Source organism: Bos javanicus, chromosome 3 (genome assembly GCF_032452875.1).
Source record: "Bos javanicus breed banteng chromosome 3, ARS-OSU_banteng_1.0, whole genome shotgun sequence".
In the NCBI taxonomy this organism is placed as follows: Eukaryota; Metazoa; Chordata; class Mammalia; order Artiodactyla; family Bovidae; genus Bos; species Bos javanicus.
In genome coordinates, this window is record NC_083870.1 from 32,338,684 (window position 1) to 32,399,631 (window position 60,948).

At 40.6% G+C, this 60,948-nt stretch overlaps 1 protein-coding gene and 1 pseudogene across 3 annotated transcripts; one reads left to right on the plus strand and one right to left on the minus strand.

Moving 5' to 3' along the window:
* The first annotated feature begins 31,919 nt into the window (after window positions 1-31,919).
* Window positions 31,920-44,470, plus strand: LOC133244117 (acidic mammalian chitinase-like; annotated as a pseudogene).
* Window positions 44,471-45,443: 973 nt separating this feature from the next.
* Window positions 45,444-60,076, minus strand: CIMAP3 (ciliary microtubule associated protein 3). 3 transcript variants are annotated; one of them, XM_061410830.1, is made up of 6 exons: window positions 59,851-60,076; window positions 52,758-52,900; window positions 52,044-52,139; window positions 51,161-51,291; window positions 49,583-49,700; window positions 45,444-48,172 (listed from the first exon to the last, which is right to left on the minus strand). In XM_061410830.1, the coding sequence occupies exons 1-6, from the start codon at window positions 60,023-60,025 to the stop codon at window positions 48,104-48,106; spliced, it is 732 nt and encodes a 243-aa protein (XP_061266814.1). In that variant the 5' UTR covers window positions 60,026-60,076; the 3' UTR covers window positions 45,444-48,103. The 3 variants fall into 3 exon arrangements, with proteins under 3 accessions (XP_061266814.1, XP_061266812.1, XP_061266815.1); XM_061410828.1 differs by having other exon boundaries at window positions 52,044-52,142; XM_061410831.1 differs by lacking the exon at window positions 59,851-60,076 and adding an exon at window positions 53,157-53,234 and having other exon boundaries at window positions 52,044-52,142.
* Between the last annotated feature and the right edge of the window lie 872 nt (window positions 60,077-60,948).

The following is a 60,948-nucleotide window of genomic DNA, read 5'->3' on the forward strand; positions in this document are numbered from 1 at the left end:
CTTGCCTCCAACATCCACAGCTATCACAGCTAGTGCGTTTTCTTTTGTGGGAGCTCTCAATGTCCTTTTATATATTCCGTAGACACAGAGTCTGCCTAGTTGATCATATGTGTTCAATCTGCAGCTTGTATAGCTAGTCGGAAGGTTTGGGATCTTATTCCTTAGCCACACTGCCCCTGGGTTTCAATTGTGGTTTTATTTCCACCTCTGCATGTGGGTCATCCACTGGGGTTTAGCTCCTGAGGCTGTCCTGAAGGGCTTGGGTTTGCCCCTGTGAGGGCCCCTGTGGAGATTGTGCAGCTGCTTGGGTTCAGGGGTTCTGGCAGCAACAGTTAGTCAGGGGGCTTGGCGGCTAGGGTAGTAGGAAATATAGTGCTCTAGAAGGGTATGTCAACCCATATTGGCTGACATGCTCCAGTATTCTTGCCTGGAGAACCCCCTCTCTGACAGAGAAGCCTGGCAGGCAATAGTCTACAGGGTTGCAAAGAGTGGGACACTACTGAAGAGACGCTGTGCACATAAACACAAGATTTTTTTTTTTTTTTTGCCTGTGGCAGCTTTGCCCCAGTGAGAGTTGAGCATGAAGGTGGTGCAACTGCTTGGCTTAAGGGGACCCTGGTGGCGCCAAGTGTGCAAGGACACAGACTGCCTCCGCAGCAGGAGTTATGGCCCAATCAGAGTCTCTTTTTGAGCATCTTATAGCTGGCGATCAGAAGGCCTCTTTGGCCAGTCTTTCTCTGTAGCTCTGCCCATTCAGGCACAGATGGATCCCTTGCCTGGGGTCCTTCTCTGTTGTTCCATGCATCAGACACATAGAGAGGGGCCCCCCTGACTTGGGTTCTACTCTGTAGATTGGCGGATCAGGCTCTTAAAGGGGCATCCTGGGTGGGGTCCTACTCTGTAGTTCAATGCATCAGGCATTTGATGGGCCAGCCTCTCTATTGTTCAGCTGTCAATGCTGGCGAGTGGAGAGAGAGAGGCTATGGTGATGGCTCCATCCCCTACATGTGACTAAGCAGTATCGCCTTGCTTCTCTATAGGCATTTCCCATCATGATCTCCTCCCTCACATCCCCTCTATCCATCTCTCTGCAGTCAACAGCAGCCCTCACCCTGGGATTGCTCCATAATCCCTAAACTCAAGCTCCCAGCTGCTGCCCCTTCCAGGAGACCCGTGTTCCTGCCAGGCATATGTATGGCTGTGGCAAGGACTGTCTGATTCTCATTCCATTTGGGCTGCCACAGATCAGCTGTTTCACTCTTAGCCTTAAATATTTCTCCTCTGGCTCAGATCCCCTGTTGTGGGGATCAGACTCTTGCTTCAGTTCCCCCAAGCCTCTGAAGGCAGGTCCAGTCCTACTAACACTCTTGTTTTTTCCCCTAGTTCCTTTGTCCCACCGAGTTTTGCATGGTTCTGTATACTCTTTTCCACTGGTCAAGTACTCCTGTCTGCTCTCAGTTGGTGTTCTGCATGCACTTCTGTGTCTGAAGGTGTATTCCTGATGTATCTGTGGGGAGAGATGTATTTCACGTCTACCTACTTCTTCGCCATCTTGTTCTCCCAAGTGGTATTTCTGAGCTAGATGGTGGAAGGAAGTCTCAGTCATGACACCTGGTAGGTGAAGCACCAAGTTCAGGGTTAATTTTTTCTGGATGTTATAGTCTGAGTGAGTATAGCCACCCTCCAACTGTTTGCCCATGAAAGTCAGAAGCTACTGGCTTTGTGGCTCTCAGTCTTGAATTTTGCCTTTGACATTCCCTTGACGCCTTTGACAGGGTTGCTGGGTTCAACTTCAAGAGCAAAGACCCCATCAGGGGCTCACAAAGATCTGCATCTCTACATCTTCTGATTGGCTGCCTCGTTGAAGAGAAAGAGCTAAACCTACAATCTTTGTGACCCACATGCTTTATAAAGATTTCTTTCTCCATTGAGAAGAAAAATAACTGTGGGGGAAAAAACAGAAGCAAGGAAGGAAAATCTTCAGATTGTAAGCTTAGTTTTCAGGCAGGTATTCTAGCAGAGAGTACAAAGGAAATTTGAGAATCTGGGCATTTATTTGATTCAAACGGGTTGTTAGATATTCTAACATCAGGAGTGAAGTCACAGGGGAGAGACAGAGTGAGCATGTTAATCTGCTTCTGGAAGGGACAATTGAAATCATGTGCTGCAAACACATGAGCTAGGAATCCAGAGGAATTAAGCAACTTTCCCAGCCCCCTCAGTGTGTTAGTGGTAGAGCTCACACTAGATTTCTCCTGACTGCCAGGCCCAGGATGTATTCTCATCCATTATACCCTGGGCTTGGGTTAAGGGTTGTATTTGCCTTTTGCCCTCTTCCCTCACTCTACTCCCATCTCCACTGTAGTCTTACTCCTTAAAGTCCTTTGAGGGATAGAGGAAGCATACCCCTGCTCTAGAATCATAGTCTGGTGTCTGCCCTTGCTGTTGAAAAAAGGCCAGAATGAAAGAATATTAATAACCCTGTAGGGCCTTCTAGGAATCCACAGTAGGGTTGGAAGACTTTCAAAGAAACCAGCTGAACTAGCACAAAGATCCATGAACTTTCTTGAACTCCCCTGAGAGCCTTATGATCCAAGAGTAAGAAGTCAGGACCTCAGTGCTATTCTACAGGTTGGGAACCCAAAACAAACCACAGATGAGTCTGTGTCCAGATCCACGGGCACCAGCAAAGCACTTCATATGCTACACTGCTAGAACTCACTAGCTCACCTGTTTTAAGAGAGAGAGAGATGCTTTGAGCATTCTGAAACATAGCTTGGGAGACACAGGAGAAACTAATGATTGTCCGAGAGGGCTGGGCTACAAGATGAGAGAAACCATACATCCTCTCATGGTGTGCACATGCCTCAGTGTTCATTCATACAGCTACAAGTTTCACAGCAATCCCCTCAGGCTGCAATAAGACTAAACTGAATCCACCCTGCAATTCCTAGTGCTTGTGTGTCTGGACAGCCTTCTACAAGACGTGACTTGAAGGAGATCAGAACATCCCTACCCAAAAGTGTATCTTCGTGCCAGCCAGTTCTTGTATACAGAATACTCATGATAGTTAGTCTTCATAAAATTCACTCATTTGGTATTCAGTGAATGTTTAGCCATGGGGCCTATTTTGCATAAGAAGTAGATTTTTAGGTGTGATATCAAGTTGACATAGGTTTGCCTGATGTTCTTAAGGAGCATTAAGTCAAGCAGGGGAGATAAGGCAGATGTGCAGTATTCTATAATGACAATTATAATTTGTGGGGTGTTTATTGCGCACTTGATTTTTTACATATATTTTGTTTAATGTTAAGAGCTGCCTTGAAAAGTAAGCATTTATAACCCACTTTTACAAATTAGGAAACTGAGATTAAGGAATCTTCCCATTTCCCCCTATCTAGAAAGTGGTATTATAGAAAGGATTTGAACCTCAGTCTGTGTGGCCCTTCTGCTAGTTCCACACTTCTTCCCAAATGGTCCATAAGAATAAGCAATGAGTTCTCTGAATGGTACAAAGAAACTGCCAGGGAGCAGAGATGAAAAAGGTTCTCACTTCCAGCTGGGACGTTTGGGGACGGTATCATGGCAAAATGCGTTTGAGCTTTAATGATGGCAAATTTAACAGAAGGAATAGACTCTATATCTAGACAGTGGGAATGGCTTCAGAAATATCATGATGAGGCTGGTTTGGATCATGGATAATAGTATACTATGCAAGGTGTATACTAAGGGGCTCACAGGAGGCAAGGCTGGAAAGGTGAGTTGAGGCCAGATTGTGGAGTCTTGCTGACAGGTGAAGAAGCAAAGTCTCTCTTTATGAGGCAATGGGAGCCTCTGAAGCCCTCCTCTCAGGTCCATTTAAAAGGAAAATGAGGCTACAGTACAGTCATGCCTCATTTTATTGCACTTTGCTTTATTTCACTTTGCAGGTATTGCATTTTTTACAAATTGAAGGGTTGTAGCAACCCTGTGTTGAGCAAGTTTATTGACACCATTTTTCCAACAGCATTTTTTTTAAACTTTTTTTCTCTGTCTTACATTTTAACAATTCTCCCAGTATTTCAAAAATTTTAATTCTTATTTTATTTGTCATAGTAATCTGTGATCAGTGATCTTTGATGTCACTTCTGTAATTGTTTTAGGATGCCATGAACTGCGCCTGTTGAAGACAGAAAACTTAATAAATGTTGTGTGTATTCTGATTACTCCATTGACTGACTGTTCTCCCATCTCTCTATTTCTCTCCTCTTGCCCCCCGCCCCACCCCCCCTCCATGAGACACAACAATATTGATATTAGGCTACTTAATAACCCTGCAATGGTCTCCAAGCATTTAAGTGAAAGGAAGAGTCTCTCACTTTAAATAAAAAGCTAGAAATGATTAAGCTTAGTGAGTAAGGCATGTCAAATGCTGAGACAGGCTGAAATCTAGGCCTCTTGAACCCAACAGTCAAATTGTGAATGCAGGGAAGAGATTAAAAGTGCTATCAAGACAGTATGGTACTGGCACAAAGACAGAAATATAGATCAATGGAACAAAATAGAAAGTCCAGAGATAAACCCATGCACCTATGGACACCTTATCTTTGACAAAGGAGGCAAGAATATACAGTGGAGAAAAGACAATTTCTTTAACAAGTGGTGCTGGGAAAACTGGTCAACCACTTGTAAAAGAATGAAACTAGAATACTTTCTAACACCATACACAAAAATAAACTCAAAATGGATTAAAGATCTAAACATAAGACCAGAAACTATAAAAATCTTAGAGGAGAACATAGGCAAAACACTCTCCGACATACATCACAGAAGGATCCTCTATGACCCACCTCCCAGAATATTGGAAATAAAAGCAAAAATAAACAAATGGGATCTAATTAAAATTAAAAGCTTCTGGGCAACAATAGAAACTATAAGCAAGGTGAAAAGACAGCCTTCAGAATGGGAGAAAATAATAGCAAATGAAGCAACTGACAAACAACTAATCTCAAAAATATACAAGCAACTCCTGCAGCTCAATTCCAGAAAAATAAACGACCCAATCAAAAAATGGGCCAAAGAACTAAATAGACATTTCTCCAAAGAAGACATACAGATGGCTAACAAACACATGAAAAGATGCTCAACATCACTCATTATAAGAGAAATGCAAATCAAAACCACTATGAGGTACCATTTCACGCCAGTCAGAATGACTGCGATCCAAAAGTCTACAAGCAATAAATGCTGGAGAGGGTGTGGAGAAAAGGGAACCCGCTTACACTGTTGGTGGGAATGCAAACTAGTACAGCCACTATGGAGAACAGTGTGGAGATTCCTTAAAAAACTGGAAATAGAACTGCCTTATGATCCAGCAATCCCACTGCTGGGCATACACACTGAAGAAACCAGAATTGAAAGAGACACGTGTACCCCAATGTTCATCGCAGCACTGTTTATGATAGCCAGGACATGGAAGCAACCTAGATGTCCATCAGCAGATGAATGGATAAGAAAGCAGTGGTACATATACACAATGGAGTATTACTCAGCCATTAAAAAGAATACATTTGAATCAGTTCTAATGAGGTGGATGAAACTGGAGCCTATTATACAGAGTGAAGTAAGCCAGAGAGAAAAACACCAATACAGTATACTAACGCATATATATGGAATTTAGAAAGATGGTAACGACAACCCTGTATGCGAGACAGCAAAAGAGACACAAATGTACAGAACAGTCTTTTGGACTCTGTGGGAGAGGGAGGGGGGGATGATTTGGGAGAATGGCATTAAAACATGTATAATATCATATAAGAAATGAATTGCCAGTCCAGGTTCAATGCAGGATACAGGAAGCTTGGGGATGGTGCACTGGGATGACCCAGAAGGATGGTATGGGGAGGGAGGTGGGAGGAGGGTTCAAGATGCGGAACACGTGTACACCCGTGACGGATACATGTTGATGTATGGCAAAACCAGTACAATATTGTAAAGTAAAAATAAATAAATAAATAAAAATAAATAAAATAAAAGTGCTACTCCAGTGAAGATATGAATGATAAGAAACCAAAACAACATTCTTGCTGACAAGGAGAATGGTATAGTGGTCCAGATAAAAGATCAGATAAACCAGCCACAATCCTTTATGCCAAAGCCTAATCCACAGTAAGACCCTAACTCTTCTTAATTTTATGAAGGATGAGAGAGGTGTGAAAACTGAAGAAGTTTGAGTCTAGCAGAGGCTGGCTCATGAGGGTTAAGGAAAGAAATCATCTCCATCCCATAAAGGAGATGCAAGGAGAAGCTGCAAGTTCTAACACAGAAGCTGCAAAAAGTTATCCAAAAGATCTAGCTGAGATAATGAATGAAGATGACTATACAAAATGGTAGATTTTCAGTGCAGATAAAACAACCTTATATTGGGAAGAGATGTCATCTATGACTTATAGTTTGAGAAGAAAGTCAGTGTCTGCTCTACACCTTCAGAGGACAAGCTGACTCTCTTGTTAGGGGCTAACATTGCTGGTGACATAAAGTTAAAGCCAATGCTCAGTTAACCATTCAGAAAATCCAAAGATTCTTAAAAATCATCTAAATCTACTCTGCCTGTGCTCTATAATAAAGCCTAGGTGACAGCATGCCTGTTACAACATGATTTACTGAATTTTTTCAACATGCTGTTGAGATCCACTGTTCAGAAAGGAAGATTTCTTTCAAAATATTAATATTATTGCTCATTAACAATGCACCTCCTCACCAAGAACTCTGATGGAGACATACAATGGGATTAGCCCCATTTTCATGCCTGTTACCATATCACCTATTCTGTAGGCCATGGATCAAGGAGTAATTTCAACTTACTACTTAAGAAACACATTTTAAAGGCTCTAACTGCCATAGATAGTACTTCCTCTCATGGATCTGAGCAAAGTAAATTAAAAACCTTCTGGAAAGGATTAAATATTTAGATGCCATTAAGATCATTGAGGACGAGGTAAAAATATCAAATTAACAGGAGTTTAGAAGAAGTTGATTTCAACCCTCATGGATGACTTTGATAGGTTCAAGACTTCAGTGGAGAAAGTAAGTGCAGATGTGGGAGAAATAACAAGAGAATTGGAATTAGGATTGGAGCCTGAAGATGTGACTGAATTGCTGCAATCTCATAAAATGTGAATGGATGAGGAGTTACTTCTTATGGATAAGCAAAGAAAGTGGTTCTTGATATAGAATCTATCTCTGGTGAAGATGTTATGAAGATTGTTGAAATGACAACAAGGGATTTAGAATAGTACATAAATTTAGTTGATAAAGCAGTGGCAGGATTCAACTATATTGACTCTGTTAGGTGGTTAGAATAGGAAAAAGGATTCCATAATGGTGGTGGCCAAAAGGCAAAGAAAGGGAAAAGCCCTTGAAAATAGAACAGAGGAAGGTCCAAGGACTGGAGTGAGAACCTCAGGTGAAACAAACAGCCGTCCTGCCTAGCCCAATTTACATAGGGCAGGCTCAGGGGGAGGAGAAAGAACATATAAAAAGAGGAGCCAAAATTGAGCAGGGGGACCTCTCTTCTCTTCTTTTGGGTTGGCCTGTCCTCAGGCCTCGAGGATATATTTTCCTTTGCTTGCCAATTAAAATTGAGCTGTAACACTGGTCTGTCCATCACTTCAAATTTTTGCTGCAGTGACACAGAACTGAGGATATTACAAACCCCCCCAACAACTCCAATTTTGAAAGAAGCCCTACTTGGGTAAAATGCTACCAAATATCACCTCATGCTGCAGAGAAATCATTCATGAAAAGAAGAGTCAATCAACACAGCATATTTCATTGTTGTCTTATACTAAGAAATTGCCACAGCCACCCCAGCCTTCAGCAATCACCACCCTGAGGAATCGATAGCCATCAACATCAAGGCAAGGCCCTCCACCAGCAAAGATTAAGATTCTTTGAAAGCTCAGATGATGATTAGGGTTTTTATTTTTGCAATAAAGTATTTTTAAAAATTATTTATTTATTGGCTGTGTTGGGTCTTTGTCGCTGCGTGTAGGCTTTCTGGTTAGAAAGGGCCACTCTCTAGTTGCTGTGCATGGGCCTCTCACTTCAGCGGCTTCTCTTGTTGTGGAGTACAGTCTCTAGAGTGTGCAGGCTCAGTTTCTGTGGCCCACAGGCTTAGTTGCCTGGTGGCATGTGGTCTTCCTGGACTAGGAATCAAACAGGTGTCCCTTGCATTACAAGGCAGATTCTTAACCACTGGACCACCAGTGAAGTCCAATACAGTATTTTTAATTAGTGTGTATACATTGTTTTTTTAGACATCATGCTATTGCACACTCAATAGACTACAGTATACTGTAAACATGACTTTTATATGCACTAGTAAACCAAAAAGATTGTGTAACTTGTTATTGTAATATTTGCTTTACTACAGTGGTCTGAATATCTCTGTAAACTGTCACAGATGATAAGCTCTGAGAGCAGTAGTGGTGGTGAGTGGAATGCAGGGACCTGAGGAGAGGAATACTACTGAGCTCATAATCAGTGGGTGGTGGAAAGGAGAGATGATTCAAAAAGGATGTTTTGATAAGAGACTTGGTGACAGAAATGTTGGAAACATTCACAGAAATATGGGAAATATGAAGAGGTGCAAGCCTGAGGGAGATAACCACCTTGAAATTGTCACCCATTAGGCTCAGGGTCGGGGGGCAAGGGTTGTTATGCTGGAGGCAGCTGAGGAACATGAACCCAGGGGAGTAGCACAGGAGGAAGGAGCCTGAGCATAGTGAAAGCAAGCTAGGGCCATGTGAGGGGTAGTAGCTTGTGACAAAGTAGGAGTAATAGGAACAGGAAAAGGAATAGGACAAATAATGTAAGAATTTGAGGGCAAAAAAAAAAAAAGAGTAAGTTATCCCTCTCTGTCATTGCTTAAGGAGGGACCTTTGTTCTTACACTAAATGAATGAATGCAACCAATAAATAAATGCAAAGTTAGTTAATGCTTCTGACTGTCAAAAAGAGTATGACATAGCCAGTTAGTTGCCTCACTCTCCAAACAGAATATAGCCCACTGTACATAAACCATCCTGAATTATGTAAGCTACTCCATGATGGAGCTTATTAAAATGGTTCCTGGGCTTGAGCCCAACCTTTTCTTCCTATAAAGTGAAATAAAGATAGCTTGGCTTTGCTGTCAATAATAGGTTCTTAAGTATGCTTGAGCTTTGCTAGTACTACCAACATTAACATTTACTTTCAGGGCAATCATGGTAAAGCAGAATATGATAAGTCACCAGAGAGAAGGAAGAGGGTAAGAAAGACAGGTAAGAAAGGCAGGATGAGGGAGCCTCTACATCAAGGCAAATGACCTAGCCCACTGTTCAGGAACCACCATAACTTTGTGCCTGTGAGTCAGTCTCTCCCTCTTTATTATTATTACTATTTTTTTGCCCTTGAAATAAAATCAGATCACCTGACTTGATTGTTTTTGACTAAAGTAAACAGGGACATGTTTCCTTCCCTGCTAATCGATCTCACTACCCTACCTTCTCCCTCCCTTCATCAAGCCTACACTCGTGGCACTTCAATGGTTTTGAGAGTAGGAGCAGACGGAAGTGGGATTCCTGGAGAAAATTCTGAAGTTTTATCAGCCTCAGTAGGTTGGGATTCTACAGAGAGTATTAAAAGGACTCAAGGAAATAAAAGATAGCAAAACTTTCCTACTGCAAGCAAAGCAATAGTTTACAAAAGCCATTCTTTTCACAGATGTGTTCCTCTACTGCTCTCTGTTGCTTTAAGCTCTGCTCCTCGTGCTGATAGTTGAGATAAGTATGTATTTCTCTTGGGATGGACCACCATATGGTTTCTCTTTTGTATCCTCACAGTTTAGAAACTCAGCACAGCTCTTGTGCTTCTACTTTGAATAAAGAATATTAACTAATGTTTAATGGGAGTTTGAAATTCCCTAGCCAAGTTGCAAAATGGCAGAGTAGAAGAATGTGCATTCATCTTCTCCTGTAAGAATTCCAAAATTACAACTCGCTACTGAACAGCCATCAACAGGCGAATGTTGGATCCCATCAAAAAATATATGCCACGTCCAAGGACAAAGGAAAAGCCCCAGCCAGACGGTAGAAGGGGTGAAATCACATTTAGACTCAAACCCCATACTGGCCAGAGATGCTCAAACAAAATCTTGTGCACACCAGGAAAGCCCACAGAGACTGAGTCAGATCAGCCTTTGAGTGTTTGAGTCTCCTACGGAGGTACAGTTCAGCAGTGGCCTGGTGCAGGGCCAGGGGCTCTGGGTGCAGCAGACCTGGGTGTGGCATAAGCCCTCTTGGATGAGGTCTCCATTAACCCCACCATAGAGCTGCCTAGCAGACGACCCACAAACTGCAGAACAATTATACCAGATAAATTCTCACACTGTTAAAGTTCTAGGACCCACAACAGATTTCCCAACCTGGGGATCTGGCAAAGGGGCTGAGAACCTCCAGGAAATTTGACTTTGGAGGCCAGTGGGATTTGATTACAGAACTTACACAAGACTAGGGAAACAGATTCTTGGAGGGCACAAAAAACCCTTGTGAGCACCAGGACCCAGGAGAAAGGAGCAGTGACCCCACAAAAGACTGACCCAGACTTACCTGTGAGTGTCCAGGAGTCTCCAGTGGAGGTGTGGGTTGGCGGTGGCCTATCACAGGATTAGGGGCACTGAGTGTGGCAGTGCATGCATGCGACTTTTTGAAGGAAGTCACCATTATCTTCATTATCTCTACCGTATTTTGGTCTCAGGTCAAACAACAGGGAGGGAACACAGCCCTGCCCATCAACAGAAAATTGGATTAAAGATTTACTGAGCATGATCCCTCTCATCAGAATTAGACCCAGTTTCCCCCACAGTCTCTCCTATCAGGAAGCTTCCATAAGCCTCTTATCCTTATCCCTCAGAGGGAAGACAGAATAAAAATCACAATCACAGAAAACTGACAAAACTGATCTCATGGACCACAGCCTTGTCTAATTCAATGAAACTATGAGCCATGCCATGTAGGGCCACCAAAGACAGATTGGTTATGGTGGAGAGTTCTGACAAAAAGTGGTGGTCCATTGGAAAAGGCAATGGTAAACCACTTCAGTATTCTTGCCTTGAGAACCCTATGAACAGTATGAAAAGGCAAGAAGATAGGACATTGAAAGATGAACTCCCCAGATCAGTAGATGCCCAAGATGCTACTGGAGAACAGTAGAGAAACAACTCCAGAAAGAAAGAAGAGACAGAGCCAAAGCGAAAACAACACTCAATTTTGGATGTGACTGGTGATGGAAGGAAAGTCCGATGCTTTAAAGAACAATATTGCATAGAAACCTGGAATGTTAGGTCCAAGAATCAAGGTAAATTAGAAGTGGTCAAACAGGAGAAGGCAAGAGTGAACATCGACATTTTAGGAATCAGTGAACTAAAATGGACTGGAACAGGTGAATTTAACTCAGATGACCATTATATTGTGGGCAAGAATTCCTTAGAAGAAATAGAGTAGCCCTCATAGTCAACAGAAGAGTCTGAAATGCAGTACTTGGGTACAGTCTCAAAAATACAAAATAATCTCTGTTAGTTTCCAAGGCAAGCCATTCAATATCACAGTAATCCAAGTCTATGCCCCAACCAGTAAAGCTGAAGAAGCTGAAGTTGAAGGGTTGTATGAAGACCTACAAGACCCTCTAGAATTAACACCCCCAAAAGATGTCCTTTTCATCATAGGGGACTGGAATGCAAAAGTAGGAAGTCAAGAGATACCTGGAGTAACAGGCAAATTTGGCCTTGGAATACAAAATGAAGCAGGGCAAAGGCTAACAGAGTTTTGCCAAGAGAACACACTGGTCATAGCAAACACATGCTTCCAACAACACATGAGAAGACTCTACACATGAACATCACCAGATGGTCAATACCGAAATCAGATTGATTATATTCTTTAAAGCCAAAGATGGAGAAGCTTTATATGGTGAGCAAAAACAAGACTGGGAACTGACTGTGACTCAGATCATGAACTCCTTATTATCAAATTCAGACTTAAATTGAAGAAAGCAGGGAAAACCACTAGACCATTCAGGTATGATCTAAATCAAATTCCCTACAATTATACAGTGGAGGTGACAAACAGATTCAAGGGATTAGATCTGATAGAGTGCCTGAAGAACTATGGACAGAGGTTCATGACATTGTCCAGGAGGCAATGATTAAGACCATTCTCAAGAAAAAGAAATTAAAAAAGCAAAATGGTTGTCTGAGGAGGCCTTACAAATAACAGAGAAAAGAAGAGAAGCTAAAGGCAAGGGAGAAAAGGAAAGATAAACCGATTTGAATGCAGAGTTCCAAAGAATAGCAGGGAGAGATAAGAAAGGCTTTATAAGTGGTCAGTGCAAAGAAATAGAGGAAAACAATAGAATGGGAAAGACTAGAGATCTCTTCAAGAAAATTAGAGATACCAAGGGAACATTTCATGCAAAGATGGGCACAATAAAGGACAAAAATGGTATGGACTTAAGAAAAGCAGAAGATATTATGAAAAGGTGGCAAGAATACACAGAAGAACTATACAAAAAAAGATCTTCATGACCCAGATAACTGCAATGGTGTGATGACTCTCCTAGAGCCAGACATCCTGGAATGCAAAATCAAGTGAGCCTTGGAAGCATCACTACAAACAAAGCTAGTGGAGGTGATGGAATTCCAGCTGAGCTATCTCAAACCTTAAAAGATGATGCTGTGAAAGTGCTGCACTCAGTATGCCAACAAATTTGGAAAACTCAGCAGTGGCCACAGGACTAGAAAAGGTCAGTTTTCATTCCAATCCCAAAGAAAGGCAATGCCAAAGAATGTTCAAAGTACCACACAATTTCGTTAATCTCACACGCTAGCAAAGTAATGCTCAAAATTCTCCAAGCAAGTCTTCAACAGTATTTGAACCAAGAATGTCCAGATGTTCAAGCTGGATTTAGAAAAGGCAGAAGAACCAGATATCAAATTGCCAACATCAACTGAATCATCGAAAAAGCAAGAGAGTTCCAGAAAAACATCTACTTCTGCTTTATTGACTATGCCAAAGCTTTTGACTGTGTGGATCACAATAAACTGTGGAAAATTCTGAAAGAGATGGGAATACCAGACCACCCAAATTGCCTCCCGCGAAATCTGTATGCAAGTCAAGAAGCAACAGTAAGAGCTGGACATGGGACAACAGACTGGTTCCAAATCAGGAAATGAGTACATCAAGGCTGTATATTGTCACCCTGCTTATTTAACTTCTATGCAGAGTACATCATGTGAAATGCCAGGCTGGATGAAGTACAAGCTGGAATCAAGATTGCTGGGAGTAATATAAATAACCTCTGATATGCAAATAACACCAGCCTTATGGCAGAAAGTGAAGAAGAACTAAAGAGCTCTTAATGAAAGTGAAAAAGGAGAGTGAAAAAGCTGGCTTAAAATTCAACATTCAAAAAAATAAGATCATGGCATCCGGTTCCATTAGTTCATGGCAATAGATGGAGAAGCAATGGAAACAGAGAGACTTTATTTTGGGGGGCTCCAAAATCACTGCAGATGGTGGCTACAGCCATGAAATTAAAAAATGCTTGCTCCTCTGAAGAAAAGCTATGACCAACCTAGACAGCATATTATAAAGCAAAGACATTACTTTTCCAATAGAGGTCCATCTAGTCAAAGCTATGATTTTTCCAGTAGTCATGTATGGATGTGAGAGTTACACTGCAAAGAAAGCTGAGCACCAAAGAATTGATGCTTTTGAACTGTGATGTTGGAGAAGACTCTTGAGTGTCCCTTGGACTGCAAGGAGATCCAACCAGTCCATCCTAAAGGAAATTGGTCCTGAATATTCATTGGAAGGACTGATGTTGAAGCTGAAACTCCAATACTTTGACCACCTGATACGAAGAGCTGACTCATTGGAAAAGACCCTGATGCTGGGAAAGATTGAAGGCAGAAAAGAGAAGGGGACAACAAGAGAATGAGATGGCTGTATGGCATCACTCACTCTATGGACATGAGTTTGAGCAAGCTTCGGTAGTTGGTGATGGACAGGGAAGCCTGGCGTGCTGCCGTCAATGGGGTCGCAAAGAGTTGGATACAACTGAGTGACTGAACTGAAAGTTTAAAAATTGAGATCACTGATCCAAAACTCCTAAAGCTGAAACTGACTAGCTAGTGGTCCTAAAAATAAGTGTTAATAAGTATACATTACTGTATATAAAATAGATAAATAACAAGGATCTACTGTATAGCATAGGGAACCATTTGGAACAGACTGGTTCCAAACAGGAAAAGGAGTATGTCAAGGCTGTATATTGTCACCCTGCTTATTTAACTTACATGCAGAGTACATCATGAGAAATGCTGGGCTGGAGGAAGCACAAGCTGGAATCAGGATTGCTGGGAGAAATATCAATAACCTCAGATATGCAGATGACACCATCCTTATGGCAGAAACTGAGGAAGAACTAAAGAGCCTCTTGATGAAAGTGAAAGAGGAGAGTGAAAAAGTTGGCTTAAAGCTCAACATTCAGAAAACGAAGATCATGGCATCCAGTCCCATCACTTCATAGCAAATAGATGGGGAAACAGTGGAAACAGTGGCTGACTTTATTTTTGGGGGCTCCAAAATCACTGCAGATGATGAGTGCAGCCATGAAATTAAAAGATGCTTACTCCTTAGAAGAAAAGCTGTGACCAACCTAGATAGCATATTAAAAAGCAGAGACATTACTTTGTCAACAAAGGTCTGTCTAGTCAAGGCTATGGTTTTTCCAGTAGTCATGTATGGATGTGAGAGTTGGACTATAAAGAAAGCTGAGTGCTGAAGAACTGATGCTTTTGAACTGTGGTGTTGGAGAAGACTCTTGAGAGTCCCTTGGACTGCAAGGAGATCCAACCAGTCCATCCTAACGGAGATCAGTCCTGGGTATTCATTGGAAAGACTGATGTTGAAGCTGAAACTTCAGTACTTTGGCCACCTGATGCGAAGAGCTGACTCATTTTAAAAGACCCTGATGCTGGGAAAGATTGAGGGCAGGAAGAGAAGGGGACGACAGAGGATAAGATGGTTGGATGGCATTACCGACTCAATGGACGTGGGTTTGGGTGGACTACAGCAGTTGATGATGGACAGGGAGGCCTGGCATGCTGCAGTTCATGTGGTTACAAAGAGTCGGACACGACTGAGCTACTGAACTGAACTGAACTGATTTATAAGGTTTTTAATTATATCCTGGAAGAACAGAGGTACCTCTAAGAGATACTGTCAGCCCTGAGTTGCCTGTAAATTACAGGTTTGCTGCAATACACAAGGATCTCATTCAGATCCTCCTCTTCCCTCTTCAGATTTAAACAGAAAAGTTATTTGGAAATCTGTGGTTTCTTAAGCAATCTGCAACTCCCCAGGGAGCTTTCTCAGTGAGAGTTTTCCACTCTATTCCTCTGGGTAGTAGGTTCTGCCCACCAACTGACCTACTACTTCACCAAATAGCCCAAGTACCTGCCAGGTCTGGGGCACTTCAAGCCTGGCCCCACCTCTGCCTTCATACTCATCTGATCTATGCCTTTGCTGGAATGTGGGAAATGAGATCACACCATCAAAAGAAAGGATGAGACTCTCTACCAAGCTCTCATTGGCCTGAAAGACACGTAAATGAGGAAAGGACTGTGAATCAAAATCTTTTTACCTTCAAGAATAGGTTGAACAAAACCTTCCACAGCAGCCCCCAAGCAGAAATTCCAAACAGGCCAACAAGAAGCACACAGATTCTTAATATTTCCAGCACAGTGATGACTCTAACATAAGGGAAATTGCTGCCTCACAGGAAGAGGTTGGCAATTGAAATATAGCTCCATAGCCAAGGGAAATTCAGGAAAGTCCACGTTCCTGTGGACTAGATGGAAACAATCTTCCACTCAGAATCCATCCAAAGCTGGCATTGATGAAGCACTCAGTGTCTTTACTCAAGGACTTCACTCCAAGGGGAGTAATTAGAACAGTAGAGACATTGAAACATAGCAACTTGAGGTCACCTACTCCAACCACTCTCACAATTTAGGAAATAAGGATGAGAACAAAGAAAATCAGCATGAGAGGCTGTGTGAGACTCCTGGTTTCCCAGTCCCTTCAACAGCTGATGTTGAAATGATCAATCTTTCTTTCCATTTGTTCTGATGTAACTCTTTGCTTCTTTTCCCTCAGAAATAGACAAATGGAAACTCTCCTGGCTCTTGGCAACTGGAACTTTGGAACTGCTCCATTAATTTTTCAAGATGACTTTCTACATTGATTTTACTACAGGTATTGGGATCACTAGAGTCTTACCATGCCTTCTTTGAGTCTCTCTTAGTTTTGCTGCCATGGTTTCCACTCCTGAGAATCACCTGACTTTTCTATTGCTTTGGTCACCAGATTCCTGTGCCAGTAATGGTCTTATGGGGTGGACTTTGGAAGCACCTGGCTCTTGTGGGAGTACTCCTTAGAATAATTATCTCTTCACTAATCTGATGCAAGCGAACTATAGTCCATATTATTTTGACTGGAAAGCATACAATCAGTTACCTATGAAAGATCACTGAGACCATATAGAATCTACAATCTCAGTTGGAGATGAAGAATCTGGAGACTCCATCCTAGTGGGGAGGCTGAAGAATGAAGGATAGTAATGCAAGTCGGCTTAGAGTTGACATTTATAGAATTTCTTCTACTCATGTATAGGGAATGTGTGAAACTTTTGAACAGAAGGCCAAGCAGATCAACAAGCCCAAGGTGATGGTAGTTGCCAACATCCCCAACATCCAGTCTGGCCATGAGATTCTCTGACCTGTCCCAGTGAGTGATAACACATGCTGTAATTCTTCTGTGTGCCACTTGTATAAGAGACATTCATCCTGATACAAAGAGCTGACTCGTTGGAAAAGACCCTGATGCTGGAAATGATTGAGGGTGGGAGAAGGGGGCAACAGAGGATGAGATGGTTGGATGGCATCACCAAAGTTGATGGCCATGTGTTTAAGCAAATTTGGGGAGATAGTGAAAGACAGGGAAGCCTGGTGTGCTGCAGTGCATGGGGTTGCAAAGAGTAGGACATGACTTAATGACTGAACAACAGGAGTAGAAAATGACAATCAGAAATGTTTCAAATCCTTTACCCCTCTTCAGGTACCTTTAGGACTGTATCCATGTCATGACTTATGACCTCCAGGATCCTGGAAGGGCTACATTAGAGAGATCAGCTCTCTCTTCAAATACCAACAGCAATACCAACAGCAATGCCAACCTCAGTGGGTGAGTCCCTGCATAGACCAAACTGTAGACCAGAGATGTTGTAAATTACATGGAGATTCAGGGATAAAAGGGATCATAAATTTAATAATCTTCTTAAAGGAAAATTAAGTTGTTATAATTAGTTAACTAGTTCCTATTTACTAAAAATTCACCAACTAATTAATATTGTACTAACAATTTTATCAGCTGGGAGACAAGATTAACAACCAGTGCTTTTTTAAATAGAAGAAAATGAAGTACCATTACTCATTTAATCATAAATTATAAAATGTTCTCCCACCTTTCCCCCTTTTGTTCCCTTTCTTCATTGCCTATTTTCTACTATTCTAATTCTTATACACGTATGCCATACAGAATTTCAGCCATTCACCAGTGAATTATACAAGAAAAATCATGAAAAAAAGCCTTAGTCCTTATCTAATATATTTTTGATGGGAAGGGTATATCTAAAGCCTATATATTGGTATGTTATTAAAAGAAGCTTGTTGAGATAGAGACATACTATTTCAAATGAGGGTGTATCAGTGATGCTCTAAAATACATTGCAATTACTTTGTACCACAGAAACAACCATACAACAAAGTTTACTTAATACTTAATTACTGGGCCACCTACTGAGTGGAGCCTCTAGCTAAACTGCCTGCCTTTGTAGGATTAAGCCAAGAACTTCTAGAAGGACAATGGGGCCACAGCTAAGAAGCTCATAGCTGGATTCCCAGCCCATCATCCTGAGGAACACTTGCAATCATGAAATTCATGCTCCATCTGGCCCTGGCTCTCCTGGGACCTCCACCAGGCAGTCTGGATTCTGAGCCTACAGTGAGGTATGCTCCTGGAGACTCCAGAGAGAAGGGGTAGGTGGCTTTTCCTTAGTCCACAGATTTAACAATATAAACAATATTCAACACTTCTTGGTTCATTTAACTAGTGGTTGAAGCTACTAATGGATACTTACAGTTATTTTGAAGGGAGGCTAGATAAGCATTCATATTGGCTACTTTAGTTAGACCTCTGCTCTTTTAGGTTGGATTCCAAACACAGAGAAAGCAGGGAGGAAAAGATATCATCAGTAAGATTATATCAATTTATAGGTACTTCTAAGTGACTGCCAAGGTATTCTTTGATTTGAGAGCTTTTCCTCAAAGTGGAAAAAAAAAAAAAAGCAACCCAAATGTGAGGAAGAATCAAAATCCTGAATTAACTTTACTATTTTTTCCTATTTCTGCAAAAAGAAAAAATGCCATTGAAATTTTGATAGGAATTGCATCAAATCTATAGGTTGCTTTAGGTAGTTAGACATTTTAATACTACTAATTCTTACAGCCCATGGACACAGATGTCTGTTTGTGTCTTCTTTAATTTCTTTCAGCAATGTTTTGTAATTTTTAGTGTATGAGTCTTTAGCCTTCTTGATTATGTTTATTCCAAAAACTTTAATTCTTTTTGGTGCTGTTGTAATTGATATATGTTTCTTAATTTACTTTTCATGTTTATTGTTCATGTATAGAAATGTAACTGATTTTTTTGTATATTGATTTTATATCCTGCTACATTGCTGAACACGTTTATTAGTGCTCTGTGTGTGTGTGTGTGTGTGTGTGTGTGTGTGTAATATATTGGGTTCCCTTGTATAAAACTGTCATCTGCAAGCAAATACTTTAAATCCCTTCTTTCTAATTTGAATGCCTTTTATTCCTTTTTCTTTTTTTTTTAATTGAAACTTCATCAATGCGTAACACTGTGTAAGTTTAGGGACCAAAGAAGGAGAGACATGTGCAGTAGAGCACTAGGAGAGTCAGGTGTCTGGAAAACCAAGGAAGCAAAGGTTTCTGGAGAAGAAGGTGATTAACTGTGTTAAATACTACTGATAAGTAAGATGAAGTCCGAGAATTGACCATTAGATTTAACAACACGTAACTCATCAACAAGAGTCAGTTTATTACATGGCTTTGTGGCAAAAGCCTGACTAGGTTTAAGAGAGAATGAAAGGAAAAGATTAGAAAAAAGAAAACACAAGCCTATCTAAGTGTGCCTTAAAGAGAAGAATTTAGGAGTAAAAGATGCAAACTAGAAGCTGGACTTAGGATTTACCTCAATTTTAGACATATGAAATACAAAAACATAACATTCTTTTGATATCTCTCACCTCCTGATTTTTACGTTATTATTTTCATTCAGTCAAAACTTTTAATATTACATTTTTATAGTAGAGCTAAAGTCACATTTGAATTAATGTGATGATGCTGGGAGGGATTGGGGGCAGGAGGAGAAGGGGATGACAGAGGATGAGATGGCTGGATGGCATCACTGACTCGATGGACGTGAGTCTGGGTGAACTCCGGGAGTTGGTGATGGACAGGGAGGACTGGGGTGCTGCGATTCATGGGGTCGCAAAAAGTCGGACACGACTGAGCGACTGAACTGAACTGAACTCATCACCAGTACTTATACTACAGCTTCTCTGATACTGAATTCTTTCTTTGTTAGCCAATAAGGGCTTATGTTGTTATGGTCTTTTTCTTGCATGTATGAAAAAGCCTGACTTTTGGTCATTAGCCTGACACTTTGTCATTAGCTTGCTGAACATAAAAGTCATGGCTCACTTTTATTCCAGTTTTTTTCCCACAAATTTTGTATTTCTTCTTTTTTTTCCCCTCTGGTATTACATATTGAACAATTTCTTTGCCTATGGTTTTTTAAATTTACTTTTTGTTATTGTTGGCTGGTTTTGGGTTGAATAGTTTTTTAAAGTAGTGCTGTGGCTACTACAGTCCTTGAATTCTTTCATATTTGAGAACATCTGTTTGTTCCCTTTATATTTGATAACTTTCTGGCATCCAATAGGATAGAATAATACTTTCTTTTCCTCAGAATTATTCTCTCTGCTTTACCCTTTAACTTCAGCAACTGGGGCAACGACCAGTTCTGCATAAGCTCAGTTACCTTCATGAAGTTGTAGACCTGTGTGTAGCACTTCTTTCTTCCCACCCTGGGGCTTCTCAGATACAGACTTCTACTGAAAGATGGACAGCCTAGACTTCAGAGGAGTTAGTGTCATCCCTGGGGATCAGGGGACCATGTTGTCTCCACCTTTCTTCCCTGGATAGTCTAAAAACACATTTCACAGGACTTTTAAGAGAGTCCCAAGGGATTGAACAATCCAGCTGTCCCTATTAGTGGCCAACTTGAACATATATTTTTGTACTGACTCTCTTTCTTCCTGTAACATTCCTCCATCTTTTCCTCCTGCTCGTTAAATACTACTTCAAAATAATTTATTCTCATATGAGCTGCTTCCAGGTAAACTTAGTTTTAGATAGTATGTATTGCTCCATTGTGTTCTGGCATTGAATATAGTTGTGAGGATGTTTGAGGCCAATGGGTACTCACTATGCCTTTATTAATCCATATCTTTTAAATTTTTTAATACCCTTTTCCTTCTGGTGCCTAAGGAGTTAATTATTATTCCTTGAAGTTCTATAACTTAACTAGCATACACTCTGATTATGATGGTTGTCAGTTCCTCCTAGAAGACAGTTGAAAGGAAAGGGTTAATTTAACCAATACCCTGCAGGCTGGCTTCCTGGAAAGAAATTTGGCCTACTGCCTCTGAAAACCAGATGTAGCCTAGGGTTTGACACAATCTATCCTGGCAAAGAAGTGACATGGTAGAGCAGGAATTCAGCCAAGTTTCCACCAAGTAGTAATGCTGTAATCCTAACAGTTATATCACACCAAGGGAAGTCCAAGTATTCTCCCAATCAATCAATGCTGAGATAGTGGGAAGAGCTGAAAGCCATGGTTTTGCAACACCATTCTTCTATTAGGTCCTATACCCTAATCTCACTAGGAAGACTTTGGTTTTTAAAAACTATGAAGTTATACCTGTGATGGATTCATTTTGATATTTGGCAAAACTAATACAATTATGTAAAGTTTAAAAATAAAATTAAAAAAAAAAAAAACAAAAAACTCCAGCATCCAAGATTCAGGGTCTCCCTCTTAGACCTAGATTTGCTGTCTACTAGATTGTTTTGTGCTGCCTGAGAACAAGATGGTCACAGGAGGATCAGTCACCTGCTATTGCTTTAATCTCTGGGGTTTCTGCCAATAAAAATCAATTCTGGAAAGCCCAGCTTACATGCTGCTTGATCAATCACCTATAATTGCTTGACAGCTGGTGCAGAGATCTGGGTGCAGAGATCTGGGTTTCTGCCTCGTGGCATCCAGCATGGCCTTCTAGAAGTGAACCAAGGGACCTGGAGTGTTGTGGCCCATCACAGTCAAAGTTGTGGCAGTCATGGAGTCTAGTGTCCCAGATTCCTGAGAATCCAGAGAAATGAAGAGACTGGGTGGTTAAGATCACCCAGCCTAATATTTGATGGCTGTTATTAATGAACTTGGAGGAAGTTGCTCAAAAGAGGACTGGGGGAACCTTAAATTAGCATCTCTGATGAAATCACAACTTGAAAACTCTGATTGGTTAAATATGAAGTGATTTCTTATATGGCCATATGCCATATAAGGTAGGTGCAAACATATAGGTGACTCCTCTGACTCTTTTCCTGTGACTAGTGAGGTCAATTCAAAATGGCATGGATAATTAGCATACCAGGGTGCTACACACCCCAGTTAAGTTGGAGCAAAAGAGGGGACAGAACTGAAGTATGTGACACGTGATTAGTTTCCCACAGCAATTTAAGAAGATAATCACAAGTAGACTGACTGAAACAACAGAACTTCTGGGTAGATTCCTGTTGATGTCACATCTCAGAAGTCTATGTGACTATGGCTGTTAAATAAAGGGCTCAAACATGATGAAATTGATAATGGTACTTGTCTTTGTTTATGGGAAAAAATAGCAACATGCTGCCAAAGGGATGTGTGCAACTGGACTAATCACTTAGTGAGTAAAGTGAAAGTCACTCAGTCATGTCGAACTCTTTGCAATCCCATGGATTGTAGCTGGCAGGCTCCCCTGACTGTGGAATTCTCCAGGCAAGAATACTGGAATGGGTAGCCATTTCCTTATCCAAGGGATCTTCCCAACCCAGGGATTGAACCTGGGTCTCCTGCATTGCAGGCAGATTCTTTACCATCTAGAAAGCCCCTTAGGGAGTTAGGTGGAGAGAAAAATAAGGGACAGCAAATCCAGAATACAGTAGTCCCTGCTTGTCTGTGTTTCTCTTTCCATTTCCATGGTGGTCAAGCTTGGCCTAAAGTTATTAAGTGGGAAATTCCAGAAATAAACAATTCATAAGTTGTAAACTGTGCACCATTCCTCTTTGAGGAATGAACTCTCGTGTCATACCTCTTTGTCCTACTCAGGATCCCCAGTATCGACACTGTCTTCTGCTGACATCCAAACATGGACATTGTCACAGCTTTGGACTCAGGATCACCCCAAGTGGATGATCCTCCCTCTGATCTATCATCGGAAGGTCAAGAGTAGTCTAATGCTATTTCATTCACCACACATTAGCTCATCATGTAGGCATTTTGTCATCTCACACCATCACAAGAAGCATGAATACAATATGATGTTTTTAGAAAGAGACACTATTTGCGTAACTTTTACAGCATATTACAGCATATTGCTATAATTTTTTCTGTTTTCTTATTGTTAGTGTTGTAAATCTCTTATTGCACCTAATATAAATTAAACTTTATCACAGGTATGTAAGCATAGGAAAAAACATATTATATATAGGATTATACTCATTTCACATGCTAGCAAGGGTATGCTCAAAATCCTTCAATCTAGGCTGCAGCAGTACACAAACAGCACTTCCAGATGTACAAGTTGGGTTTTAAAGAGGCAAAGGATGATTTGGGAGAATGGCATTGAAACATGTATAATATCATATAAGAAACGAATCACCAGTCCAGATTTGATGCAGGATACAGGATGCTTGGGGCTGGTGCACTGGGATGACCCAGAGGGATGGTACAGGGAGGGAGGTGGGAGGGGGGTTCAGGATGGGGAACACATGTACACCCGTGGCGGATTCATGTTGATGTATGGCAAAACCAATACAATATTGTAAAGTAATTAGTCTCCAATTAAAATCAATTTATATCAGAAAAAAATAAATAAAGAGGCAAAGGAACCAGAGATCAAATTTTGTTTGATGTTGGAGAAAGAAAGGGGGTTCCAGAAAAACATCTATGTCTGCTTCATTGACTATGCTAAAACCTTTGACCATGTGGATCACAGCAAACTGTTGAGAATTCTTAAAGAGATAAGAGTATCAAACTACCTTACCTGTCTCCTGAGAAAACTGTATGCGGATCAAGAAGCCACAGTTAAAACCGGACATGGAACAATGGATGGATTTAAAGCTGGAAAAAGAGTACATCAATGCTATATATTGTCACCCTGTTTATTCAACTTATATGTAGAGTACATCATGTGAAATGCCAGTCTGGATGAATCGTTAAGTTGCAATCAAGATTGCCAGGAGAAATAACAAAAACCTCTGATATGCAGATGATACCACACTTGGCAAAAAGTAAAGAGAAACTAAAGAGGCGCTTGATGAGGGTGAAAGGGGAGAGTGAAAAGGCTGCCCTGAAACTCAATATTAAAAAAACTAAGACCAAGGCATCCAGTCCCATCACTTCATGGCAAATAGAGGGGAAAAAGTGGAAGCAGTGACAGATTTTACTTTCTTGGGCTTCAAAATCACTGTGGATTGTGACTGCAGCCATAGAATTAAAAGACACTCTTTGGAAGGAAAACTATGACAAACCTAGACAATGTATTACAAAGCAGAGACATCCCTTTGCTGGACCAAGGTCCGTATAGTCAAAGCCATGTTTTTTCCAGTAGTCATGTATGAACATAAGAGTTGGACCATAAAGAAGGCTGAGCACTGGAGAACTGATGCTTTCTAACTGTGGTGCTGGAGAAGACTCTTGAGAGTCCTTTGGACTGCACGGAGATCAAACCAGGCAATCCTAAAGGAAATCAACCCTGAATATTCTTTATAGGAAGGACTGTTGCTGACTCGAAACTCTAGTATTTTGGCCACCTAATGCAAAGAGCCAACTGACTGGAAAAGACCCAGATATTGAGAAAGCTTGAAGGCAAAAGCAGAAAGGGTGGGAAAGGATGACATTGTTAGAGATTATCACTGACTCAGTGGACATGACTTTGATCAAATTCTGGGAGATAGTGGAGGACAGAGGAGACTGGTGTGTTACCATGTGGTCATAAAGAGTATTCATATTCATATTCAAAATAATACCACATTTCTATAAGCTTGGCTGTAAAATATTTGATCCAATGAGATAGCATGGGAGAGCTGTCATAGTCAACAATTCCCTGGTGCCTCCTGACTTGATGAGTTAGAGGCATTTTGCTTTCTAAGCAGAATTAGTATCCAATTGTATCAGCATTAAAGGGGCAATTCTATTATTGCAATGTCTACTATAAGCACAATTGTGTCCCCCAAAGTTTGTATGTTGAAATTCTAAGCCTCATAGGATTGTATAGGAGCTAGGGCCTTTAAGAAGATAAGGTTAAATGAGATCACAAGGGTGGAACCCTAATCCAATAGAACTGGAAGAAGAAGAGACACCAGAGCTCTCATTCTCTTCAACACTGAAAGAAGCAACCAGAGGTGGCTATCTGCAAGCCAAGAAGAGACCTCTAACCAGAACCTGAGCCTTCTCAGAAACTTGAACTTTCCAGCTTCAGGAACTGTGAGAAAATAAATTTCTGCTGTTTTAAGTTCCCCAGTCTATGGTATTTTGTTATGGCAGCCCAATCAGACTAAGACAATGTCCAAACATAATCTGATGGCTATTTCATGTCTTATTACCCACAGAAGATGGGATCAGGGAATGTGGAAAAGTCAGCCTGAAAACAAACAGCTTAAGGCCACTGTTTACTTCCAAGTGGAGGGGTAACTGAATTTCTTGCCTAGTGCTATAAATGTCCTGAATAGAGCCATCCCAGAAACAGTCCATCTGTTCTCAGCCATCTCTTAGGAACCTAGGAATCTGAGAAGAGAAAGCTTTCTGGAGTTGAATAATTGAAATTTGGGGACCCAATGCAGGTCTCCCTTCCCACACATTCTCTGTTTCTTTCCCCAACACTGACTATAGGCAACTATAAAATCAAGACTGTGCTCAGTGCTAAAGGGTGGGTGGTGACTAACCTGGGTTACTGCTATCTCTACCTGGAGGTTGAGGGTCTACCCAATTGCAGCAGTGTTCATTACCTTTACCCTGCTCTGGGTCCAAAAATTCACTGTGAGGTACTGAGTAGCCATTCTTACCCGGTGCTGGCACAAATGAAATCCTTCAACTATGCCATGACCCATGGGAATGGGCAAGTGCTGATTCAGGATTCCCACCTTGGTGATAGCTCCAGTTCAGTTCAGTCGCTCAGTCGTGTCTGACTCTTTGCGACCCCATGAAACACAGCACACCAGGCCTCCCTGTCCATCACCAACTCCTGGAGTCTACCCAAACACATGTCCGTTGAGTCAGTGATGCCGTCCAACCATCTTATCCTCTGTCGTCCCCTTCTCCTCCTGCCCTCAATCTTTCCCAGCATCAGGGTCTTTTCAAATGAGTCAGCTCTTCACATCATGTGGCCAAAGTATTGGAGTTTCAGCTTCAACATCAGTCCTTCCAGTGAACACCCAGGACTGATAGGTGGACTGATGGGTGGACTTTAGGATGGACTGCTTGGATCTCCTTGCAGTCCAAGGAACTCTCAAGAGTCTTCTCCAACACCACAGTTCAAAAGCATCCATTCTTCAGTGCTCAGCTTTCTTTCTAGTTCAACTCTCATATCCGTATATGACTACTGGAAAAACCGTAGCCTTAACTAGACGGACCTTTTTTGACAAAGTAATGTCTCTGCTTTTTAATATGCTATCTAGGTTGGTCATAACTTTCCTTCCAAAGAGTAAGCGTCTTTTAATTTCATGGCTGCAATCACCATCTGCAGTGATTTTGGTGCCCCCCAAAATAAAGTCTGACACTGTTTCCACTGTTTCTCCATCTATTTGCCATGAAGTGATGGGACCGGATGTCATGATCTTAGTTTTCTGAATGGTGAGCTTTAAGCCAACTTTTTCACTCTCCTCTTTCACTTTCATCAAGAAGCTCTTTAGTTCTTCTTCACTTTCTGCCATAAAGGTGGTGTCATCTGCATATGTGAGGTTATTGATATTTCTCCCAGCAATCTTGATTTCAGCTTGTGCTTCCTCCAGCCCAACATTTTTCTTGATGTACTATGCATATAAGTTGAATAAGCAGGGTGACAATATACATCCTTGATGTCCTCCTTTTCCTATTTGGAAGCAGTCTGTTGTTCCATGTCCAGTTCTAACTGTTGCTTCCTGACCGGCCTACAGGTTTCTCAAGAGGCAGATCAGGTGGTCTGGTAGGTATGGGTAAGATGACATAAATATTTATGGAAGAAGAAAATCCCTTGCTAATTGGGAAGGAAGCATCTGAAACCAGGGCAGCTGGATGAGATGCATTTTCACTTTCATCGGATCCTCTCAGGACAATTATCACTTAGGTTGTTATAAGTTCTTTGATGCAACTCTCATAGGTTTTGGATTCCTCTGCTAATCTTTATGATACTACATGTACCATCTAGAATAAATGTAATCAGGGAGAGCCAGCGGCCATTCTAGTCTCTCCAAATGTCACTAGTCTTGTAAAATATTCTACTGAGTTACACCACCTACTACCTTACAATTTAACTGAGTGTCAGTGAAGGATCCTGGGTCCTAAGTCCTAATAGTCCATGGAGGAGAAGTGTTCTTCCTTCTGGGATAGTACTGGCTACCTGGTCATTGGAACTGACATGGGACCAATGTTTTAGTCATTAGTCAATTATTTCCTTTGTACCGCATCCCCCAATGATGGCTTTATTCAACTCCCTATAATGCTTTTATGCCATCAGTAAGGAAAATAGTTATTGATGGGTTGATTCTGGATATACATGACAATTTCTGTTCTATGTAATGTGCTCATCAGGGGTTCTTCCTTGTGAATGAACATCTTCCTCTATTGGCCTCAGGCAAATGAGACTTTCACCCTGTGGAAGATTCACCCAATCATTCTTAGCTTTCCAGGACTTTGTGGCCATTATTTCTCCTGATTCAAAGAAGTCACCTTTCTATGGAGTAGGCTTCATAATGCTCCTCAGCTTTATTTGTAGTCTCATCTTTGGATGATAAAATGCAGAAGAGTTAACTTAATGTGATGCATGGCAGTAGTAACTCTAGAAGATATTAATAAGATGGAACAATTGTCCAAGAGATGAGACAAAATTAAAGATAATCAACAGCTCCTGTATTTCATTTACATTAAATTGAAATAATTATACATTAGTTGATTAATACCTTGAAAGACCAAGAACTGTGCTAGAGATATAGAGATGGATAAAATAGTATCTGCCTCCAAGGAACTTACCTATTAGCAGGAGATATGGGCTATAAACAAATGACACAAAGCACAGTGCTGTATCTAATAAAATTTTGCATAGGGTTACACAAAATCAATTTTCTAAGTACATATGAGAAAGATGTTACTTGAGTCCATTTCATATGCAGGCTCCATATGAAGCAAAACTGTGGGAAAGTTGCTGTAAGAGATAATAGTCTTAGGCTGCATTAGTAAAAATATTGAATTCAGCAAAATGATAAACAAACAAGTAAATAAAAACACAGAACTAGGAGTCAGAAGCTCCAAGCTCGAGTTCTGGCTAATATTTTACTGTGTAACTTCAGCAAATTCTCATTCTCAGTTTCCTCTTCTGTTAATAGGAACAATAAAGAAACAATGAAGTCTGACTGGCCTCCCTAATTGCTGTTGATAGAGCAAACAGATACAACTGCTTTGGAAAAGAAGTGCTTAGCTAAGCAGTAAAGTTTAAGATGCATGTACTATTTCACTCAGCAATCCCACTCCCAGGCACACACACAAGAAATCTGAAAGTGTGCACCCAGAGTTGGGTAGAGGAATGCTTACAGCAGCAGGTGAGTGGGGAACCTGGAAAAAAAAAACAAACAAACACATGTTTTCTAGACAGAAAGGATAAAGAAATCACAGCATATTCATATAATGAAATACCATACAGCTGTGAAAAGTAAATAGTTTCTACTTGTAACAACTTGAATGAATCTCAAAAACTTAATACTGAGCTAAAAACAAGAAAAAGAAGAATATATATTGTATTATTTCACATATACAAAAAACAAACTAATGAATATATTATAACTAAATAAGAAATACATTTTAATAATTTATTCTAAACTATTTAATATATTGTTTATGGATACATATGCATATGTGATAAAATTATAAGTAAAGCAAAGAAATGGTTGGCACAAACTTCAGGATAGTTGCTTACTCCAGGGAAGTGAGAAGCATCTAACTGGGGAAGGACATTATAAGATAATTTTCAAAGATAATATCATCTCCTTCAAACTGGGTTTTTGCGGAGTTCCCTCATGGTCCAGTGGTAAAGAATTTGCCTTTCAATGGAGGGGATGCAGGTTCGATCCCTGGTCAGGGAACTAAGATTCCACATGCCATTAGGCAACTAAGCCCCCTTGCACCACAACTACAAACTTGCACTCCACAGGAAAGACCCAGCCCAGCCAAAACAAAACAAAACAAAACAAAACCTGAAAAAAAAAAGCCTGGGTGCTGGGACAGGGGTTTCACTTTATTATTTTTCTTTGAAATGTATACCTAAGCTCATGTACTATAAAATTGAGAGAGACTGGAAATAGTATGGGTTTATTGAAAAAAGTTGGACAGTATGAGAAAATACACAATGCCAACACTTTTCAATATTTATTATTTTCAAATCTTATGATGATAGTAATTCTTTTTAGCATAGAAGTGCTCAGATGGAAGGCAAGTTTGACAGGGGCTCAGTAGATATCCTAGGTAGTTATTAAGAAGGGATGTTTTATGTGCAGGTCTTTACACAGGGCCAGGAGAACCAAATTCAATAGAAAATATCTCATTAAGTTAGGTCCAAATTTTAATAGGATAAATCTGGGACTAGTAGTCTTACTGCTTGTTTTTGCATATCTTTGACTTAATGTTGATTTGGCACAGTTCTGGCTCTTTGTCCCAACCGTATTCTCTTGGGCACTGCATAGAAATGCCTTTCCCAGTTCAACCTGGGACCACTTAATATGAGGAAGCAATGTGGTGTAAATATTAGGATATTTCTGTTGTGGACACCTCTAACCTTGGCACTGAATCCTGGATCTGGTGCTTATGATTTGTTTGATCAACTTTCTCATCTACAAAGTTGAAGTGACAGTAATAATCCCTTTTATAGGCTAAAAAAATGAAATAGAGCCCTCTGATTGTTTTTCAGTCATTCAGTATTTACCCTCCATTCTTTTAGAATTTCATTTTGTGGCCAATCTGGATGGAAATTTAAATCCAAGTGCCCTGTCCTTTCCCTAAGTAAGGGACTGGTTCAGACTCAAAGCTTCACAATCAGATCATTTCTCCCAGGACTTGGATTCTTGTGTGGACTGATGCATGAATGAAAAGTAAAATTGGAACTTATTGGTCCTCAGTTCTCCTCATACATTGCTTCCCTAAGAAATGTGATTTCTGTCACATCAGGGGCAGGTTCTATGTTCTTATCTTTGATTCTGTGAGCTTCTTCATATTCTCCCCATATACTCTTTTGTGCTTGTTGTATTTTTTGTTGTTGTTTGTTTGTTTGTTTTAGTAGCTAAGTCAATTCTTACTCTTTTGCAATCCCATGGACTGTAGCCCTTTAGGCTCCTGTGTCCATGGGAATTCCAAGGCAAATATACTGGGTTTCCTTCTCCAGGGGATCTTCACAACCCAGGGATCAAACCTGCATCTCCTGCACTGGCAGGTGGATTCTTTATCACTGGGCCACCCGGGAAGCTCAGAGCTGGTTTTAGTCATTTGTAAAAAATAAATTCTTTAATTATATAAACACCAGAATGATCTCTGGTGTATAGTAAGTGCTTATAGTGTTTGCTGATATTACTATTTTTATAACTGAAATCCTCCCTGGAAGCACTTCTACCAGACTTTCTCTGGCCCTATTAGAACCAGATATCCAGGATCTAATCATCACTGGGAGAATGGATACAATTATTTAGTTCCTAAATGTGATAAAAATAAAAGTCAGTCTATATCTACAATAAGTCTGCTAAGGTGCCGGCATCCCATGATGGGCACTCATATGTCCACCACCTGCTTTCCAGGTACCATCATGAGACAGCGTCATGGAAGCAAGCACAGTATGTACTTGAGGATATACTTGAGGCAGTATGCGCTAGAGGACATGAGTGTTTCAGAGGAAGGAGAGATCATTGAGCTTCCGAGAGAGGATCTGAGCTGGGCCTTGAAGAACTAATACTGGGGTAGGCAGTGAGGAGAAGGAGAAGACATGACAGGCAAAGTATGGCGAGACAGTGTGAGCAAAGGCATGCAAAACACGTTGGGGACAATGAACAGACCATTATGGCCGAGGCAGACGTTTTTAATAGGATAATAGTAGTGCACAATGTTTAGGAAACTGAACTGGAATAAATTTTAAACAAAAAGTTCCACCAATGGTCAAGTTGCAAATATTTCTCTTAAAAGAGACCCCAATAGCATCCCCATCATCTCTATCTGTCTGCAGCACAAAATGTTTTTAAACATTTTCTAGATACAATTTGGAACTGTGGATTAGAGAGTTCTTACTGACCTTCAGAGGGTACATTTTGGGAACCATATGTTTTTTGATAAAATTACTTATAATCATGACTAAGGTTGCCTCACATTGGGTGGCTCAGTGGTAAAGAATCTGCCTGCTAGCGCAGGAGACATGGAGATGGTGGGTTTGATCCTTGGGTTTCCTCCCTGAAGGAGGAAATGACAATCCACTCCAGTACTCCAGCGTTCTTGCCTGGGAAATCCCACAGACAGAAGGCTACAGTCCATGGGGTCACAAAGAGTAGGACATGACTGAGCAACTGAGCACATACATTCCAAAGAACAGGTGTAGAAGGTTCATAAAGTAGCACCTAAAGATGAACTTTTCTTAGGCACTGATTGCATAAGTTATATAAGACTAATTCTACAAAGAAAAAAGGTTTAAGAACAGCTAATACCGTCCAAGGATTTTTAGTGTTTACTTTTCAATAAATACATGCTTTGATGCCAGGCACTAAATGTCCACAGCATAGGAATCTAATTATGTTTAAATGGATGTCTATCAGCCCTGAGAACTGCCAAGAAAAAAAAAAAAAAACCCACCCTATTAAGCGAGTACTTTTCATGGTGATGGTCTCTGCCACCTTGTTAGGAGATGTTTTGTCCTTATTGAGCAGAGGAGGTGGTGGAGGAGTGCAGGTTGGAGGTCCATGAGTGGTTGTAGGGGAGGAGATCTGTTGACTTACTGATTAGCTATATACACATCTGGGTTAGATGCTCTCCGCTTGGAAGATATCCTTTATGACGACCTGGTAGTCAGATGATATAAAAGGCAAATCCAGGCTCTGCAAGACCAGTACTGACAACAACCATGGCAAAGCTTATTCTCCTCACAGGTGAGTCTGTAATTGTTGTGTGTGTTAGTTGCTCAGTCGTGTCCAACTCTTTGCAACCCACCAGGCTCCCCTGTTCATGGAATTCTCCAGGCAAGAATAATGGAGTGGGTTGCCATTTCCTTCTCCAGGGGATCTTCCCTACCGAGGGATTGAACTTGGGTCTCCTGCATTACAGGTGGATGCTTTACCACCTTAGCTACTAGGGAAACCTGAAGTAAAGGTCACTCAGTCATGTCGGACTATTTGTGACCCCATGAACTATACAGCTCATGGAATTCTCCAGGCCAGAATACTGGAGTAGATAGATAGCTGTTCCCTTCTCCAGGGGATCTTCCCAACCCTGGGATCAAACCCAGGTCTCCCACACTGCAGGTGAATTCTTTACCAGTTGAGCCACAAGGGGAGCCCAAGAATACTGGAGTGGGTAGCCTATCCCTTCTCCAGCAGATCTTCCCAACCCAGGAATTGAACTGGGGTTCCCTGCATTGCAGGTGGATTCTTTCTCAACTGAGCTATCAGAGATGTCCCTCTATAATTGGAGATGGAGTCTTATTCTTACCTGATTTCTTTTCTCTCTGGATCTGATAGGCATGAAGTAGTCTTTACACTTTTCTATTCTTCTTTCATCATTTCAAATTTCCAAGGGAATCCTGACATGCACAAATATGTCTGCTTCTAATTCTCTTATCTCAATTGACTATGGCAGCATTTCTATCTACATTGATGCTAGAAGCATGGTCCTAAAAGAAAGGCTAGTTTTCTTCCAATGCTTGTTTTACTCTCCCATCTCTTGTTGGGTTCTCTTTTATCTATTCATCTTCCTGCACCACCTCTTTTTAATTGGCATTATTTTTATTTACATGCTTGTGTTTTTGGTATTTTTCAGAGATGAAAATCAGTAGGAACTGAGATAAAGTTATGCTAGCTACCTTTGTTCTACTCTTTTCAGGATTATTCCTTTTTTATCCCTTACTGTCCTACTATGCTGTTGATATATTATAAAAATATCAGTTAGAAAGTCAATCATTTAAATGGGTTGATTCAGTACATGTTTAGAGCCCAGTTGTATCCATGGCTTTTTAGTTTACTCCAAACTTTTTATAGCTTCAGCTTGTCCAGATGAGATTTCTAACTCAATTTATAAAACAATCAGATCAAAAATGTTCCTTACACCCTGATGCCACCACCCCACCCAGAATGAGGATGAGAGGGCAGAGGTACAAGGTTCATGTTTATCTGACAGCTGATGCCCTCTCCTCATCCCAATATGGGAGGAAAGCTAGCACCTGCAGCATCCTCTGTCTGCCTCTATCCTTCCCCCCAGAACTGTGGCCGTAAAATCCCCAGGAGACAAGGGGGAGAAGATGAGGCTGATCCTGCCCCTTCCCTGTATTAGGTTCATTCCAGGACCCTGGCCACTGGCCTTAAGATAAAGGCTGGTCCTGTAGGAGGAAAATTATTCCTTAAATGAAAGCTGCTCAGTATCACAACTAACCCCCATGTGTTTTTCTGGCTTGGGACCCTGACTCCAGAACCGTGCCCTTCATTCCTACTCTGGGCTTTCATAGACTTGGCCTCAGTGCTGAGCTAAGTCCTCCAATTGTACAGGGTTCTGTCAGAATAGCCAGGCCTGGGCTGGTGAGGGAATATTCCTGGAACTCTCTCCCCTTACATTCCTATGAGTCTGAGATGGGTGGAGGTATGAACATGACAACCTTGGGCACCTGTGCCAGGAGGTGGCAGCTGTGCTTTTCCTGCGGTGATAAAAGTCTTATATAAGATTGAGCCCAGAGGCTGCCCAGGTGGCCAGTGTGTAGGCACGATGGGGAGGATGTTGTTCTGGGCCTGTGAGCCTTCCACTCTTTCTGCTCTTCTTCCTTCCCACACATCATGGGGTATCCCTGGGAATGCAGAGGAGGGTGGGCTTTTGTTTTAGTGAAGCTTCTACATGAGTTATTCCCCCATGCCTTGGACTCTGTGTAGAGGAACTTGGGATCCAGGCCTGAGAATGATGAAATGGGGTCCTGGAAAATACCACTGATAAATCCAAAAACTCCCAGGCCCTTGACATTCTGAAAGTCTCCTGGGTAGCACCGAGTCCTAACTGGGAAGCCCATCTAAGGATGCTTGTTTCTGAGTTTTGCTTCTTTGTTTGTTTCAGCCTTGGCTGTTCTGCTGCAGGTACAACTAGGTAAGGAGTAACACAACCTCCTATCCACACTCCAATTTTCCTGATAGTTACTCTTCTTTCCCTCCTTTCTTCTGACTCTGAATTTCCTCCACCTTTCATGATGTCAGGACTAGGGCCTGTTTTGTGATGTCGGGACTTGAGCTAGTTCCCAGCCTGTTTTGCTTGATCTCAGAAAGGCAGCAATGGGAGGGGGCCTATAGCTCACCTAATCCAGAATAATTCACTTTATAGATGGGAAAACTAAAGCAGAGAGGGCAGAAGTGATTTGTCCTTGATTGTTCAGAATCAGGACTTAAACCTATATTCTGATGCCAAGACTAGTAAAGTATTTATTACCTTTGTAGTTTCTACTCTTCTTTATTTTGTCTTTTTCCCCCTCAAATATCTTCACATTATTTCTAATAACTAGGCATTGGCTGTAGATGTGAACATGACTAAAATCCAGATATGGGGACTCAGGAGACTGGGAAGAGCATGAGCTTTGGAGCAAGACTGCCTGGAAGTAGTGTAGGCACAATCAGTATTTGCGGAATAAACGGATGAATGAATTGGAATTCATCTTAAACTTTCAGCCTTGAGTAGTCCCAAGTTTCATCTGAAAATGAGAATGTTTCCCCCATTAGGCTGTATGGGAATTAAAATTTGCATAAAGCCTCTAAATAAAATATCAGTCATATCATATGCAATCAACAAAAGATATTTGTTTTATTGGTAGTGAAATTGAGTAATCTTTGAAATTATGAATTATTTGAGGAGCATCATTAACCTTACCACTTGCTGCTATGATGGCAAATTTATTTTATTTTATGTGTTGACTTGAAATGATCTCAAACTTTCTGGGTCAAGAAATAAGCTTAGACCTTGCTGGGATTCTGTTGACAAAAGTGTCATGACTGTTTAGCCAGGTCTTCCATAGGCGAGGGAAAAGGGTACTGCAGTATCTACCAGGTATCTGCCATGTGACCTCGTAGGGACCCCTTCCCCTTGAGTTCATCAGCAAGTGACACAGACAGTGGAGCCCTCCACCACAATGACTGCCGCTTTCTCTTGCAGGTTCAGCCTATAAGCTAGTGTGCTACTTTACCAACTGGTCTCAGTATCGACCAGAACCAGCCAAGTTCTTCCCCAAGGATGTGGACCCATGTCTGTGCACACACCTGATATATGCTTTTGCCACCATGAATGACAACAAGATTGCTCCCTATGAATGGAATGATATTGATGTCCTGTATCCTGGGTTCCAAGCCCTGAAAGAACAGTCAGTAGGACTTGAATCCAAAGTGAATGGGAATCAATGAGGGAGAGTGGAGAGCCCAAGTTCTGTCCCCAGTTTATTCCCAAATATCATAAGATTCTGAAAGGCAGTCCTTTGCAGATTTCTGATGCATATGTGGTAACCTATGATGTAAAGACTAACGTGGGCAGATGGGAGGAGCACTTGCCATGGGAACTTTAGAGCTTGTACTTGGCTGTTGCCCATTTCCCAGAGACTCAAGAATGGGGATAGAAGAGTTGTTTTCTGCAATATATGTATTCTAAAACTCACAGAGCTTTCACTTAAATGTGCCTCTTGGTTTGTTTCTGCAGCAACAAAGATCTGGTCACTTTGCTGGTTGTTGGTGGCTGGAACTTTGGCACTCAGAAGTAAGTCTTTCCATGGCCAGAAAATGAGAGTGGAGGCAAAAGAAAGAAACCCTCAAGCTGGAGATGGAAAATAAGATACCAGTGGGGAGGTGAAAATGAATGTTCCGGGGAAAGAGGCCAGCTCTTAAGAAGAAACTGTCCGTGGATGGGAAAGGCTGACTGAAGCAGACCTGGAGAAATAGCAGTAGAATGGGGGAAATGATGGGGAAACACTCAAAAGACAGTGGACAATGGTGAGTGAGACGGACTGGCTTGGTGACGGAGAAGCACTTGGGCTGCCATAAGAGCATGAGCCCTGGGCTGGGTCATAGGCTCTTTTCTGGGGAAGTAGCGAGAAAGGAGGATTGGTAACCTCATAGGCTTTTTGACTCTGAGTTAGAAAAAAGAGATGATGAGGTTAGACTTGACTTATATGTTGAAAGTTGTCCAAGTCAGTGGTAAATGACTTTTTAAATTATGAAGTTGATGTCTTCCCATCTGCTGTGTGTGCTAAGTCACTTCAGTCATGTCCCACTCTTTGTGACCTTATGAACTGCAGCCTGCCAGGCTCTTCTGTCCATGGGATTCTCCAGGCAAGAACACTGGAGTGGGTTGCCATGCCCTTTTCCAGGGGATCTTCCTGACCCAGGATCAAACCCATACCTCATGTCTCCTGCACTGGTAGGCGGGTTCTTTACAACTAGCGCCACCTGGGAAGCCCAATGTCTTCCCATAATTATTTTAAAATTAGACAGCACAAAGTTATTTGACATGAAAAGTAACTTGCCCCTCTCTTCTTCCCTCCACAATTTTCCCGAGGTAGCCAGTCATGCTTAAAATGTTGGAGCAAAATGTAATGAGTGTTTTTATTCTCACTCTAATAGCCAAGTAAAACTTCTGGCAGTTACCTATCAGGTAACAAGCTAATTCTCACATATAGCATTTGATCAATATTTCTTTTACCTCAAGTCCACTCTGCCAGTAGAACTTTTTCTTATCTTGCTCACAAATCACTTAAATAAGAAAATCTTTGCAGGTCAATTCCCCCAAACTCCAGACAATATCTCCACCCTTCACTTTTTAGATTACCCAGTTTGTGCTAGTCATTTTTTTTTTAATTTTAAAAAAGTATAGCCACTGAATACCAGAATTAAAAACAAAAAGAAAAGAAAAAAGAAAAAGGAGATGAATTAGGGAGGTTGTGATCCAGTTTACAAAGGGTTTACCACAGGCTTTTTATAATCAGGAACTAACCAAGAGGGTTTGAATATATGTTAATAGACTATAAAATTATTGACTACGGCAGAGGCACTAATTTTTCTAGATATTAAGTTACCTTCAAATACAAGACTCACAATATATTCATATATTGGGGGCCAGAAATGCTTCATTAAATGTATTCACATTTTATAAATCACATCTTAATTTTGGAAACAGTAAATAGAAAAATAAACATCTTAGGATCAAAGAACTGTGGTGGCTAAACCACTGCCCCTGAAAGATCTCACTAATAAGTAAAATGCACATGTACCATTGATGCTATAAACAGAAAAATATTATTCATTGGGTATACTGAAGAAAATAAAATTTTAATTATAAACTTTTCTACTAATTACCATTAACAATTTGGATTCAGCTTAGCTGTAAAAATCCAACAGAAGTTATTATAAAATGCATAATAAAATTGATATTCAAGGGTGTAAGGAGGATTTAAGGATTGGTGATGTTAATATAGACAACCTCTCTGCTTAGATTCACCACCATGGTCTCCTCAGCTGCCAACCGAAAAATCTTCATCTGTTCTGTCATTGACTTCCTTCGTCAACATGAATTTGATGGCATTGACTTGGATATCGAATATCCAGGGTCCAGGGGAAGCCCACCTGAGGACAAACAGTGATTTACCATCCTGATTAAGGTGGGAACGAAGCACTAATTCCTGTGTCTTTTCATAGAGAGGCTAGTGACTTCATGGACTGTCTGTGAGAGTTGTGTTTCCCGGGGATAGCAAATGCTGCTGTCTTCAGAAGTACACTTATGAAGGTGTTTGGGAGTTGCAAGCAATAGAAACAGACTCTCTGGGCAGCTTAAATCAAAAAAGAATTTACTGGGAGGATATAGGTAGCTGAAGGAATCTGATGAAGAAATTCTTTTTTTATTATATGTTTCTGGTAACACAGCATTATAGTTCAACATCTGTGTACATTGCAGAGTGATCACAACCATAAATCCAGTTATTAGCCATCACTATGAAGCTGATGTCTTTCATCTGTTTTGTCCACCCCCCAACCCCCATCCTCTCTGGTAACCACCAATTCATTCTCTATATCTATGAATTTGCTTTTATTTGTTTGCTGTTTTTTTTTTTCTCCTCAGATTCCATATATGATTAATATAATACTGTATTTGTTTTTCTCCCTCTCACTCATTTCACTTAGCAAAATACCCTTACGTCTATCCATGTGGTTGCAAATGGCAGGATTTCATTCTTTTTTAAGGCTGAATAGAATTCCTATAACATCTTATGGATAGATCCAAATGAACTTCTAGGACAAACATGTGTGTGTGTGTGTGTGTGTGTGTGTGTATGCTAAGTCACTTCAGTTGTGGCCAACTCTGCCACCCTATGGACTGCTGCTTGCCAGGCTCTTCTGTCCATGGGATTCTCCAGGCAAGAATACTGGAGTGGGTTGCTATTTCCTTCTCCAGGGGATCTTCCTGACCCAGGGACTGAACTTGTGTCTCTTGTGTCTCCTCCATTGGCAGGTGGGTTTTTTTTTAACACTAGCGCCACCTGGGAAGCCCTGTCATCTCATATATAGGAAGAGAAACTAATACCCTCCTCCCAGGACTTAGTCCTCATCCCCTTTCTTTCTTTGTAGCTTAAGAATATGTAAGAATATGTTATGCCTCTTCCTACTGACCTATAAGGTTTCTGCAGAAAAATCTAATGATAGCCTTATGGGATTTCACTTTTAAGTAACAAATTATTTGTCCCTTTCTGCTTTCCTTAAAGCAGCAGATTCTTTCTTTTTCATTAAATTTTACCATTTGTATTACAATGTGTCTTAGAGCATGTCTCTTTGGGTTCATTTTATTTTGAATTCTCTAAGCATCTTGGACCTGGATGTCTATTTCCTTCCCCAGATTAGGAAGTCTTCAGTTGCTATTTCTTCAAATAATTTTATGTCCCTTTCTCTTCTACTTCTGGGACTGTATAATGGGAATGCTGTTCTACTTGATATTGTACCAAAGGTTCCTTAAAGTATCTTCACTTTTTAAAATCCTTTGTTCAACCTGCTGTTCTGTGTTAGTGAGTTCCGTTACTTTGTCTTTTGGCTCACTGATTTTTCTACCTCTTCCAATCTGTTGTTGAACACATATAGGGTATTTTGCAGTTCAGTTATAACTTCTGTTTAGTTTTAGTTTTTTTTTTTAATATTTTCTAGCTATTTGTTGATTTTGTCATTGTTTTCTTCCCTTCTCCTCCCAAGTTCAGTATCTTTATAATCATTTTGTTGAACTCTTTCTCAGGTAGATTGGTTATCTCCATTTCATTTCATTCTTTTTCTGAGATTTTGTCTTCTTCTCTTGACTGGAACATGTCTCCTCACTTTTTCCTAATTCTCTGTGTTTGTTTTGATGCATTAGGTAAAGCAGCTAAGTCTCCCAGTCTTGATGAGTGGCTTTGTGTGGGAGATATCCTGTGGGGTTCTCACCATAGGGAATAGATAATGAAGACAACCACTAAAATCCACCCTTTTTTCTCTCTCCAGGAAATGATACAGGCTTTTGAAGAAGAGGCTGAAGAAGCAGGAAAACCCAGACTTCTGATCACAGCAGCTGTGTCTGCTGGAAAAGAGACCACTGATGCAGGATATGAAATCGCAGAGATTGGAAAGTGAGTGTGATGAGCCCCCCAGGGCCTCCACATCCCAGAGCAGAGAATCCCTAAACATTTTAATAGAAAGCATTCCCAGTAGTTATGTAAACATAATGTTGAGAAGGATGGTACCATCAATTGCCAAAAATGGTTGAATATTTAGTGGTTCTGGGATAAGGTGGTGACCCCTTTATATTGTCACTATGGTAGGCTTTAGGGGAAAGAGAAATAAGATTTAAGATCTTGGAAAATCTTTATATGTAACAGCATATTTCACTGACAGTTTCTTTTGAAAAGCTGTAAAATCAAGAAAGCTATTATTGACAAAACAATAGGATAGCTTTCCACTTGCAGTTCCCATAATCCTAGAGACATGTGTTTCTGAGACATATACTCTAACAACTATATTTCCTTATCTTCTGCTCTGGGTTTTCCCTTAATCTTTCAAGGAAGTAAAGGAGACTTTCTGTCTAGCCTCACGGGAGTCACAGAAGGTAACCAGGAGACACCTAGGAAGCCACACTAATGGGATCATATGGATATCTACTTGACATCATGAATTTCCACGGCTATCATTTCTTGCTCTTAAATTGCCTATTAAAAAATGCTCCCGTATCATGATGGCTCAAATTCTCTTGTTCTAGGCTTCTTGATTTCATAAGCGTGATGACCTATGACTTCCATGGTGGCTGGGACCCATGTACAGGACACAACAGTCCTCTGCACGTGGGATCCAAGGATCAAGGCAACATGCGTTATTTCAACTGTGTAAGAAAGAAAACCCCTAGTCATATGCAGAGGAAAGACAGGGGAGAGATTAGGAGTGTTGGTTGTTGGACGGTTTTCTCTTTGTGGGACAATTAGCTAGACATTTTTCATCATGTGGGACCAACACTGGTGAGGAATAATGTCCGTGTTGCTTCTGCAGGAATATGCCATGAAGTACTGGAGAGACAATGGGGTCCCTTCAGAGAAGCTCATCATGGGGTTCCCCACCTATGGGAGGACCTTCCGGCTCAGCACTTCTGACACCTCAGTCTGTGCCCCAGTCTCTGGAGCAGGGTCATCTGGTCCTTACACACGTGAGGCTGGCTTCTGAGCTTACTATGAGGTAACCACCATGGCCAATTCAGGCTAAAATGCCCTGGGGAAAATTCTTCCACTCTTCAAGTCATCTTGCTATCCGTATGTTCTTGAGATCCTGTACCCTGGTGGCTCAAAGCTTGGAGCATATAGCCTGTGGAAAGGCAGGTTGATGGCTGAAGAACACTTTTCACTTAAAAAAAATCAATGAGAATTTCCTTTTGGGTTTAGAAGTATATGGGACCATCTTTTCTATAGCTCAAAACTATACTGAATTCTATTACATCCATGTAAATAGATGGAGAAGGATTTTAATAATTTAGCTCAGGGATGGCAAATAATTGGATCTTCTTTCAAATCTGATTTGATTGCATTTACTGAAATCTGAAGCTCTAATACTTGGGCCACCTGATGTGAAGAGCCAATTTACTGGAAAAGACCTTGATGATGGGTAAGATTGAAGACAAAATGAGAAGAGGGCTGGAAAGGCTGTGATGGTTAGATAGCCTCACTGACTAAATGGATATGAATTTGAGCAGACTCCAGGAGATAGTGGAGGACAGAGGAGCCTGGCGTGCTGCAAGCCATGGGGTTGCAAAGAGTCAGACATGACTAAGTGACTAAACAACAGCTATTCAAATCTTGTGTTAAAAATTCAGACCGATAGAATAGTTAGCAGTTTTTGCCAGGGACTCAAGTGTTTTCAGAAGAATGACCTTAGCACTCATGGTCATGCTTACCATTTCTCAACTAAACTGTGGTTATAGAATTGGAATTTCACTTCTTTGTACCTGGTTTCATAGAAATTTGTATCTTTGTTTTATGATATAAAGTTACTTTCTAGAGAAATATGTGAAATTAATGTAGGTATTTCACAATGCCACTTTTTCCATCCCTCTTCCATTTCTTACTATTTTCCCCCTCCTTCCTCGTGCAATACATGACATAATCTGTGACATGCTCAATGTTGCCTTCTTCCTTCACTTCATAGATCTGCACATTCCTAAGTGAAGCCACAAATGCCTGGATTGAAGACCAAAAGGTTCCATATGCTTATAAAGACACTGAGTGGGTTGGCTATGACAATATTAGGAGCTACAAATATAAGGTATGAGCAGTGTAAAAAAATGCAATTCTAGCTTCAAATCCTAAGTTCATCACGAGCCCATTTTACTAAGATCTGTGGCTTCAAAGTTATAAATATGTACAAAGTGGAATAAATCAACCTCATTGTGATTTACCTTTCCCTCAAGATAGAGCAAATGATATGATTAAATACAGATTTAATGATCCAGTGGACAGCATATATTACTATACACTAACATATAGTATAATATTCTAAGGTGGTTAAAATTTATTTCCCCAATTTTTGTCCAGAATTAATCTATACCAACTTCCATGAAATGATTATATAAGCCAGGCTTAAGACCAACATTTTCATGGACAATAATGAAAATATCCTTTAAATTTTTACTTAAATACTTTACAACCATTACCTAACTTGATTCTACACAATCCAGTGAAGTAAGAAATAGCCTCTCTGGTTTACAGATGTGTACACTGATGTTCATAGATGCTGTGACTAATCCAAGGTTTCATAGCTGGAAAATGCAAAGGCAGTAATGGAACATGTTGTCTGGCTCAGAGTCTAGGCTCTTTCCATAACACTGCATCTTTACTGAATCTTGGTCAGGAGAAGGTGGTCAAAATGGAGGAGAAAAAGAGCTGTATGGTGCAATGGTTAAGAATCTAGACTTTGGTGTCAGATATACCTGGTCCTCAAGCTCTGAAAGACAGGATGAGTTCCTACAAACTTGTGAAATTGAAAGATCAACCTAGTAGTTCCTGTAAAGATTAAGCAAGTGATGAAAGCTAAAATGAAATGTAGCTTACCCTAGAATACTAGTATTATTTAATAGTATATTAAATTAGCTATATATTAGCTAATTTAATATACTATTAATATACTATTATATTAATGCTATTAATATACTATATGTGTATGTATATACATAATAATTTATACGGAGAAGGCAATGACACCCCATTCCAGTACTCTTGCCTGGAAAATCCCATGGACAGAGGAGCCTGGCAGGCTGCAGTCCATGAGGTCGTGAAGAGTTGGACACGACTGAGCGACTTCACTTTCACTTTTCACTTTCATGCATTGGATAAGGAAATGGCAACCCACTCCAGTGTTCTTGCCTGGAGAATCCCAGGGATGGGGGAGCTTGGTGGGCTGCTGTCTATGGGGTTGCACAGAGTCGGACACGACTGAAGTGACTTAGCAGCAGCAGCAGCAAGAATTTATTAACTGGAGGAAAAAAACAAGAATGGAGCTGATATAGCCCATCAAACCTTGAATTCACAAAGTGCATATCACATCCTTTCATAAAAGATATATCAACAGGGTTTTAACCCACCTGCATTTTTCTCCCTAATATCACCTTGTCGCCCTGTACTCCACTGTTTGTTGTGTAGATGCCATTTGATTTTGGTTGCCAAATGCTCTCTTTGTCCACAGGTTGACTTTCTTAAGGAGAACAATTTTGGTGGGGCCATGGTTTGGGCCATCGACCTGGATGACTTCTTAGGCTCCTTCTGCAATGAGGGCAAATATCCACTCATACGCGAGCTGCAGTCACTCCTGGGCCTGTCCTCAGGTGGGTCACTACTGAGTTTACCACATTGTTCTAAAGATGATGCAGGTCAAGCTGCAAGAATGGCAACTGCAGAGGGACAAGAGTGCACGAGGCAGCCACAGACATCTAGACCCTCACATGTGAAAAAGGGACAGGTTTATAGGAAGAAGCTTTTTAGAAATGCATTCTTCAATCAAAGAGGCCAGTCTAAGTTCAGTAGCTATGTGGGTAAGGTTTTGAATATACCTTATACTCAGAGATGGACTTTTCTTCTCAGGAAAACTTTGTCTGGGAGGAAGAATCAGATACCTTCAAAGTGAGTCTGATGTATGTGCTAACATTTTCTCTAAAGTAAACTGCATCTCTCTCAATTCTGTGCACCATATCCTAATTTAGAAATAGGCAGGGTGGCTTAGCCACTTCCCACCTGCCTTAAAGGCAGATATTATCTTTGGCTGCTAGTGGTGAGGGTTGGAGGTAGGTCTTGAAGAAGAACAGGGATAAAGACTCACATTGCTGACTCAGTAGTGTGTGACATTTATGTTCCTTGGCTAAGCATCTCTGGAGAAGGCCTAAAGGTGGAGGCAGAGGTAAAGAAGTGGAAGATATAGGGTTCCCTATGTCTCTGCTTTCAGGAAATTCACAGAATCATTGTTTGTTTGTTTTTACTGTAAAACCTGTTAAAAGATAATTACCAAAAGATGGGTTCAGGACTTCCCTGTTTGTCCAGTGGTTAAGAATCTGCCTGCCAATCCAGGGAACTCGGGTTTAATCCCTGGTCTGGGAAGATCCCACATGCTGCAGGACAACTAAGCCCATATGCCACAACTACTGAAACCCACACACTCTACAACCTGTGCCCGGCAACAAGAGAAGCCCGCTGCAATGAGAAGACAGAGCAGCCCGACTAGAGAGTAGCCCTGCTCGCCACGACTAGAGAAAACCTACACATAACAACAAAGACTCATACAGCCTAAAGAAACAAATATATAAAATTAATTTTTAAAAAAGATGGGCTCAAATTACAGAATGAGGGAGTAAGAGGCAGCAAATTGTGGTGGTGGAGAATGTTCTAGCAATAGAGTAAAATGAAAAATAAAATGTCTGAATTGCTAGAGGGAGAAAAAAAAAAAACCAGCAAAAGGGCAATGTTGAAAGGAAACAAGCAAAAACTAGAGCCCAAGAAACAAAACATAACAAGATGACAAAAATCAAAATACAGCACTTAAGGTTAACAAGATGACAAAAATACAGATGTATTACTTATGGCAGAAAAATGGACAGATAAGCCTCCCCTGCTAACACAAGTGTTAATTAGCCTCACACATAAAATCCTCCATCCAGTCACTATAGTGCTGTGTTCATTCCCCCCTTGAGTGGAAACAGAGTAGAAGCCAAGGACTGCTTGGACCACTGCTAGGACTCCAGTGGCCCCGTTCTCCCGTCCTCCTTGCTTGGACATCTGTCCCCTTGTAACATTCTTCCCAGCCACAGCTTGGAACTCTCATGGGGCTCAAGTTCTTGGAGAACAAAGCCAATACAGGAGAAAGTCTAGAGTTGTTGCTTCTGGGCTCAAAGATAACTTATGATGATGCTCTGAAGAGATCTTCTTGTTCTTCTAGAATGCACTCCATCAGCCACCAAGACTTGGTATCATCAACAAGTGATACCCAGAAGTGAAGGTTTCTGTGCCAATATTGGTGGAGACAGTGGCAGTGGTGGAGAAGGTGGTGGTGATGGGGGCAGTGAAGGAGATGAAGGTTTCTGCACTGGTAAAGCAGATGGCATTTATAGCGATCCTGAAGACAACACCAAGTTCTACCAGTGTGCAGGAGGCAGGACCTTCTACTTCCAGTGTAACCAAGGTCTGGTCTTCGACCAAACCTGCATATGTTGTAACTGGCCTTCAATTTAAAATGTTGGAAAAACTCTACTTTGCTTCAGATTTTCTCATGCTGCATGTCAAACTCCATCTTCCAATACTCCATGTTGTCTATGTATTATATCAGTCTGTCTGTCAATTTGGAGGCCCTACCTTACTAAAACAGCATTATGATTAGGTTTTACTCCATTAGAACCTAAAAAAACTATAAACACCTTGAACCAAATCCATATGTAAAATAAATATGACACTGCATGTTTTATTTTTTATAATCATCTGTATTTTTTCTTACATACTTGTATATATAGCTCAGCATTTCAAGTGACCCTGAAGTTTAACAGAAGCTATTTTTATGGAAGTTAAAATTTTACTTTTTATCAAATCAGACTACTGTTTTGGAAAGGGGAGTTTCCTTCCCTGGCAAAAGCCTTGAGAGTGTGAACCAAACAACAGTGTGAAAAAATTCTCTCACTCTTGTCAACACCTCCAAAGAAGGGGCCCAAGACCCTGTGTCAGAAAAATAACAAATGCTAAATTACCAACTCTGAAAAAAGTTGCACTTATGTGGATCCAAAGGAGAAAAGAAAGGGATGTGTGTGAGAGAGGTGAGAAAGGTTAATATTGACTAATTTCAAGTCATAAAAATACTTTTAACATGATAATAAAAATCTTTAAATCATCAGATTAAATGGAGTAAATGTTTTTAGATTGAGGTATCTAGGCTTATCTTAATATTTTAAGTTGATTTCCAGTGAACTCTCACATTTTCTTCAGAGGATCCTGTCCCCTAAAGAATTAGGCCTCTCAGCATAATTTAGCAGGTTTCACCCTCCAGTGCCTCGTTCACCAGCTAACACTTACCATGGGGTGGCCTTGAAGGGTACAGCAGGCTATAGTTTTCTGAGGCACTAGCAGCATCTCACTCTTTGTTATCCAGACACATGAAGTCTTGCCATCAGGCTAAGTAGGGGACTACCCTGGTAGTCTGGTGATGAAGAATCCACCTTGCAATACAGGGCACACAGGTTCAATCCCTGGTAGGGGAACTAAGATCCATGTGAGTACCTCACATGTTATCTTGTGAGTAACATGCTGTGCGAAACTAAGCCTGTGTGCCGCAACACTGAGCCTGCATACTCTGGAGCCCATGAGCCACAACTAGAGAGGCCGAGTTCCACAACTACTGAAGCCTACATTCTCTGGAGCCCACACGCTGCAACTACGGGGCCCACATGCCACAATTAGAGTGTCCATGCACCGCAAAGAAAGCTCCTGCATGACACAATGAAGACCCTCTGTGCCACAACGAGGACCCAACACAGCCAGATAACTAAATAAATAAGAAGACTAAGTAGGCATAGAAGGACCTTCCCAATGTAAGAAGCTAGACTACACTTAATGCCCATTCTGAAGAAACTATACTTGAGTTATTAAGGTTTGTGTTGGAAGTAAAAGGCCTGTCTTCCAGGCAATGTCTGGGCTTCCCAGGTGGCTCAGTGGTAAAGAATCCACCTGCCAACATAGGAGATGCAGGTTCGATCCCTGGATGGGGAAGGTCACCTGGAGAAGGAAATGGCAACCCATTCCAGTATTCTTGCCTGGAACATTCCATGGACAGAGGATCCCAGTGGGCTACAGTCCATGAGACCGCAAAGAGTGGGAGTGCAACTGAGCAAATGAACACACACCAGGCAATGTCTAGATGAGTACTTTGAATGTGTCTCTCATGACTTTTGACCTTGGCACACCTAGAGCAACTTGTGAGGCTTTAGGGTATGATTCAAACTGGAAGACGGGGGCAGATCCAAACTACTAGCCTCCCTGGGAAGTCCTTTTCACATTGCAGTCCAGGGCCGTGGAGCCAGTAGATGAGTCTACTCTGATTTCTGCTGCATCCCCAGTGCTTGCCACTCTGCCTGAGGCACGTTTGGAATTCAGTATGATGATGACCGACAGACTAAATAGATGATGTAATAGGAAAGGGGGAAGGGGGATTATTGGTTCTTTGAGTTTTACATGAACATGAGGAAGGCAATCAAATCAACAACCCACTCCAGTACTCTTTCCTGGAAAATCCCATGAACAGAGGAGCCTGGCTGGCTAGAGTCCACAGAGTCACAGAGTCAGACTCAACTCAGCACAGCACAGAGAAAGGCAGTCAAATCAGGACCTTCCCACTCCATGCTGGGAAACTCGGACACTTTGAAGCACTCCTGAAATATTTACTCTGCCTTTAAGTGTCCTCTGCGTCCCAAAAGCCCCAAAACAAGGCCAGCAAGCCATTCAAAGCCTTGGCATGTATAGAAAAATAAATAGTCTCCTATCACCAGGGCTAGTGGTGTGGTGGTTTAGTTGCCAAGTCGTGTCTGACTCTTGCAACCCCATGGACTGTAGCCTGCCAGGCTCCACTTTCCATGGGATTTCCCAGGCAAGAATACTAGAGTGGGTTGCCATTTCCTTCTCCAGAGGAGAGGTCCTCCCAACTCAGGGACTGAACCCATAACTCCTGCATCACAAGCAGATTCTTCACTGATGAGCCACCAGGGAAGCCCCGGGCTAGTGGTAGAAAACATAACACTTGTGGCTGGGAATTAGAGGGCGAGGACCCACAAGCATAATATTTCAGTCAAGTGAAGCCACCCTGCTGAACATTCACTAGGAACTAGCCCTTCTACATGAATACACAACAAACCAGCACAAGGAGAAAGAACCTTGTAAACTAGTCTTTACACTGTCATGTAGTACTTATGAGGCCCTTGCCCCTCCCTGTGTCCCATGCTGGCAGACAGGAGGGTCAGAGCAATGCAGAAAGACAAGAGCACCTCTGGGCTCTGCATTGCTCTGTCCTGGAGGATTTGTGGTCAGGAGGCGCATGTGAAGGGAGTCGCAGCTTTTCAGTCATAGTACAGGCTTAGGTAGGCCAGACGGTTCCGATGCTTTCTAAAGTCTTTGTCTGTGGGCAGCTGCAATGAAAGAATATTATCTAGGTCAATATTCAAATGAGAACCCACTGCCTCTGGTCTTCCTGGCTCTGTGAAATAGGCATGTATGTTATACCTGTTGTGGCCTAGCTGAACCTCAACCCCATAGTAACCTAGCCTCACTGAGTCTCTCAGCATTGCTCTGTGCATCTACTCTTTGTCGTCTTACTCTGGAAATGTCATACTAGGAATTATTTTCTACATGGGAAGTTGTCAAGTATAGCTGGTAGGACTTCCCTGGTAGTAGAGTGGGAGAATCCACCTGCCAATACACGGGACATGGGTTCCATCCCTAGTCCAGTAAGATTCTACATGACATGAGCATCTAAGCGCGTGCACCACAACCACTGAGCCCACATCCTAGAGCCCGCAAGTCACAACTACTGAGCCCATGTGCTGCAACTACGGTAGCCTGTGTGTCTAGAGCTTGTGCTGTGCAACAAGAGAAGCCATTGCATTAAGAAGCCTGAGCACTGCAAGAAAGAGTAGCCCCAGCCTGCTGCAACTGAAGAAAGCCTGCCCATGCGCAGCAACGAAAACCTAGCACAATGAAAAATAAATAAATAATTAATTATTTTAAAATTATAGCTGGTGAACTTCTTGAAAAGAAAAATTATATATTTAATTCTTGAATGTTACCCATAGGCCCTAGCATAATGATGTTAATACATTTGGTGTTTAATACATACTTGGAGAATTAATCCCAGGTTCCACTGGATAATAAAGGGCACCTCTGGAATTATGATAGCTGATATGGACTGAGCATTTATTATGCTACAAGTATGGCACTAAATACTTTTCTACAATATCTCAATCTTTACAACTTTATCAGATAGAGTCTATTATTATATGCATTTTAACACTAAGCACACTGATGCTTAGAAAAGTAAGATTATTAGACAAAATCACACAACAAGCAAATATGGAACTAGAATTTGAACCCAGGCAGTCTGTTCCTAAAATCCATATTCTTGGCAGAATGATCCACAGCCCTTGATGATCTAACACTAAGTGGTGTGATGGGAAGAGCATTGGCTTAGGAGTCATCAGATCTAGGCTCTATTTGAGCAACTTCAACAAGCCACTTAATCCATCTGAGCCTCAGTTTCCTCCTCAGTCGTAGAGGATAATTATTTTGGACTAACCACAGAAGATTATTTGAAGACTAAATAAGAAAATGTGACTTCTGTTCCATCATACTCACCTTTAAAAATCTAGTGAAATTGGGTAACTCTCCAAAAAAAATTCCCATATGTATATACACAAAATTGTGCAAGTAATTTTAGGGGAACAAGGACTTAACTGAAGCTTATTCACAGACTTCTGGTTAAGAATCACTGATACACATGGAAGTATTAGGTAAAGGACTCCAGAGAAGTCCAATCCTATTACCTCAGTTCTCAGGGTTCTTTTCTGTAGACATGGAACCTGAGCCCAGTCTGGAGATCCAAATTTCATTGGCCATCTGACTCTCTTGGGTGGCTTTATCTCTAGGTTGTATGTGGTAGGGCTAGAAAAAATACAGAACAGAAAAAATACAGGAAAAATACAGAATACATCATGTGTAATGAGTTAGCAATCATATATAACCTTCCACCCCTGATCTAGAGTCCTAACCCTTTGGGAAAAGGCAGTCAACTGATTCACACAGGATTCTTTTGCCTGCTAAAGTATTTCTGATTAAGTTTCAGTGTTCAAGGTATCTAGTCTTGACAAAGTAAAAACTCAACCCCAGTTTAAAATATTTCTGGAAGTTCAGTCTCCTTAGCTGAGAGATCAAAAGATCCCAGAAATGGTGGATGATAAAGTTAACACAGTGATGCATAAGTATTGCTCATGATGTAAAATTGAGGAGGAAAGAAAAATGCTAATTTAAAGTATCAACGACCTGGGGTCAGTAAAGTAGAACCATGTACAATTCCTTGACAATGGGATTATTTAATTATAGCCTTTGTTCATAACATTCTTTTGGTATAGACTCTTTGCTGTGGAAATAACATGTAGAGTGGACATAGGAATCAAGATTCAATATCTCTATTCCTTACTACAACCTTGAAAAAGTTACACTCACTCTCTGATCTTTGAAATTCTCACCAGTAAAAAAAAGACCTTGACCCCATGCCTTACCATTCCACACATTCTCAACAGCTTCCTCAAGCACAGAGATGCCTCCCTTGGTCTACTGGCCTATGTAATATAGCCACCACCACCCCACCTTCCCCACCCCATTCTCACTTCCTCTTTGCCCATGATACTGTAGTCACACTAGCCTTCTTTCTTTTTTTCTGCACACCAATTTCCTTCCCAACAACAGCCTTTGTACAAGTTCCTTCTGCCTGGGAAACTCTGGGCCTAGATTTTCACAGGGCCAGCTCATTCTTGTCATAATGATTTCAGACCAAGTGTCATTTCCCCAAAAGAGCTATCTTGACAATCCTTGCCAAAGTATATAGATTTTAGTCCACCACTCTGTATCATATCATCATCTTGTTTGGTTTCATTCAGCATTACACCAGGTCACCTTACTTCCTAGTGTGTCTATGATAGCCCCAGCTAATGGCTACTGTCTTGGTATAATTATTAAAACCCCATTTCAAGTCTCAGAAGTGTCATGTGCTGACTAATGAATTATATAGTCACTCTCTTTATTACTATTTATATTTTCTTGTTTGTTTGCTTCTCATCTGTCTGGACTCTAGAATATAAGCTTCAAGAAGTCAGGAATCTTGCATGATGGGTTTAATACAAAATCTTTGGAACCCACAAAACTGGTTGGCCTTTTATAAATATTTATTGAATGAACCACTATACTCTACGATTCTATAATTTCTAGAGATCTAGAAGGCAAGAGGTTGAATTTTTAAAGCTAGATGGTTTCTTATTTAGAGGGCATGGTTGGGATGAAACCACTTTTTGTATTTCCTTTCCTATTGCTCTTTGTTGAAGTGCAGCAGAAAAAGGGGCACATACCCAGGATAATAAGAGTCCTTTGAGTATGTCCAAAAGCGAGGCAACAAGGCATTAAATGGAGCAAAATTTGGTTTGTGTGTTTGCTCTCGAACATTGACTGTCTGGTACATGCCTGGGTAAGGTGTCATATCCTGTTTCCAAGAAAATGATCAATATGTTAGAGGGTGATATATACATGTAAAGCCTTTTAATTAGAAAAAACAAAGGTATCCTCTCCCTGTTCATGTATCAGCTATGGTTTAACTACCTCAATCTATAGAAATGGCCTACAGTAGGTAGAAAACCAAGATACGCATATGGTTCAACTACATAAAGGTGCCTAATGCTTAGGCTGTAGAAATAAACCTATGAGGGTAGAGAGCCATGGTAACTTATTACAGTTACTACCCCACCATCCCACCATCCCACTCAGATTCTTTTGGAGCCAGTATCCCTCTCCCTGAGCTTAAGTGTCAAGAAAAAGTCTAACAAGAGATTAACAGAAGATAATTAAGACTTGAAATCCAGTTACACAAAAGAATGAAGAAGTTGGAATTGGTTTTTTAACTGATAAGATATTATACTATATATTACATATAATTATATGATGCATATAAATAAAGCTTCTAGTATTTTACAAGCAAGTGTCACAGGGCTAAAACCTTGCTTTGGTATTATTTCTTCTTAGAATTATTTTCCACTCTCCCAGGACACTCACACACACATTTGCCATGTTAACATCCATGCTTTTAAGATAGGTTTTTTAGTGGCTTTTGCCCAAAAGACTTTTTTGTCTTGAATTTTGGGCATATTCTTTAGGTAGCCTCCAGCTATGCTCCCCAATGCAAATACATTCAGCAACATGGATAACAGTGAAATCTAAGCACATTCAGCCATGTCTAACCTTGCTAACTGGCTTAAACCTTGTAGCTGTTCTGGCACCAAGAGTGTATCCTTTTTTACTGGTCGGGATCTTAGAGAGGTTGTATGCCAAGCCATACTTCTTCAGGTGTTATGTAGAAAACAAACAAAGAAAAAAACACATATAGAGAACATTATAGTTATTAAAACAGTGTGAACTTAAAGTATTCCTGAATCTTCTCTGCCAAAGTTGCTCTTTCTTTCTTGATTCTTCTGAATCATGACCATAGAATTACATAAATAACACAAACAGTTGCATTCCTACAAAGGAATGTGGCTAGATAGGTAGAGAGAATGCCATTTCTATACATTCCAGTGAATCCAGTTCTCTGGGTCCCACAGAGCTGAATCTGCTCTAATTCAACTATCAGTATGATCATACAATTTCATAAACTACCTATCAGCACAGCCACAGTCCACGTTTGGACTAAGAGGAGATACTGAGTCACTGGTCTTTCTGACTGTGAATAGTGAAGGAACAATACTGGGAACTGCATGAGGCCCAGGCTTGCATTTGGTGGGGATGGCAAAGGGGAACAATGGCCCTTTACTTTCTGACTGTAGAGGACCAGGGCACTTTTTCATGTTGGGACCCTGATGGTCACAAATCCCATAGGGCTTTTCTTCGGGAAAACTTGGGTTTCCTTAGATAATGGTCTGGGAACTGACACCCATCTAAGGGAAGGTGAATACTCACGTCTTCTGCTATATAACATCCAGGCCCTCTGTTGGGGGCTCCTCTAATAGGGGGAAATTTGTTTCCCAACAAGCTTTGGGGATGGATGTGAGGAAAGATCTTCCTATTCTGACATGTTCCAAAGGAATAGTTAAGCAGCGGCTCTGCAAATAGAGAAAGAAGAGAAACTTCACATGAGGAAAGGCCCCTTGGTCTAAGTGAGAGCTTCAGGGCTAGTTGGGGGTGGGCCACGGGACAGAGCTCTTAGGGGCAGACCCTTAAGAAAAATCCATGTAAAGGGTAGCTCAAATCTGTGTAAGGGGATGAACTGCTTTTTCCCCTCCTTTTGCCCTTCGTTCCCAGCCTTCCTACTCTTCCTCCTGCCTCTACTGTAGACTCCCCTACTACAACCCTCCTCACCTGCTTTAACGAAGCACATCTCAGGAGCTCCACCAGGCCCCGGGTTTGTGTACTGCGTTGCCCAAGAAACAGAGGCGGGCCCGGTAGCCCCAGCCGTGGAGCTCCCAGAGAGGAGTGGCTCTGAGCTAGCCTACTCAGCAGTGGGGATTCCTGCGGAGCCCGCTTTGGGGCAGGAACTGTGCCTCCCAGGCCAGGAACCCAGGGGAGTGAGAACTCTGAAGCTGGGCAGGAGGTAGGGGGTTTGCTAGATCCAAGTTGTAGGCTGAAGAGCTTTAAAAGCTGGGCCACTGGAAATGCACTACTGAGGAAGGATGGACTCCTCCACGTGCAGGATGCCCTGAAATCCAGGCTGCCAGGACCAGGAATATAGAAAACACAGCCTCTGCAGTGATGATCTATGGAGGTGGGCTTCCTGGGCAGTGCCAGAAGAGGGGAGTTGGGAACCTAATGGAGCCTAGATAGTTCCGTATTAAGCCTGTTTTAGACCCATTTTTCCTTTTCTTCAAGGCATTCCCATCAGGTTACCCCCTTATACCCTTAAGAGGGGCTCAAGTCTATAAAAGTTCTGGAATCCTTAAGCAGAACAGTAAGAGTACAATGGAATAAAAGAAGTGCTTAAATTTGGAGGCAGTTACTTAATGTTTAAGTCCCAGTTTCCTCAGACGCTTTACCATCTGAGCCACAAGGGAAGCCCTATCTCTAAATTAGGAACAGTAATTCCTTTTTATAGGGTTGTTGAGAGGGTTAAGATAACAGCATTAAAGAGAGTCATTGCCTAGTGCTTGGTAGTTCACAATAGGAGAGATTTTTATTAGTGCAACAGTATCTACCCAGCTTAGGAGTACTCCCACCCTAACCTAAGAAGAAATATCAGGGTGTATGATGACTTCTTCATCTTTGTCCTAGATATTAACCCTGACTTGTTCTCACTTGATTTTAGGATAACTTTCAGAGTTGGCAAGTGTGGCAGGCAACAGAAAGCACAGTGTGATATTGTGATTGGTACATTCTGACTTTGGCTTCTAAGAATGATCTTGGGATCCACACATACTCAGGGTTAGAACTGTCTACAGGCGTGATTTTATAGCTCTCATGTCGGGTTCCAAGAGAAGTGATCCTGAGTCCTAGAGGGTATTTTGGAAACTTAGAGAAGTCTTTTGGGCTTCCCAGGTGATACTAGTGGTAAAGACCCCGCCTGCCAATGCAGGAGACATAAGACACATGGGTTCGATCCCTGGGTTGGGAAGATCCCCTGGAGGAGGGCATGGCAGCCCACTCCAGTATTCTTGCCTAGAGAATCCCATGGACAGAGGAGCCTGGTGGACTACAGTCCATAGAGGTTGCAAAGAGTCGGACATAACTAAAATGACAGCACAGAAGCTTTTTCCTTGTTAAAAATTATTGAGGCGATGCTCCTGGTCAGTGGACCAGGAAGGCTGGATACCTGTAGCTCACTGTGCAATTGTACAGTGAATTGTGTCAAGTCCTGTATAACAAACACTCCAATGCTTTCCTGGCCTCTACGAAAAAAAAAAATTATATTTGACATACATACAAAAAAGACAGTGTTTTTTTTTTTTTTTTTTTTTAAGAAGTAATGCAGAAAGCCTGATAATATAGGAGAAGGTCTTAAGAGAAACAAAACTTAACTGGAATAACTGGATATGGTCTCAACATTATTGAACAATTTGCTTCAAGTCTCCTTTCTACTCAAAATATAATTGCAGTAACAATCATGGTAAACAAAATGTAAAGAGACATAGTATTAATTTGATTATTTTCACTGTCTTTAGAAATATTAATATTTTTAATACCCACAGTTTTTTTTGGAAATTAATGTTTACATTATTAGTAACATGAAACAGGTCTCACAAAGTACTTTGAAATTATGACAACATATTCTTCACTGGTAGGTTGGTTTGCTTCAGACTAATTCTCCAGCTGAGAAGAGATAGAAATACCAGACAAAACATACATATTTCAAGATATCAGAGATATAGCAAAGAAAAAAGAATCTGAAGGGCTAAGACCCTGGAGAGAGGGCAGCCCAAAGTGGTGAGCCCAACAGTTGATGCTCTTGTTCCTTTTGAACATTCACTAATTACAAATCTCACTGAGAAGCAGAGAATTTGAGCAGAACTTTGATCAATCAGTCTCTAAAAACAGGGAGCAAAAGTTAGGCTGACCATGGCAGAGGAGAGACTGGAAAACACCCTGGACTTTTAGTTAGGAGTCTAAAGAGATACAACTCAGCTACAAAAGTAAATAAATAGAGCAGCTGTCAAAAAAAAAAAAAAATTCTGAAGTTCAGTTTTGTATCAACTCTAGTCCCCAGCTCCATTAAGATAATCTATTTCTACCCTTACTGCATACCCAAAACAAAAGTAAATCATCTTGTACAGTAGCATTATTTGAGGCCCAAATAATTTGTATGATTTTTTAAGCAAAATGTTCAGCATTCAATATAAAGCAACTTCTCGTACCAAAACAAAAAACAAAACACCTAAGTAGACATAAACCCAAAAGGAATCCAGAGATTGGAGTATCAAGAGTGGACTTTGACTGTGCTTGGCTTCAGGTTTTACAAGAAGGCTGAAGACTGCAGCGTGAACATAGGAAGCAAAAGAAAGCAAGGAAATTTGTCATCATGAAGCAGATTCTTGGCTTCTCAGGTAAGAGGCTAAAAGAAAAATATAGATTACACTCTAAAAACAAAGTCAATAAAGACTACAGTGTACTTAGGGAAAGAGACAATTTCCCCCATCAATCTTTATGTTTATGTTACTAATATAACACACAAGAGTGTCCACATACATCCAGATTGATGCAAATTTATCGACTTTTCATTAAAGCCAATCCAGACATAGTACAAAGATAGACTCTATTTTATGTATATTTCCTGTATTACTAATTGTGTGATGGTAAAATTCAGAAGTTAAACAGAATTTCAGGTAGCTCTAAGGATTGTCAAGAATCATTGAATCTTTAAATGATGGATTTTTTGAATGATGATCATGTGTAAAGGAAACTTTGCAGGTGACTGCTTGGAACAGAATAATAGACAAAATTTTATATGTAGCCACCTTTGATGAAGACTTTTTAAAGACTTCAGCAGGTCCTGTCATGTCCATTTCTAACTATGATGATAGCATCAAGGCATGCCTGATGCTTATGGAGACTGTTATGGACTTATGAGTTAGTTATCTGCTTTCTTCATCTGACTATGTATGAGGCCATTGTATTAATAAGAATTACAATTCTAGGAAACCACCTCCTCTGTTGAATGGAGATGAGTAATTCAACATTTATATAATGTTTTAAATATATTTTTGTCTCATTTTAAAACATATTGGATTTAATGGTATTATATCAATTCAGCAAATGGTAAAAGTGATAATTGTATTTAAGAAACTAAATGAAAAGATGGAGGAATTTTAGAAACAGTAAGACGAAAGCAAATAAAAACTGTAGAAATAACTGCCATCACCAAAAGTAAGAACTGAATACATGGGGAACAGAAGATTATAAAAGTTGAAAAAAAATTAATGAAATGAAAAATGAATCAGAAGAATGTATACAGACCGAAGCTTGAGGAGGCAAGGACAGAAAATACAGAGGCAGAGGAAAAACCGTGAAAAGTTCTAACACACATGTATTTGAAGTTCCACAAGGAATGGAGAGAAAGAGAATGTGGCAGATGCTAGAGTTGAAGAGATAATGGCTGAGAATATTTCAGAACTGACGAAAAACATTTAACCAGAATTTAACAAATGCTATAGTCTACAGCAAGATAAATACAAAGAAAATTTCATTTGGTCATATCATAGTGAAACGTATGAAAAATAGAAAAATTTGAGATTGGCTAGATAGAAAAGGTAGGTTACTTTTAAAGAAGTAACAATAAGCCTGGAGGATGAATTCTTAAGAGAAACAAGAGAAACTAGAAAACAATGGAATAGTATCTTTAAGTGCTAAAGAAATAACAGTAAAAAGGATGGAATACATATTCCATATGAAGACTAACAAAAACAAAGTTAATGTATGTGTACCAAGGATATGAGGGACATAGAAAAGCTGAGCAATTACTTCAGATTGAGGTATACTGATGAACACAGCGTAATACAACATTTAATCCTGGATAGGATCCTGGGTGAGATCGGAAAGATACATTGTTGGGACAACAAATTTGAATAGGGTGTGTGGATTTAAGAATAGTGTATCAATCTGATTTTCAAATTGAAAGAGCTGTTCTGATCATGATTTATGAGGATCTCAGGGGGGATAACAGTAGAGTTTTTAGAGGGGATGGGGAATCATTGCAGAAAAAAAAGATATATATATATGGAAAAAAATAGAAGCAAAATTTAACAAGTGAGGAATTTGGGTGAATGGGGCTGAGGGAATTCTTGGTACTGTTTTGAAGCTTTTTCTTTAGATTTGAAACTTTCAAAATAATAATTAAAAACATGTCTGTATAATTACGGGTGAGAAAGGAAGCCAAGATATGAGAGAAAATATAAACAAGTGAAAGTGTTAGCTGCTTAGTTGTGTCTGACTCTTTGCGACCCCATGGACTCTAGCCCACCAGGTTACTGTCTATGGAATTCTCCAGGCAAAAATACCAAAGTGGGTTGCCAATCTGTAATGTACAATAAAATATCCACTACCCATAGGTAACTACTGAGCACTTGAAATGTGGTTAGTCCAAATTGAGATGTATGTAAGTATAAAATGCACACTAGATTTTAAAAGCTTAGAATGAAAACAAAGTGTACAAACTATGATTTAAGTGTCATATTGGTTACATGTTGAAATGATAATAATTAGATATATTTGGTTAAATAAACATATATTTAAGTTAACTTCATATTCTACTTTTTGCTCTTTTAAATATAACTGTTAGAAAATTTAAACACATTGAGTTGTATTTCCATTGGATAATGCTGATCTCTAGAAATAAAACACTTACAGATCAATAAGGAAAAACAACCTAATTTTTTTAAGTTGGTAAAATGCTTGAATGCACACTATAGACAAAAAGAATATCCAAATGACTAGTAAACATATTAAAAACTGCCCAATATCAACAGTCAAAAAGGAAATGCAAATTAAAACCACAATAACATACCCACCTGATGGCTAAAATTATAAAGATGGAGAAGAGTGCTAAGGATGTGAAATAGCTAAAAACCTTTAATACACTTTTAGTATAAGTGTAAATTGATATATTCACTTTTAAAAATAGATAGTATTTGCTGAAGCTGAACATAGTCATCTCTATGATCTAATAATTTCTACTCCTTGGTATGTTCTCAGCAGAAATGCATACAGTTGTGTTCCAAAGACATTAAAAGAACATTAAAAAACGTTACCAATAATACTCACCAAACTAGAACAACTGAATGTCCATTAACATTAGAATGGAAAAATATGTTGTGCTATACTCATGTAAATGAACACTATACAGGAATGAAAATGAATAAAATCCTGCACATTTAATAATGTAGATTAATCTTACAGAGTTCAATGAAATAATTCAGACATGAATATTTACACACTGCATGAGCTAATTTACATGATGTTCAAAAATAGGCAAAGCTAATGGAGAAGGAAACGGCAACCCACTCCAGTGTTCTTGCTTGGAGAATCCCATGGAAGGAGAAGCCTGGTAGGCTGCAGTCCATGGGGTCGCACAGAGTCGGACACGACTGAAGCGACTTAGCAGCAGCAATCTATGTGTTAGAAGTCAGGATGGGAGTAGCTTTGTAAAAGAGAGTGGAAGGAATAAATAAAAGGGAACTTGAGAAACACTTGGAGTGAAAGCAATGTTCCATTTCTTTTTTAATTGAGGTATAGTAGATTTATAATATTATGTTGGTTTAATGTATACAACATAGATTCAAAGTTTTTATCAATTATACTCCATTTATAGTTATTATAAAATGTTGACTGTATTCCCTGTGCTGTATGACATATATTTGTATCTTATTTATTTTATACATAGTAATTTGTATCTCCCAATCCCCTACCCCTATTTTACCCAGCCTTACCCCGCCCCCTTCCCTCTCCCCACTAGTAACCATTGGTTTGTTCTCTGTATCTCAGTCATTCTTTTTGTTATTTCATTATTTTATTTTATGTTTTAGATTCCACATCTAAGTGATGTCATACAGTATTTGTCTTTCTCTGACTTACTTCACTTAATATAATACCCCCTCATCTCCATCCATGTTGTTGCAAATAGCAACATTTTGTTATTTTTCATGGCTGCGTAGTATTGCTTCCATACCTTGGCTATTGTAAATAATGCTGCTACGAACATTGGGGTGCATGTGTCTTTTCGAATTAGTGTTTTTGTTTTCTTTGACTGTATACCCAGAAGTGGACTTGCTGGATCATATGACAGAAAGTGACTAACCTAAAATTGGTATTTAACAAATATTAATGCATTTTCAACCTACCACCCCCATGCCAGGGCTATATCTAACTCCAAGGGTGCCTTTGTGCAAATTTTTTAATGGTGCCCTTTTATCTGGATGGGTGTTACCCCTAGTCAAGGTTCATGACTTGTTGAGTGGAGCACTGACCCCGTCCCCACTGGGATCAAGGTTCCTACCCCATTGCTTTCCAATTAGACTCCAATACTGAAGGAATGAATTTTCATATATGTGCTAGAGTTCAAGAATATGATTACCATGATCGAAGTCCCAAAGGAATGGCTGGGTGATGTGTAGCATAATGTTGTTTTCCTTCAAGCTCCTGGATAGGACAGATGGCATGATCTTTGAAAATCTCCGAGAAGCTCTGGACCATAACTCTTCCCTATAGGGACTTTCAAAAACCCTGGCTCTCTCGTGTATTGACTCCATTAGTGACAAATTTTATAAGTGGACTTTAACCAAGACTTTGGACAGTGTAACTCGGACTGGCTGCTAAGCAACAGCCCCACCCTTGAAGTCACCTCTTCAAGTCATTGTGACAGAGCTTTCTACAAGGCAACATTATGGTGTAGAGGAAGCCAGAAAGGCCCAATTTTGAAAATAAGCTCTGCCATTTATTATAACTGCATCATCTTGGACAAGTTTTCCCTCAATTTCTTTACCTGTAACACCAGGACAATATTCACCATGCAGGAGATAACCTATATAAAGTACCCCATCCAGTGCTTGGCTTACGTAACTTGTTCACCATCTCCCTTCCTGCCCTCATTGATTTATTCATTCAGTAGGTACGTACTAAACTCTTATAATATGCTCTAGGCATTGGGAATATAGCCATGATCAGAGGCTCACAGAGGTTAATCCTCATTGACCTTAATTCTAGCGGGGGAGGCAATAAAAATGATAAACACATAAAATGCATGTGATATCAGGTATTGATAGGAAAAACAGAGGAATCAGAGGGAAGAAGGGAAAAGGGAGTTTCATGGCCAGGAATGGTGAAAGGTAGCTTCAAGGAAAGGCCTACAGGAAGTGAGGTAGAAAGTCAAATGGAAATCTCAGGAAAGAATACTTCAGCTTGTGCAAAAGCCCTGAAGCAGTAACAAGCCTGGACTATTGGAGAAACAGCACAGATGTCAACATAGTTGACGTAGAGGGAATAAGAAGAATCAAAGGAGGTGAGATTAGAGTGGTCATGGGTGCTGGGTTCTGCCTGTCCTCTTCTTGCACATATTAGGTATACAGTACACATTAATTTGAATGACTAATTAATATGTAAATGTAGCACAAAAATAGGGGGCAAACCAATTTTTTAGGTTGCCATGATTTCTGCATTCTAGAAATGGTGACAG

What these genes read in the sequence shown, in the direction of transcription:
- CIMAP3 (XM_061410828.1), bottom strand. Translation starts at nt 60,025, where the DNA reads ATGGAGTCAATACACGAGAGAGCCAGGGTTTTTGAAAGTCCCTATAGG. An exon ending in GGTTTAAGCCAGTTAGCAAG is followed by an intron (nt 51,292 to 52,043) that starts GTTAGACATGGC and finishes TCTTGGAAACAG; the next exon opens with GATATGACACCTTACCCAGG. An exon ending in AAAGAACCCTGAGAACTGAG is followed by an intron (nt 48,173 to 49,582) that starts GTAATAGGATTG and finishes CTTTCATTGCAG; the next exon opens with CTGCCCACAGACAAAGACTT.